Source organism: Oryctolagus cuniculus, chromosome 1 (genome assembly GCF_051225735.1).
Source record: "Oryctolagus cuniculus isolate XC-2025 breed Fujian yellow rabbit chromosome 1, ASM5122573v1, whole genome shotgun sequence".
Lineage (NCBI taxonomy): Eukaryota > Metazoa > Chordata > Mammalia > Lagomorpha > Leporidae > Oryctolagus > Oryctolagus cuniculus.
The window spans coordinates 94,569,374-94,639,349 of NC_142867.1; the positions used below are offsets into that span (position 1 = coordinate 94,569,374).

A 69,976-nucleotide genomic window follows, 5' to 3' on the forward strand; every position below is an offset into this window, starting at 1 on the left:
CAAATGTATCCTTAGGATCAATTCTTTGAAATGGCCTTGATGGGATCAAAAGGCATGTGGATTTTAAATGTCTATCAGTTTCATTGCAACAGTTCACAACTACACCTCTCATCCACATTTAAAAAAAATAAACAATTTTGACAAAAGAGGATCCCAGTGCTATTTATTTTATTTCCTTAATTATGAGTGACATTGAGTCTGGATTCCTACAAGAGCCCTCCTTCCTCGGGTCATGAATTATTTGTACCTGTCATTTGATCTTTGTATTGACTTGATGGTCACTTTCTCGCTGATATGAAAACATGTTTCAACATTAAAGAAAATGACTTTTCATGAGCAAATATTTTCCTCTCTTGTTGATAGTATTTTTTGCCATGTAGAAGCTTAAATTTTTATTTGGCACCATTTTTCTCTTTTTCCAACATAACTGCTGGGTTTGCGACTTAGGTAGAAAGAAAAAAAATGCAGTGAGTCTCCCTGCGCTTCCCGGCGAGGTTCTAACCAGTGGTGATCTAGAGCACCTGTTCAGGTGGACCAGGTCCTTCTTCAAAGAGTTGCTTGGAGCACAGGCACCGCCAAGGAGCTCGCTGGAAATGCAGTCTCAGGCCCTCCTCAAGGACACCCTGAATCAACCTGCATTTTACCAAGCTCCCAGTGACTCATCTGCAGCTTAAATGAGCGAAACCCTCACTGGTGCAGGCTGAGTATGTCTGTGTCTTTGTCTTTCTTACCAAGCAGCCCCTACAGGGTAGACGGAAGAACAGCTTTTTCATCTCCTGGAAGTTTGCAAGAGGCAGAGCATGGAAGATTCTAAGATTTGGATTCAGAATATTGTGAACAACAGATTTGACCTTCCCGGTCTACTCAGCTAAGGACCAGTTTGATGAGAGGTTAAGACAGCTTACTCTTGGTCTTAACTGAGGAGGAGACGACCAGAAAACAGCCAGTTTCCTTCTGGTCACTGGTTAGACCGTTCACTCATTAATATTGCTTGTGATAATCCCACAGAGGTCGGCAGAAACCCACTGTATGGTCAAGCCCTAGCCACGGGGGTGCTGACCTTGCTGGGTGGAATTGGCCTCGTCAGTAACTGCTCTCTCCAAGCCCAGTGCAGCCAGCCCTGCCATTGTGTGGCTCCTTGCAACATCCCAGAGTGTTTCCCTCACCCTCTCCTTCCTTCTCCCAGAGTCCAGGAAGCAACAAGAGAGGAAGTGAGTCATTGCAGCCCTCCCTGGGCAAGAGGAACCAATCAAGAACTGTCCCACAGACCTGCACCCTCCCCTCCCCTGATGCACTAGCACTCCAGGCAGCACAAGGGGGAGATAAAGCTGGCCCTGTCCTCTGGCTATTCTTGTGAGTACATTGTCTTGCCCAGTAGTCTGATTCATTTCGTGAGGGCTCGTGCTTCCAAGAGAGTCCTGAACACTCACAGTTCGGGTGGGTCCTGGTCTTTCTAGGGAAGATTTCACCACTGCTCTTAATCACTCTCAACAGCAGCCAAAGACTCATCTATCTTTTCTTTAGAGATTGGCTGCTTAGGAGCCCAAGTGTGAGACGGGTTCCTATCTGAAAATCACGGTGCACTCTTGTTGGACAGAGGAGATGGCCTGGGTGGTAGCCAGCTGCCTTCACCCAACTCACGAAGGTGAATGAACTCAGACCGCGGGTAGTGGAAGGGTGCGGGCATCGTCACTTACCTCGCTAGGTCTCGCTCACTCTGCCTCCAGATCTTCACCTTCTCAGTCACCAGAGTCAGAAGAACAAAAACAGCCGCGGAGCGGGGGGTGGCGCAGGGGCAGGACCGCCCATGGTGAGTTTCAAGGTGTGGCCTCCAGACCAGCTGCACCAATGTAACAGCAGGGGTGGGGTGGGAGCTGGTTAGAAATGCAGATCTAAGGCCCACTCAAGACGGAGTGAATCGCAAGATCCAGGGGTGAGACCCAACTGTCTGTGTTTTCAACAAGTCTTTGAGGTCAGTTTGATGCCCACTGACATTTGAGAACCCCTGCTTTAGGAAGTTAATGCTATTCAAAGAAGGGCTGAGGGCCACCACCACCTGGGCACTCTGAGATTCTGATTTAAGTGGTCTGGCTGGAGGAGTTCACTTACTGGTAATTTCAAAAGCTTCCCACATGATTCTCATTGTGCATTCAGAGCTGAGAATTGCTCGAAGGAAGACATTTTTGAATGCGTTTTAGGTTTTCCAGGAGAAAAGATGACCCTTTTGCAGTAGATTTTAAATGGGATAAATGACTTCCCTCTGTAGATTTCCTGGAGTTTGGCTAGAATGGCAGTTATCCCATTGTCCTCCCAAAGGGCTGGGGTTTGCAGTTCCATCAGCAGGGCGGCACCAGGCCAGGTGTTTTCAGTGCAAAGCCAGCAGTCAATACTCCCAGATTCCTTTAGGAGAAGAAGCAAAGAGCTAACTAACACCACTACTCTACCAGGGTGACGTGAAAGCCATGGACAACTGAAATGTGCAACAGGAAAGGGAAGGCTTGGCTGTCCAAATTCAACTCCCATCCTGGCCAAGGTCAATGGCCTACAACTCCAGAGCAGTGGGAGAGGTGTTGGTATGGGGACCAGGGTAGCCAGTAGAGGAAAAGCCCAGCTCAGGGGACAAGCAGACAGGACCTCCAGGAGACCCTCAGGACTACAGCTCTGGGCTGCAGCCTCCAAAGAAACTAAAAAGAAACCTCAGAGTCTTGGGAAGTGACCCCAACCCAAGTGTGTGTGTGTGTGTGTGTGTGTGTGTGTGTGAAACCCAAGAAAGCTGCAGCCCTGTGGATCCGTGACTACCTACTCCCATCAAGACCTACAGCCAATGTCTTAAAATTCTTGCAGCGACTAGCTGTTACGTCTTTGGGTGTTAAACTTTAAACTTAGCAGACACCCCTCTTCTTTGGATATGTACAAGAGTAGTTTGGATTTTAATATCCTCTGAACCACCATGGGTCTTTTTAGGCTTGAGTCTTATGGGATAAATGCAGGGACCATGGAGATCCAAGAAGACAATGGACGTATGACTGTGAGATTGTTTATTTCAATCCCATATCTTTTCCTTGGGGTTTTCTTAGCACTAGACACTATACTGAATATAAAGATGCCTAAACCATGGTCCCTATATTTAAGAAGGAGAATTCGTAAAAGCTGACACAAATAATCCTCAACAACAACAAAAACCTAAGTTGAAAGGTGCAGACTGTTATACAGAAGAAGCCTAGTTAAAAGAAGACAGACACTAACAGGGTGTGTCTAAATATGAATTCCATCTTTGTTATCAGTTAATTATATCTTTATTTTCTTCTCTGTCAATGGGTAAAATAGATTTATTCTCTGCAATTTTTTTTTTTTTACCTCAAAGGGTTACCTTGGCAACCAAATAAGATCACAGATATGAAAACAAGTAGGGACCGGCACTGTGGCCTGGTGGGTAAAGCGGCGCCTGCAATGCCAGCATCCCTATGGGTGCCTGTTGAAGTCCCAGCTGCTGCGCTTCCGATCCAGCTCTCTGCTGTGGCCTGGAAAAGCAGTGGAAGATGGCCCAAGTCCTTGGGCCCCTGCACCTGCATGGGAGACCCGGAAGAAGCTCCTGGCTCCATATCAGCTCAGCTCTGGCCGTTGTGGCCCTTTGGGAGTGAAACAGCGGATGGAAGACCTTTCTCTCTCTGCTTCTCCTTCTCTCTCTGTGTAACTCTTTCAAATAAATAAATAAATAAATAAATCTTTAAAAAAATCAGTAAAATACAAACTTTAAGTTGTCACTCTTGTCATTCTTTGCATATTGGGTTCTATGGAGATAACTTGCATGGAATAGTTTTAGTTGTTCTTTATTACTGAGACACAGGTTGTCCAAGACAGAGAGGGTGGAGAGTTGAGACATAGTTGGGTTCCCCAGAGCCTCTTTTGACAACTGTATTCTGCAGTACCGTCTTCATGGACCAAAGCAGGGGCTGTTGGGTCTAGCACAACCTATAGGTGGCTACTCAGTGTGCTGTAGGCTTGCTTAACAGGGAAGCCACCATGCTCTTCCTTTTCCCTTTACACACATTGAGAAAATAAACCACAGCAATCGTGAAATTAGAACATTGGTGAAATATTTTGCAGAAGAACAAGGAAATACATTGCAATGAAGCCTGCTGGCTGCTGCCACGAATTTGGGGGTGAACAGAAGAATTGGGTTCTTAATAGTAAACAGACGTGCAGAGGGATTTTTATTTATTTGGGAGTCCGAGAGAGAGAGAGCTCCCTTCTGCTGATCCACTCCCCAAATGCCCACAAGGGCCACAGATGCCTGATGCTGGGCCAGGTTGAAGCCAAGAATTGGGAACTCAGTCCAGGTCTCCCGTGTAGGTGGCAGGAATCCATCACTTGTACCATCACCACTGCTTGCTAGGATCTGCATTAGCAGGAAGATGGAGATAGCGATGGAGCTGGTCCTTGAACCCACACACTCTGATGTGGAATGTGCGTATCCCAACTGGTAGCTTAGCTGCTGGACCAAACACGTAGTCTGCGAGTTCTTTTTTAAAGAATGTTTCCTCTAGTGTAAAATTTTTGAATTGGTTCTTTTTGTTGTTTTAAATTTTAATATAAATTTTTTGAATTGAAATACTAATTGTACATATTCATGGGGTACAGCAGGACCTTTCAATGCATGTAGACAATGTGTCTCTTTGTTATTTCTCAAAACAAGTTCCATTTCTACTGAAAAAGTCAATAATTTTTATGATGTTCACTAAAATAAAGGCTCCGTGCCAGGGCCAGAAACTCGGCTCAGAGACCACTTAGCAGGAGGTGAGAGTTTTATGATGCGGGTAAGTCCTTAACAAGATGGCAGCATCAAAGTTTTCTTGTTTTGCTGATTTTTTTCTACATGAATGAATCATGTATGAGCATTCTATGTGTTTCATAAATAAAACCATGGCCCATATTATTGATGGGGAGAATTTCATTTACTTTGTTTAAATCTCCTGCCTCCCCCGACCCCAATCCTGCAAGGTGCGCATGCTCTGATCTGGAGACCCCGGCAAGGTTAAGAGTCCTGGTAAGCACAGCAGGGTGAAGTGGCAAGCTCAGGGGCACCTACGGAGCAAGGAGAATGAACAGCCAGCAGGAAGCAGGTGTGCAGGAGAGTGAATGGGGTTGTTGTAGGGTCAACAACACTGTAAATGAAGCTTATCTTTAATCAGTTACTTAGTGATGGGAGGGGGGTTTATTACTCAATGTCATCTCGCCTCCCCTGGGCTCAGCACCTAGATGACATAATTCAATCCTGTGTGTCTACATAATGACAATTCCCAAACTTAGATCTCCGTGTTTGGGCTGAACCTCAGGCGAGTTACCCAGCTCCCTGCTGAGCACTGTCATTTCCTCCTCAGAATGGTTTCTCTCCCAGACTTCACACCTCTGTGAATGGCCACTCCATCCTTCATTTGTCCAGAAACAAACCAAACTGTCTTTATATCAGAGGACACACCCAATCCATTAGCGCATCTCATCATCTCTACCTTCAGAATATCCCCTCAGGCTTTCCTTCACTAATACGAATGTCATCCACTGTGGATGGTTGCAGGGGGCTCCTCACGCATCTCCCGTTTCTATTGCCTGTTCTCCTCAGCGTAGCCAGTGAGTCTTCTCAACTACAAGTCAAAATAACACTTTTTCTTCTTAGATGTCTCTAGAATACAAATATTCTGTACAATGACTGGTAAGGCCTTAGATGATCTGTCGCTTTGGCACGTCTCCAATTTATCTCCATTTCCCTCACTCCACCCCTGCCCCAATTTCTCTGCAGCCACAGGAACATCTCTGCTGCCCTCCAACTAATCCCAGCACATTCCCACTGCAGGGCCTTTGCACTTACTGCCATTTCCCACCTGCACCCTTTCCCTTAGATACGCGACCCTGGCTTGCTTCCTTTAGATTTCTGCCTCAGGCCTCCCCAGAGAGTTCTATGTATGTTATTCCCTCCAGAACATCCCATATTTGTCACTCTTCCTCTATTCTCCTAACCAAAACATTACCTAGCGTCAACCAGAAAAGTCAAAATCATTCTTGGATTTTGAACTAGGGAGAATTTAATGCAGGAAATCAGTTACACGTGTGATGGAAGAGGCTGAAAAGCCGTCCAGGGGATACTGGAGCAGTCCAGATGTTAGAAGCTGTAGGACTCCACCAGCCCTGCCAGCAGCAGGAACCACGCTGGTTGTGGTGGGGGCTGCAGTACTGAAGAGACACAGCTCCACTGCTGATGTTGCAAAGGAGGGAAGGGGGAAACGCCTGACTCCTCAGTGCCTCCCTTGGGACGATGCTGAGATCTGGGTGAGCCTGGAGGGGGCAGCACCTGCCACCCCATTCCCAGAGGAGCCCTGAAAGGGCATGGAGAGAATCTGAGGACAAGCAGGCTCAGCACAAGCTCCTCGATTTCTCCTCAAGGCATTTAACCTCCTCGACATAATTGCAATTTCTTGTTTATTAGTGGTTTCTGTGCGTTGACTAAAAATGTAAGATCCACGAATGTAGGGGCTTTGCTACTTTGTTCACTGCTGCGTCCATGGTTCCTAGAGCAGTGCCTGGCACATGGTAGGCACTCAGGAAATAGTTGTTGGGTGAGCAAACGTGCTCAGCACACAGTGCCTCTGACTTCCCACAGGCGTTATGTCTCTGCTGAAGGAATGAGACTGATTAACACCCAGGTAGCTATGAAAAATATACCAGGGGCCATCTTGGTCACAATTTCTCTCAACAATTTTCTAAGCACCCCAGACTTCTGAGATCACTTGTATTTGAAGGCTCTTCTACTTTATGCCACATTCTCACATGCAGTTGCTTTGACTCCCTAGCATCACATTTTCTGGGAGCTTTTAGACTTAGCTGATTTCCATTCCATCTTAATGAATTTGATTCTTTTTGCTTCTAAGTTCTTAAAAATAGTTCAGGAAGTCAAAAAGATAAAGTAAAAAAGTAAAATAATCTTGGAAATAAATGCTTATGTTACTTGTTATTGATACAACTGAAGAGTATACTCCAGAAAAAAAATGAGCAAAAATTCATCTATTAAATCTCATGATTGTTACCAAATACGGTTTTATGGTCCATTAAGCAATCAATACTATTGTAGACTATAAACAGAAACATTCATCTGTTCTGGAAACTTTCCTGTGTAAGAAAGTTTTGTATTCATTGTTGACCACCTTGTTCATATGTTTTTGATCTCATCTATAGATCAAATTCTAAGTGATTTATATCAGTAAAAGTTGGATTTAGATTTCCCTATGATTTTATAGATTTCTAGATAATAAGTGAATATAGAATTAAAATTTAGGATTTTGTGACTAATTTAAGTATCTTAAAAGTTTCTTTTAGCTATTAAATCTTTTTATTTAAGATTACATATACATGAAAACAAATAGGGGACTGAATTTCAACCTGAAGATATGTCTTGTGTTTCAAATAATTTCATGACCCAAAATAAAACATTCAGTTCTTCTCTGGGACAAATGATTCATTCAGTTGAGTGTCTTATGGGAGTCAACTCATGATAAGCAATAGAAAAGTTATGATGAGTTTCTCTCTTTGTCCTCAGGTAGGAAGAAATTAAAATATAATCTGTATGTTAAATTCATCTCTTCTACCTCAGCTGTTCAAAACTCCAAATTGAATACTTGTTGTCAATGTAGTCTTGTACATACTCATTTTAAAGCTATTTCTTTCTTTTAAGACTTAATCACAGGCCCTTGAGAAAACCAGAAAGGACAAGCGAGTACCCGTTGTGTTTGTCATTTGTGAGATTCTCTCTGCTTATCTTCTATCAATAGATACCTTCTCAATGTTTCACTTCATCAGAATCAAATTCAATAGGCAATCTCCCAGCTCTGGCTCAGAAAACTCACTAAGAGCTCTGCTGAGCATTTAGCTTTGAGGGTATGAAGATAAATCCTAATCAGAGGAATCTGGAAACTGAACAAATAGATGATCAATCAAAGGACAGCATTTTCTATGCCTAGGCTAAGGTGATGCCAATAAATCTCCAACCCAGGGAAGAAATCCTGGTATTTCTTACATAGGAGATCAATGTGCATAAAGCTTGACTTTACACTAAGGAATCGTTGACCGCATTGGTCAATGTTTGGCAGGCTGGAGGGACACTTATTTCCTACTCCTGCTACTTCCTTACTTATCAGGGAACTGTCTCTAGTGTAACACACATTTCATCTATCCAGGCCTCACCCTTCTCTTAGGGAGGTGGAATAACGTATTTGGTGAGTTTAGAACATGCAGAGGGATGAGGGATGCAGTTTATTGGGCTTCTCAAAGAACCAGGCAAAATAGAATGCTAAAGATTGGTTTAATAAATGTCTTCAGTATTTAGTTACGACACATCTTACTTTCCCAAGTCCACAAAGCTGAATTAGGCTTAACGTACAGCCAGTGATTTTACTTATATCTGATAATTTCCTGTTAAAAGAATTAGCTCAAAATGGTTGTTGAATCTTTACCCATTAGGTATTTAGAACAAAGTAGGACTGGCATATTAATGTTAAAGACTGGTTCTACTCTACTTTGAGACAGAGTTCAGATTAAAAGACTTCTCAAGGTTAAATTTAGATCTATAAACTCATTGATAACTATAAGGTTTTTCAGCAGATAAACAATACTGACAACAAGCAAGCTTAAATTCCTGTGATACAATATGTCCATTCCTCTTGAATATGCACTTTCCCTGTTGATAGCAAAATCAAATGATGAGTTTAACGGTTCTGTGCACTGAAACCAAGCATTGGTTCTCATCACTTGGGTAATGTTCTTTGCCTTAATATCATATTCAAATTGCTTTGATCCACGGAAGAAATAGAAGAATCCTAGAAACAGAGAGTTATGATTAGTTATCTTCCATAGCTTATATAGCTGTGGTTATGTAGTTATGGTTCCATACTTATATAGTTTATATACATATGGTTCCTTACTTAAACATTTTATAGAAATAGAATAACATTATTGAGAACAAAGAAACTTGGAAAATTATATAGATGTATTTTCTTTTTTAACTGTCACATAAGAAATCTGATTATTTCCCCAAGGAGGAAGTCAAGGTAAAAAGCATGAGTTTTAAGGGACTTAGCACCTTTCTAGTGAGATTATCATCTATCTAGTGAGATTATTATGATTGAAGCTAGGTTTCAGCAAAGTATCTCAGTGATGGTGAGGAGAAGGCCTCTGTGGTTATTATCTTGGCCTCTACATTTTATCCACAATTTTTAAGAGCTGTTCTAATTAAAAAAAAAAAACTATTTTCTTTTCTTTTTTTCCTATTTATTTTAAAGGCAGAAAAATCAGAGAGAGAGACAGACAGACAGACAGAAAGAGAGAGATAGAGAGAGACAGAGAGAGAGAGAGAGAGGAGAGAAAGAGAATGCTCCCACCAACTGGTTCAGTCCTCAAATGATTTCAAGAGCTGGGTCCAGGACAACCTGAAGCTAGGTCTCCCACATAGGTGGCAGGTACTCAACTACTTGAGCCATCACCTACTGCCTTTTTAGGGTGAGCATTATCATGAAGCTGGAAAGGGGAATAGAATCTGGACCAATTCCAGGTACTCTAATATGGGATGCAGGCATCCCAAGTAGCATCCTAAGTGCCAGGCAAAATGCCTGCCCTTCTTCAACACAGATTTGAAATAGTGTCACAGAGAGTATAATCCAGGACTTACAAATTCTATTCATGATAATACCTGCAAAGCTTGTGTTTATTATTTCACGTATATGCTTCTTTAGTATTTTCATTCACTACACTTACATGCAGTAAAAAAATTACATTAAAATCAAACTGCTTCTCTGCTCTCTTACTACATTGGAGTCGATATAATCTCTGAAGTGTTTTCCATAATTTAGGCATCAGTGTTACCTTTATGCTGGAAAGCAGCATCAATGCGGAGACCAAGTCCTGGAAAGTGTTTTACCACCCTCTGTGGATACCCTCTGTCCATGGTTTGGGTCATCTCATCATACCTACATACACGGATTTGAAAGTGGGTCTTTGTTTTGGAGAGTTTGATTCTTCTACTTGTCCAACTTACAGTCAGATAAATGGGTCAGCTAGAGGGAAACTAATGGGATCAGTAATAAAAATATGAAGATTATAGATGGTTGAATCATTTATAGTATATTTTAAGTTATTACTTATGGCATCTTTAACACAGATTAGAAAAAAGGGTACATATTTTGTTAACTCAGGGCTATTCTGAGGAACTGTTAAATCAAACCAAGAGCTCAGCTGGGAGCATTTAGAGATTTTGACTGTTGTTTGTGTTATTGGCAATTTGGTTGGCATCACCAACTTTATTATTTTAACTTGTTCATACAAAGGTATTCAGGAAATTCATGGAAGAGTGGAATTAGTGCATGTTTTCCATAAATTTTTCAGATGTCTCATATTTTTTAAGTTGGAGAAAGACCATTAGATGCACAGATGTATCTTATGATTTCATAAGTGTCCTCTGCCCAAAATTGCCTTCAACAAAATTCATTTTAAGAAGATTCTAGATTTGTTTAATTTTTTGTCTCTATAATAAGCAAAAGGGCCAATTTTCTGTAAACTTACCTCCAGCACCAAATGTCTACAAAGAAGTACGTTTTCCTTGTGTTTTGGTCACAGACTGCTGCATCAATTTTCTTCACGTGTCTTGGGAAGCCGAGCGTATGGATGGATTTGGGGTAATCTGGCAGGACAGCATATCCTCTGATCATCCAGAAGTTTTCATCTAGCAAGAGAGAAAGTGATTACCTTCTCATCTACTTCCTAGGAGAAAAAGTAAATGTCTTAAGTTTAAAAATAATTAGGTGCCCAATTCCTCTCAATTTCAGTACTTGTAGATTTAGTAATCTTGTGTCTCCATTTATACTAACCATTTTCTTTAGCTGTTTATATCAGCTATATTATTATGTACTGTAGTTAATAATGTACGTACCCTTGTCAACTGGTTTCACTGCATTGATTATCTTTCATTGGCTAATTGATAAAACAATTTAGTATGCAGATATATTCTCCTAAATTTCAGCTTTCAAGCGCTCTCAAAGCCTTTTAATTTGATTAAATACATGTAAAAAATAAAGATTTCTAAGCTAAATATAAAATACCTACTAAACTTGAATTTCAAATAAAAAATGACTAATTTTTATATAAGTGTACCTAAAATATTGCAAGAGACATATGTATGCCAACAATTACCTGTTATTTAACTGAAATTCATAGAATTATATTTTGAGAGGCAGAATTCTACATTTTTATTTGCTGAATTTGACAACCCTAGTGAAAAGGGAACAAGAAAAATAGATAGAGTACCTTTATTTAGCAAAAAAATGTATAGTTTTTACCATATAAGTTTCTTTTAGTCCCTGGCTCATGCATGAAGATTATATTCCCCACACCAGACTACCTACTGGCCAGTTCAGGTATCTAGAGAGACTGAAGGAATGATGATAAGAAAGGTTACCTTTAAAAACCAGAATCCTGTCTTTGGGATTTTCATATGCAGCTTGAAGATCAGCTGGCAGAGATGGCCAGAATGAAGCAATTAATTCAAATTCAACATTAGCAATATCATAATAGATCCTCCAGAGGTTCCTATGTTAAAAAAAAAAAAACACTTTATCCATGTAGGTTACCTATTTTTGTCAATGCAGATGATACAATCTTAGGCTTGCCTTTCATTTAATGGGTCAGTATCTTCAAATAATTTACAGAACTAGCATGATTTTTTCCCCAGCCAATTTAGTTTGTTGTGAGTTCAGTTCTATTCTTTGAACTATTGAGGTCAGGATATGCCTTTGTGTCCAGTATAATGGGTACTTAGAGTGGTAAACTATTCATGTAAATATTTTTAAGATATATTTATTTATTTGAAAGCCAGAGTTATAGAGAGGCAGAGGCAGAGAGAGAGAGAGAGAGAGAGAGAGAGAGGACGGTCTTCCATCTGCTGGTTCACTCCCCAAATGGCTGCACTGGCCACGCTGGACCAAACCAAAGCCAGGAGCCTGGAGCTTCTTCCAGGTCTTGGGCCATCTGCTGCTACTTTCTGGGCTATAGAAGAGAACTGGATTAAAAGTGGAGCAGCCAGGACTCAAGCTGGTGTCCATATGGGATGTTGGCACTGCAGGTGGTGGCTTTACCTGCTATGCCACAGTGCTGGCCCCTCATGTAAATTTTTATTTATTTATTTATTTATTTATTTATTTTTTTGACAGACAGAGTGGACAGTGAGAGAGAGAGAGACAGAGAGAAAGGTCTTTCTTTTGCCATTGGTTCACCCTCCAATGGATGCCGCGGCGCACCGCGGCTGGCGCACCGCACTGATCTGAAGCCAGGAGCCAGGTGCTTCTTCTGGTCTCCCATGCGGGTGCAGGGCCCAAACACTTGGGCCATCCTCTACTGTACTTCTGGGCCACAGCAGAGAGCTGGCCTGGAAGAGGGGCAACCAGGACAGAATCCAGCGCCCCGACTGGGACTAGAATCCGGTGTGCTGGAGCTGCAGGCGGAGGATTAGCCTATTGAGCTGCGGCACCGGCCCCCTCATATAAATTTTACAAATAGTTCCAAGTACCAGAGACAAAGTCAAGGACACAGCAAATGAAGCAGAACTTTTATGTGCCGACGTGTGCTGGAATGAGCAAATGTTATTAATGGCATATTAAAACATTCTTCAGAATTTCCTTTCTGGCTGTAAAATTCTGAGTCTATAAAAAGTAGGCAACTCCCCTTTCCTGTCCATGATTGGTGATCTCTTAGCCTCTGCTGGTCAGAGCAAACTAGCAATGTTGTGTAATGACAGTGCTATACAGTTGTGGGTGCAAGGGATCTGGTTTCAAGTATTCTTTGCTTATACCTCTATATTCTTGTTGAATGGTGTATGTCTCAAGATTTTGCTATGGAAATTTGCCATGCTATACATAACTAATGCATCATGCCACAATTTAAGTCCAATAAGTTAAACATAGTAAGAGAAGGAAGTTTATACTATGACAGAATCCTTTATGGGTTTAACATTAAGAAGTGGTCAGTGGTGTGCTGATTCATATATAACACTGGTCTCTAGCTGCGATAAGATCTGATTTTTAATATTTGTTGATTCCCAGGGTGAAAATACTCTACCACAACCAATTTAAAGCTACCACTCTGATTTGAATTGATTTGGAAAATTCCTGAAAACTTAACAATAGGCTCCTGAAATCAGGCTTAAGTTGATGAGACTCATGTATCATTTGGACCAAGAAGTCATTGAAAGTTACTCTAATTCACATTCTTATTTAATGGCAGCTAAAAATTGATTTAAATCATTCAAATATTATTTGTCAAATAAATAAGAGATATAAACACATACTAAGATAGTTGAATAGAATGTGCAGTTATATAATGAAAGGAAAAGGCACACATTTTTACTAGTTCTAAGACTTTCTGTCCCCAAATCCCATTGAAAAGAAAAATCATTGTAGGAAATTGAGGGAATGGTTTACCTGCCTTTAAAGAACATTACTTCTCTGCGGAAACTGGTAATAGCATCAAAAGTCAATCCTGTGTCACAGGCATGGGGTACAGTGGGTCCCTTTGGCTTAGCAGGTACCTTAGGTGGACCTCCTTTGATGAGAAAAGAAATACCACAGTGAATTTAGCGGGCATGAGGAAGTATGCCTACACAAGGATCTTACCTAAGTGATTATTTGCTTCATGTTAATATTTCAAGAAATGATTTCTCCAACTTCCTTTTTGAAAAGTGTCCTATTTAGTTCACATTTATTTAATTACTGAGAGGCAGACAGACAGACAGACACAAACACACAGAGGGAGAAAGAGGAGAGGCGGTGGGGGAGGGAAGGGGAGGGAAGGGAAGGGAAGGGGAGGGGGAAAGGAGATGGGAGGGGAGGGAAGGGAAGAACAGAGAGAGAAATAGAGCCAGAGAAAGAGAGCCAGAGGCAGAGAGACAGACAGAGAGAGAGAGAGAGAGAGAGAGAATGAATGAGCACTCTCCTCCACTGGGTTATTTCCCAAATATTTGCAATGGTTGGGGGTGCTGAAGGCAGGATCTGGGAACCCAATCAAGGTCTCCTGTGAGGGTATTAGGAACCCAATTACTTGAACCATCACTGCTGCCTCCAAAGGTGTATATCAGCAGGAAGCTGGACTCTGGAGCCAGAGGTGGAAATCAAAGTACTCCCCTAGGGAATGTGGGAGTGCTAATCATAGCCTTAAACCAGTGGGCCCAATGTCTGCCCCTAGTTCATATACATTCACGAGTACAATTTTACTCACCATAGATGGACTGGATTGCATTGATATCATCCTGAGAAAGCGGATATTTGCTAGGATCCAGGGAGACAAAATTCGGGAACATCAAGGCTCTTTGATCACTGGAGTGAGAGAGCCCTAGTGAATGGCCAAATTCATGAGCAGCCACAAGAAATAAATTGAATCCTTAACAAAAACAGGGAAAACATGAAATCATGAGTTGATCAAAAGAACTGTTGCACCTGAGATTACAAGAAACCAAGGGGAATGAAGAAGAGGCTTGCTATACAGCAGATATTTCTGTATGATTTACACAACATCATTTATCCGGAAGTATTTCAATACTAGTAATTGGCATTAGACATATAATGGAAAAATATAACCCAGTGTAAATCAATGGCTTAAAACCAGTATCTCAGAAAAGGATATTATTTAAAAAAATTAAAGCTACTAGTTTGTTGTTGTTGTTTATGGACTATCCTATATGTGATCCTGTTGCTCCTACTTACATTCTTCTGAGTTCTCCACTGGCTGTAGGGTAAAGTACAAATCTCCTCACATGGCTCTTCATGATCTCATCCCTGCCTTTTTTCATCCTCATATTTTCATATTTCATGAGCTAGTCATATTAGTCAGTTGAATTTGTCCTCTGTGCATAATCCTCCTATTTTCAGTGTCTTTATAGTTCCATTCATTCTTCCAAGAATATTATCCTTCCCACTCCCTCTGAGCTTAGCCACCTACTTGTTCTTCAGAACTTTGCTCCAGAATCGTTTAGTTCATGGTGGGGGGGGGTCCATTATCATCCCAGCTGCAATCTACATTAAATAAAATGCACCTCTGGGATTCCAAAGACTTAGTTCTCACTTTCATCATAGCACACAAGCGATTGTATTGCCTGTTCCTATTACCAGGTTGTCTAACCTTTGAGTACAGGGATCTTAATCATCATTTATTTTTGATGACTGCCAAACTGGTTGGCAGTAGATGGTGCTCAGTAATGATTGCTGGATGTTCAGATGTCTACTTGAATGAAAAGGTGGTGAGATGCTCCTCCCATACATGACCATAGTACCCTGTATGTATTCAGCCCAGGAGTGTTGCCAGGTATACTGAAATTGTCTTTCTGATTATCTTTCTGCCCCAGTGGTCTTTCAAGTGCTAAAAGTAAAAGACTGTCCTTGGATTTACAGCTAAGTCTGTGGAGCCTAAGGAAAGACCACACCATTCTTGATGGAGATGTTTGCACAAAGCTAATATAAAATGGCAAAGAATTATTTCCTGGTCTTTGATCACTTTCTGCTCTGACCTTTGTGCTGCTATGTGCCTGGCTGGTTATATTCCTGCATGTGTTTTTGTTCAAGGACAAATAGCTCTGAAAAAATAGTTCAAACTCAGCTCTTCTAAATGAATTCCAAATATACTTACCCTGGCTTTTAAGACTCTCTACCAGCTGAATCCCAGTCTTCCCATCCCAGCCTTCCCTTCCCTGCTTTCAGCTGAGTTGAGCTGGGATTTCTGTCAGAACTCTCTTAATCCTCTTCCTCTCCCTTTGCCTTCTCAGTTCTTGCTTAGAATTCAGGTCTCGGGTTTGACATCTCTTCCTCCTCTGACCTCTGGTCTGGGTTAAAATTTCTCCCATGTGCTCCTGTTATATCACCATAGTTTCCTTTATCCCAGTACTGTTCATACTGTTTTTTTTTTTTTTGACAGGCAGAGTGGACAGTGTGAGAGAGAGACAGAGAGAAAGGTCTTCCTTTGCCGTTGGTTCACCCTCCAATGGCCACCATGGCCAGCACACTGCGCTGATCCGAAGCCAGGAGCCAGGTGCTTCTCCTGGTCTCCGATGGGGTGCAGGGCCCAAGTACTTGGGCCATCCTCCACTGCACTTCCAGGCCATAGTAGAGGCCTGGAAGAGGGGCAACCAGGACAGAATCCGGCGCCCTGACTGGGACTAGAACCAGGTGTGCCGGCGCCGCAGGTGGAGGATTAGCCTATTGAGCCATGGCGCTGGCCTGTACTGGTTTTAATTGCCATTTAATTATCTGTGTGCCCCTTGACAGTAAACCACTGGAAGGCAGGGTCTGTGTCCTGTATACTATTCTATGTTCCATTTTGATGACAAAGTCTGTGTCGCAGTAGATATTCAATAAATGATTGTTGAGGGACTTTATTTACTAAACATTTGGAGACCATTTATCAAGTGTTGACACTGTGATAGGCCATATGACAGTGTAGGCAAAAAGATGACAAAATCTTTGCCTCATGGAGATGTGAATAAATGGGTGAATCTATACATTATGAATTCATACCTTTGTAAATGTCTTTTTCTATGTCATCATCATCACCATCCTCATCACTACTAATATGAATAAGCACCTAGATAATCATCAACATCAAATACTGTCTGAGTGTTCACTATGAAGAAGTGCTTTGTGGGGTGCCTTCACTTTTATTCACTTAATTAAACAGAAGGGAGTTTATTTTACCATCCCTCAAGGAGGTCATTACTATTATTATTTTACAGAAAAAGGAATGGCAAAAAGATTGACTTTCCATCGGCCTCTCCGATAAATAAGAAGCTCTGAAAAGAATAAAATTCTGCCAAAATATAAACCACTCTCTTCCCACGTCCCAACACTGAGCAGTATTCTTTAAGGATATGTCAGGTGTTTGGTGTACCATCTGTGTGGCATGCGCACATGCGCGCACACACACACATACACACACACACTCACAATAGTCCTGGCACTGGCTTTGCTTTGGGAGAATCTCAAGGAAAATCTCTGCATGTGCTTGAACTCCTCTGATATCTCTTGCAAATGACTTGTGCTTCCCAGGAGAAGCAATGAGATTAGCAAAGCATGGCTCAGATGCTCTATGATTTTGTACTTCCTCCACAGGAGAAAGAACACTGTAACAGAAGTAGTAGTCATATTATTATTACCAAAATTCCTATTTAAAAATTATGATTGGGGGGCAGGTATTTGGCCTAGTGGTCAAGCAGGCAGTTGGGACATCTGTGTGCCATATCGGAATGCCTGGGTATGATACCAGCTTCTACTCTTTCTCCAGATTCCTGCCTCCCTGGGAGTGACTGGGAGATCCGTATGGTGTTCCTGGCTCTAGGCTTTGGCCCCGGTGGGGTAGCAGCCACTGTGGGCATTTGGGGGAGTGAACCAATGGATGGAAGTATGCTCTCTCTCTTTTTCTGTCTTCTTAGCCCAAATAAAAAGTATGATTTGATTGGAAACTACAGTTACTTGGAGAAACTTTTTGTTCTTATTAGAAAACATATTATTAATTCCTTTAATGTCAGTATACTAAGAATTTTACAATTGGGTGTCACCAAGGGTTCACAGTTTCTACTCTGAGAGATTGTAATAAAGTAGTCAAAATACAACCCCTTTTGGAACTGCTGCCTGCTTTCCCACTCAGCACCTGGTTGGATTCTGTATTTCACTCTGCCTGGTTCAAGCCAGTCCTGTTCACATGGGTCCCAGAACTCTTTGTTCTGTTTAAGAATCCATCCCTCAGATCGCTTTTGGCAGTGAGCTTGAAACAATACGGATGACAGCAATTGCTACCAAGTATTGGATTTAAAGTGATCAAAGGATAGTGCCATCTTTCATTTTGATTTCTATCTCTAGATACGAAAGCAAAGCCTGGTTTGCTCTGTTGCCCAAAGCTCAATCAATAGTCTCTTCTTTACCTTCCTCACCAGCACTCGGAAGAACGGTTGCCTTACATGTTCAAACTCGGCAGTGAGTAATTATGGACCATTTAATGCCACAGATTCTCAGTTTCACAAAAGCTGTAGATCTGGCCCAAAGAGACTTACCTAGAGTTACTTGGTAAGGAATGAACTGTATCCGTGTATCCTACCTCTCACAAAGCCACAGCCTGTGCTTTCCTAGGGCCCTGGTATCTAGGTAATAGATGCATGATGCCTGTTGTCAATGATTAAAAAAGTCAGGAGTGGGAACAGCCTGAGAATCTACAAAGCCTGTCTCTTTGCTTGATACAAACATGACTACTTTAGTAAAGTTTTGTGTTCTTGTTTGAAAAATCATGAAAAACTTCCAGTGTAGGTAGGCCCATTAGAAGAATTAAAATCGGCCGGCGCCGCGGCTCACTAGGCGAATCCTTGCGGCGCCGGCACACCGGGTTCTAGTCCCGGTCGGGGCACCGGATTCTGTCCTGGTTGCCCCTCTTCCAGGACAGCTCTCTGCTGTGGCCAGGAAGTGCAGTGGAGGATGGCCCAAGTGCTTGGGCCCTGCACCCCATGGGAGACCAGGAGAAGCACCTGGCTCCTGGCTTCATATCAGCGCGGTGTGCTGGCCGCAGCGCGCTGGCCGCAGCGGCCATTGGAGGGTGAACCAACGGCAAAGGAAGACCTTTCTCTCCCTTTCTCTCTGTCTCTCTCTCTCACTGTCCACTCTGCCTATCAAAAAAAAAAAAAAAAAAAAGAATTAAAATCAACTTACTTGGGGCTGGCGCTGTGGCACAGAGGGTTAACACCTTGGCCCGAAGCGCCAGCATCCCATATGAGCTCCAATTCTAGTCCTGGCTGCTCCACTTCTGATCCAGCTCTCTGCTATGGCCTGGGAAAGCAGTGGAAGATGGTTCAAGTCCTTGGGCCCCTGCACCTGCAAGGGAGACCCGGAAGAAGCTCCTGGCTCCTGGCTTTGGATCAGTGCAGCTCCAGCCGTTGCGGCCATTTGGGGAGTGAACTATCAGATGGAAGACCTCTCTCTCTCTGACTCTCCTTTTCTCTCTGTGTAACTCTGACTTTCAAATAAATAAATAAATCTTTTTAAAAAATCAACTTAATTGAAGGAATTGGCCAAAGATAATGATTAGGGTCTCATTCCTTTGCAGATAAGTTAGAAGAGGTGGTTCATGCTTTTAACTAGACACACTTTGGACTGTGAATCCACACTGTCCTGTAATTGCTAACTCCAAATTATTACCTCCCTAGAGTCTTCTTTCAGTCCTCAAGTTACAGGTGACTTATGCCATTGGTACAACACACAACGCATTCTGCCTTTTGTGGTGGGTTTGTGGGTCTCAGTTTCATATGAGGGAACTTCAAAAAGTTCATGGAACTTTCATTTCAAAGATGAATTTATTTGATGTCAAAATTTTGAAACCCACACAGTTTTTCATAATGTTCATTTTCCAGCAAACTTTTTGAAGCTCCTTCTTATAACTCACAGGAGAATGAGCCTCTGAAATTTACCTAGAATAGCTATGTGGTCCACACAATACCTTGCATACCTCCAGGCACACAGACCCGCAAGTTTCATAGACACACACATGTATGGATAAGTGAAGAATCCTCCAATCACAATCAGATTAACAACTTTAAGAGAATGTGTTGTAAGGATAAGGCTCTGAACTGTGAAAGTACAGTTGTCTGTCTGGATATTGAACACTTCCACCAGGGTCATCTGTGGATATGGAAAATTGTGGGGAAATTAGGGAGTATGAGATAAATGGTAATTGGTTGCAAAGCTATTCTTTTCAAGGAGTCTTTAGAGTAATGAGCTTTTGTTCATTAAAACACTGGACTCACCTGCTGCATCCTTGGTCCAGTTCTCATCCTCATCAAAGTGAGTGTCACCACCCAGACCCAGACCAGGTGGGAAGGCATGGCCAAGGACTCCCCAGGGGCCATCAAAATGACGAGGACATCGGCCATGGACTGAGAAACAATTGATGGGAGGAAATACGATTAGCTTCCTATCTCTTGAGGTGAAAATAGTCACAGTTTTTCCTGTAGAAAACCTTACCTCGCGTCCTAAAAGCAATCATGATATCTGCAATCCCCTTGGAAATCCTGGTGAATGTTAGTGGAGTCACGTTGCTCCATACTTCCAGTGCTTTTTGGATAGCATCATCCACATCAGCTTGTGCCATATCTGGAGTGTAGTTCATTATTCTTGAAAGTTAACACAAATACATCAATTGTTACTTATATGTACATGTGTTGCACAATCCTATAAAAATCATTTCTACCTTCTTAATCACATGATACCATAACATTTTTGTGGTGCCAATATTTTAATGTGTATAGCACTTTAGTTAAATGAAGGACCCTTACATATTCTACATAGTTGAATTCTTTCATCTTCCTCATGAATCAGATAATACAGCATTTTAACAAAAGAGGCTCCAAGAGGTTAAGTCACTTCCTTAAGACTTTATCTGAAATAGGACAGCATTATTTCATGTATGTGTTTGCTTGTATATGAATATAGTAAAAATATTAAAGAACTGAGATTTACTTTCTCATATAGCTTGTTCACATATCTTATAATAGGAATCTTAGTCAAGAGCCACAAAGAGTTACCCAGGAAAAGATTTTTCTTTTATTTGTATTCCCTATCTTGTTAAAACCATTTTAATAGCAAAACTCAGTAGAATGAAGGAAAATCTATCAGAAAAACTTTATAGTGGAGGTCAAGGTCACTGCCTCTCAGATCCTCTTCCTGCCAATGAGCCAGTCCCCCTGTCCTTGAGATAGCTGAGGGCAAATCTATACTTCACACACATCTCTCTAATATGAGCTGGTTGCACCCCAGAGTCTCCCCATTCTCTCTTCACACTTCATCCAGGCTCTTAAGCACCAGAAGCTTAAGAGAGGCTGGGCCTCTCATCTTGAGTGCATATGGAAGCAGCGGAGACCAGAAATTAGGGCATATCTGCTGGGGCCAGTCTCCGGGTAATAGCTCTGTGACCTTGGTCTTGACCCATGAATGTTCCTTTCAGTGTATCTGTGTTCAAGGTGACAGTACCATATACTATATGCAGGTTTCTTGGGAGGATGGAATACGTAAAAACTGTGGCATGCCAAGTGCACAGGAAGTGCTCACTACAATCACTGATTATTATAATTGTTTCGTGGAGATTATATTCCTGTTCCTTTGGATTAGGTGGAACTGAAGTGTTACCTGTATGTGATGTTGTGTTTCCTCCACCCAGGGAGAGTGTAGCCATACTGACCCACATCAGGCACCCCACACCTGGGGGTCTTCATGATCTCCAGAGTGTTTGAGTCCAACTCTCCAGTCACTGTCAATCCAAAAAATGCTTGCATTTCCCGAATTTTGCCTTCTATGAGACTCCTGTTCTTGCTTTGAACAAGATGACTCCCTTCTATTTCAAGAGAGTAGAACTGGTTGAGATATGCCTGACCAAAAAGACAAAAAACAAACAAACAAAAAAAGGCACAAACTACAGGAGAGCAAAACTCTATCGTGGGATAAAACAAAATGGCTTGAAAACCTTTTTTTTTTTTTTTTGGCAGTAAAGAGGTGTGTGGAGTGACAATAAATAATGAGGGAAAGAGAGGCGTGAGGGAGGAAGGAAGAAAGGACACAGAGAGGAAAGGAAGGAGGCACCCTGCTCTTGCAATATCCAAGAATTGCTAGATTTATGAAGCGACAAGGATTAGTCAAACCACACAGACCATAAAACACCCAACTCCACAGACGTGAGTGAAGCTTCCTCTACCAATTAAACTCACAGATATTTGCTGCTAGCTTCATTTGGTGTTTCCTTGAAACAAAGTCTAGAAGAAACGGGTATTTATCCATCTTGCAAACTAACTGCCAAAGCAATGTACATTTCAGATAGATGCATGATAAACAGATAGTTAGACAAGGGGCTCCAAATTACAGATTGGTCCACCTGGCTGGCCTGAAATGCTTTTATAGACATACCCGGGCCCTGCACTAATCCCCTTTCTTTTCACTAATGTCACCTTCACTCATGACCAGTGCTCAACTCATAGCAAATTCTGCCTGGCTCCCGCCCTACTCTTCCCATCCACCCCTCATATGCTGTCTTCATATCCTGCACCTCTGTCTTATACGAAAGCGTGGAACTCCTTTGTAGGAATTTGCTGTCATTTTTAGGTCATGAGAGAAATAATAAAATGAACATTTTACTGGTGGTCGCTAGTAACATTTATTGAGACAGTACCTGAGCCAGATGCATATTGTCTTCATTTTTCATCTTTCGGTCTGCAGGAAATGCAGAAGAAAATGTTAGGGAGAGCAAAAATAGAGGCAGAAGACTCTTCATTCCTCTTGCTTTTCAGCTGAAGTTTTGTTCTGTTTGCACAGGATTGGAAAGTAATAGGGAGACGTGGCATGAATCGGCTTGTATCATCATTTAATTAATAACAGAAGAGTACACTTGCCACAAAGTGTGTCATGATACGCAGTTTTTTTCCCCTCAAATTGATTTGATTTTGCAATCATAGTCTGTGACTGTTTAGCAAAGAACATGACTTTTCTTTATCAAATTGAGTATGCTAGGATGGGAGCATCCAAGTAACTTTTCTCTGGACAAAGTAGGAGCATTTTCTACCCATAAATTCTCAAGCATTTACAGAATGATTTTCTTGTGAAGGAAATCCCAGAATATCTTGGTATCATAGTACCAAGGACATTGAAGCAGGATTCAGATTATGCTAATTAACTAAACATCAAGCCTTTATCCAGCATCGTCTACTGTATTTGCCTGTTGCTGTGACAGATGTACACAGAAAATAATACAGGATAAAATGGGGGCTGCTGGCTAAATGCATAGAGCAGATATAAAATATGAGAAGGGTTGGAAGGCAGACAGAGCCCTGCCAATGGGTGAAACCCAGAGCCCTCATGCAGGTGACAGCTCACTGGGGCTTGAGGCTTTAAGCAGGTATTGCATAGCCATGGTATTGGCAAGCTGGTGTGAATTGCATGCCTTCTCATTATTCGTCTTTTTTTAACTAAAAAATATTTCAGAATAAAATTTAAAAATAAGAGAGAGAGAGAGAGAAAGAGAGAGAGAGAGAGAGAGAGAGAGAGAGAGAGAGAGAGAGAAAGGATGGATCTTCTTATCTGATGGTCTACTCCCCAAATGGCCATAGCTGGGACTCACTGAAGCCAGGATCCAGGAACTTCCTCTAGGTCCTCCATATGGTCATAGGGGCCTAAGCACTTGGGCCATCTTCTGCTGCTTTTCCCAGGCCATTAGCAGGGAGCTGGATCAGAAGTGGAGAAGCCGGGAATTGAACTGGTGCCCATATGGAATGCTGGCATCGTAAAAGGCTGCTTTACCCACTATGCCACAATACTGACCTCAAGTCTGTGTTTCTAAATAGCATGTTCACGCTACCAATTCTTGAGGTAGCGTGCCCTATAGTTTTCTTTTCCATTTTCCTGATATGGTTATAGGTAAAACCAAAGCTGGAAGTTAAATAATAGTGCAATTATGATTATGAAAATGTTCAAAGAACCATGTAGAATACTATGCTTTCTTGTACATTTTGTTTCTCTCAAGTTAATAATTTTTCTTTGCTAATTCATTCTCAAATTCTCCCATAGAACTTTTTAAAAATGCCTATTCTTTTTTTTTTTTTTTTTTTTTTTTTGGACAGGCAGAGTGGACAGTGAGACAGAGAGACAGAGAGAAAGGTCTTCCTTTTGCCGTTGGTTCACCCTCCAATGGCCGCCATGGCTGGCGCACTGCGCTGATCCGATGGCAGGAGCCGGGTGTTTCTCCTGGTCTCCCATGGGATGCAGGGCCCAAACACTTGGGCCATCCTCCACTGCACTCCCTGGCCACAGCAGAGAGCTGGCCTGGAAGAGGGGCAACCGGGACAGAATCCGATGCCCCGACCGGGACTAGAACCCAGTGTGCCAGCGCCGCAAGGCGGAGGATTAGCCTAGTGAGCCGTGGCGCCGGCCTGTCTATTCATTTTTTACTTATTTGAAAGGCAAAGAGACAGAAAGACACAGAAGAGACAGAGATCTTCCCTCTGGGGTTCACTAATCAAATGCTCACAGCAGCCAGGGCTGAGCCTGAACAAGGGCAGTTTTTTGAGTATCCTTTTATATTTTTTAAATATTTATATCTTATAATTTTGGATGTAAGATATTTCTTTGTTGAAAATATTAATTCTAAGTAATCTTATCTTGGCATTTTCTTTTTCTCCCAATACCATTTCTATTCATCAAAGTTGGTTTTATGGTTTGTTTTCACGTAGGAATATTTTTTCACATTTGGTGACTTTGTGCTGTGTAATCCGAGGACAGGAGATCAGAAAGCTGAGAGGACGCTCTCAGGCTTATGGGCAGGGCTGGTATATTAAGGACTGGCACTGGAGAAGAGTGGGGTGGGTCCCAGGTATTTCATGTAATGTGTTAGAATGGGATAGGGTTGAACAAAATGGAAAAACCCCAAATAACATATCCTTCATAAACTATTTATTTTCATCTCACACAAAGGAATCCCAGCTTTGATAGTTCAGGATCTGTATATGACAATTTGACATCATCAGGGTCACAGGCCACTATCTCACTACGCCATCATCCTGGAGCGTTGTCTCATGCCCACATGGTTTCTCAAGATCGAGCCACTGTGACTGCCTTACAGGCTGCAGGAAGGTAGAAGGCAGAGGAAAAGCAAATTCTGAGTCTCTTTCTATAAATCCCACACGACTTCCTGCTTATACAATTTGTCTAGAAAGTAGATGGTCACATATAGCTGCAAGCAAGGTCCAAAATGTAGTCTTGTAGCTGGATGCACTTGCTACGTCAGCTGAAATTGGGGATTTCATTGCAGAAGAGGAAGTGGAGCAGGGATGCTAGGGTGGCTAAGTAAGTTTCTTCAGAGATGGCACATCCTAATTCCGACACTTTACATCTTTCAATGACAAACCTGTTGGAGACGTCTCCAGTATGCCTTGGGCATATTTCTGGGCTTTGTTGCAGCAGAGTACACAGATTTGTGTATCTCATCTTACTTGGACACAGTCCAACCTTAACTATATGCTGTGCATTTTTCTGCTTTCTGTCTGGGGCATTGAGATATCATTGGATCTGCCAGGTCAGCATGGAAGTGCAGTCCAGAAACCTGAGGAAGCTGGAGGGTAGATGCTCCAGCCTCCTGTCCACCAGAGATGGGAACAATTGAAGTGTTCTGTAGGCTTCTCAGAGTACCTGGTAGAATTGAGCCCCCATTGCCAACAGCAGAAACCTGGCTACCACATCCTATATTGGTTAGTTCTCCTTCCCCATCTTGCTATGCTTGCCACCTCCCTCTTGCTTCCTGGGAACATGTGCCTTTCCCCCAAAATAATTGCACCAAGGTCTTGACTTAGGCTTTGCTTTTGAATAAGCTTACCCCAAGATAAAAAGCAATCCTCTTATTTAAATTCAAAGCCTAGATCATTACAGCTCTCGTATTCACATAAAACATTAATGGAACAGCCAGAAAATATCAGATGTCTAGTAGAAAATATAAAAACTTCTGAGATTCTTTGTTACACTTCACATTGTAGTTCATTTCCTATGACTGTATAATATGGTTAAAGAAACAATATGAACTCAGTTATCATCCCCAAAATGTGTAGATAATGTTTGAGCTTAGAATACATCACAATAGCCAGCACAAGTAGCAAGTGTTCCGAGAAGATGAACCTCTCATTTTCATGACTGTAAAAACTGACATCTTAGGCAGTTTTAGAAAACATGGTAGACCGCTGACGACTCTACTGTTAAAAATGAAATATCCAGTTCTTACAAATATTTTTTCACCGGTTACACTGATTCAATAAATTGTACATTTCTCTTTCTTTCCCTAGCACAGAACCTGGACCATGCAGGTGATTAATTCTTGCTGAATAAATGAATAGGATAATAAAAACCAGTTTCTGTTTCCTCATCTTAGAAGTTGAGAATAATGTACTGCTTACTTAAGGGAATTTTTTAGGGACACTGAACATTTCTAAACTGTTTCAAACTGTGAAGCAGTATTTAGATTTTATCAGTATAATAATTCTGCAAAGGAATAAATGGCTGAAAATATATCTAAAATTTGCCATACCATTTTGTATATATTAGAAGAACTATGTGATGGGTTTTAAAATTTTTATTTGAGAGGCAGAGAGACAGGGAGCGAGCTCCCATCTGCTGGCTCACTCCTCAAATGCCTGCAATGGCGAGGGCTGGACTAGGCTTAAGCAGGGATCTGGAATTCAATCCAGGTCTCCCAAGTGGGTCTCCCAGTTGCTTGGGTCATCATTTGCTGCCTCCCAGGGTCTGCATTAGAAGAGTGCTAGAGTGAGGAGCCAGAACTAGGCATGGAACCCTGGGGCTCCAACATGGAATGAGAGTGTCTCCATTACCAGGCTAAGTGCCTGCTCACATGTAGTAAGAGTTTAAGAAATTATGAGCAGACCACAAATTGGTCATTAAAAAAAATTTAGATCTTTATTTTGGCCTCATCTAACAGATAATTGTAAAAACTGGGATAAGTTGCCAATAATCTGTGGGATTAAAAAACTTTAGCAGAAAAAGTAAAAAAGATATACAAGTGAGAAATAGGTTTTGTGATCCACATATTTATTGTGTAATGAGCTACATTACATTCTAACAACTGTAAATATGACTTTATAATGATTTTGGCATCCGTGTTAGACATTATGAATCCACAAGTCTCAAAATCCTTGGCAGAAAAGAGCCATTAGCACATTTATACATCTAAGCTTAGTTTAAATTAAATTCATAAGATTAAATTTCGTGCCCAAGGCTGTTCTGTTGTGCAGTAAACCCCAGATGGAAGTAGAGTGCACCATCCTGAAATAAAGTACTAGGGAATACCAGATCCAGCTAGCCCATTGGTTTGGCCTATACAAGGAGAGAGCAGGAGCTGGCGGGAGAGGAAGAGGTCCTTCTACTTTTTGCTGCTTCCCTGGCCAATTGCCCGGTAATCCAGCGTGGTGTTCAACTTGACATTCTGTGTTGATTCATTTTCTTAAGTGGAGATGTACTCTGTCTGCTTTCTAGAGCTGCTGTAAAAATGTGCCAGAAACTTGAAAGGTTAAAACAGGAGAAACTTATTCTTTCATAGTTCTGGAGGTCAGAAGTCTGAAGTCCACAGGGGCTGCCACAGGAACTTGCTCTTTTCTCTGAAGATTTTAGTGGAGGCTCCTTTTTTGCCACTTTTGAGCTTCTGGGGGTTGCCAGCCAGCTTCGGAATCCTTGCAGAAAGAGCACTCGATCTCTGCCTCTGTCTCACATGGCCTCTTTCCTTGAGTGGCCAAGTCTCGTCTCTTGTAAGGACATCAGTCATATTGGATGTAGGGCTCACCCCACTCTGGTATGACCCCATCTTAATTGCACCTGCAGAGTCTGTGGTTCTAACTATGGCTACGCTCATAGGTACCTGGGTTTAGGGCTTTAACACTTCTTTCTTGGGGGACACATGTCAACACACAGCATGTATCATACAGATTTCTTTCCAAAAGAGGAAGCCAGCCCCATATTTCCCATAAAGGCAAAAGGTACTATATTGTTTATTATCCTTACTTCTCACCAAAATCCAGTGTTAAATTGTATGTAGCAGATACACATAAGAGATATTTAAAGAGGCATAGAAATATATGAAATCCAATAAGCAAGTATTGAAAGTGAATACTGAGGTGACAAAAAGACTTTCTCTTTTGTGACGATTTCACTAAACTGAAATGAAATTCATAAGAGCTAATTCAGCCTCTGCAGATGGTGGAATATTCCAAATGCATTTTCACTGGGGAAAGGTCCAGTGAATATAGGGATGGGAAATGCCATTACTTAGTATTAAGAAAAATATAAGCAGAGAATAGTGTAATGGATGTGCAAGATGGACTTCTCTTCCATATTCAGAAAATGCATCCAGCCACATTTGATTTCTCTTTGATTTATCTACAGTTCAGCCATCTATTGCTTCTTGAAATCCTAGTAACACTTTGAGTACTAAGATCGAAGGCATAATACACTGGTCCACTAAAGAAAAGGAAGAAGTCTACAAAAAAAGAGAATTTATTGAGTTAACTTATAGAAGATTTCAGGTATCTTCAATTCAAGAAACTCTGCCCCTTTCCCAATGTAACATTCAAATGCAGATATGCTATTTTAAAAATTTAAACAAATTATCAGGGTTTCTTTTCTTTTTTTTTTTTCTACTTACAATCCTGCTGGAAAACCGCATCAACTTTGTTTCCTATTCCTGGAAAGCTTCTTAATATACTTTTGGGATAACCTGGCTCCATGAACTGTCTTTCATTATCATATCTAATAAGAACAAAATGTCACATGATTTGAGATTCATATAGAATTAAATGGTAACAATTTTTTGTACTTGTATATAATTTACAAAGTAACTTCACACATATTTTCTCATCCACTCATCACAACGTCCTATTCACTGGAGGTAAGAATGGTTGACTCTCTATCTAAGGGTACATACTTATTTATAAAACTTCATGGGGGCCGGCGCTGTGGCTCACTTGGCTAATCCTCTACTTGCGGCACTGGCACACCGGTTCTAGTCCCGGTTGGGGCACCAGGTACTAGTCCCGGTTGCTCCTCTTCCAGTCCAGCTCTCTGCGTGGCCTGGGAGGGCAGTGGAGGATGGCCCGGGTGCTTGGGTCCCTGCACCCGCATGGGAGACCAGGAGGAAGCACCTGGCTCCTGGCTTCAGATCGGCTCAGAGCTGGCTGAAGCAGGCCGTTAGGGGAGTGAACCAACGGAAGGAAGACCTTTCTCTCTCTCTTTCACTGTCTATAACTCTCTCTCTCTCTCTTTCTCTCTCTCTCACTGTCTAATTCTGCCTGGCAAAACAAAACAAAACAAACGAACAAAAAAACTTCATGGGTAAATTAATTCTAAAACAGGCTTCAGATCAGTGATTCAATGTTATTTCCAAAAAAACTTATATTTTCTAAGACTTTGAATTAATTGGTACACATTCTCTCTATATAGATGTAAGTAATAAGCTTGACTTGTACACCAAATTCTGCAGACTCTATGAATACCATTTGCTTGAGTGTCAGAATTTCAGAATTTGCCTCATAAATGAGCATTGGCTCAAGTCTTTCTTTGTATCCCATCCTATTGCTTTATCAAGGTTTACTCTGTTTCATGATGTGGTATAAAAATGAAATGCAAAAGCCAAGATAATATCCATATATACTCTCACTAAAACCCATCAAACACCACCTAGACTTTTAAAACCTTCACACATTTGATTGTTAGCCATTTGTAGTCAGAGTAGAGAAATGCAGATTTCAACCTCTAATTGGAAAAGACAGTTTCTCTCACCTCCAGAACTGGCTGTTCACAAAGAAGTATGTCTTTCTTCTGTAGGAAACAGCTGCATCAATAGCTTGGACAGAGCTAGGGAAGCCATAGTTTGATATATCTCTGGGGTATCCACGCTGAATTTCATAGCCATTCAGAGCCCAGTATTGTCTGCCTGCCAAAGATTCAGGTTCTATGTTAAACCTCATCCATTGCATAAATCCATCACAGATATGAAAATGGAACAAACATTTACTATCTTTAAAAGATGAAGGTGGTGAATTTAGGCTGATGTGGGCTATGATAGCACTAATGATTTCCCAGTACCTATCACAACATTCACTTCTTGGCCTGCTTCCATTCAGGGCCCCACAATTGGATGTCTTATCTCATGTGACATATATATATATATATATATATGTGACTTATATATGTGTATATATATATACATATATATAAATTAAATTATAGCTTTGAGGAGCCTTAGAAAATTATGACTGGGATGAAACTGTGGAAATATGAAAGACTACCTAACATCATCTTCCCATTTTGTTGATGAGAAAACTGAGACCTGAAGAGGGAACAGCCTACTCAAATTCACAACGTAGTTATTTGCCAGTCTGCCAGCAACAGCTTGGCCAGCACGGCACTCTATAGGCTCACCTCTTCTGAACCTGAAGGAACCACAAGAAGTCCTGCCCCCTCCCTCCAGGCAGAACCAAAATAGGATGAAAACTTTAGGAAGTTACCTTTAAATAGGAAAACTAGGTCCCTATCAAAATCCTCATATGCAGCCTGTATACCATTTGGCAGGGATGGCCAGAACAGGGAAATAAAATTGAGTTCAACTCTACGTAGCCAAGGATGTCGTCTCCAGAAGTACCTGATGGAATATAAGGACACACGCACAGAATGGTCTAAGGAGCAGTCTCTGTGATCCTTGGGCTGGGCTGACCTTATCCTATTGCTCGGGGGGATAGCACACTACAGTGCACTCAGCGTCTAACACGGGCCAGCACCCAGCAAGCTTTGTGGTGAGCTTGTCTACCTGCTGAGTACTTCACAATTTTTGGAGAAGGGTCCCAGAAGCGACCTCATTTGATTACATGTGGCATTGTGCTCTACTCACACACTGACAAATCTTACTGGGCTACGTTTCATTACTATTCCTACTAAATGACAAGATGTCTGGCTGCCACCTGAAACAGCACGCTCCGGCAGCCTGCGATTGCACAATCGAACATCCAATGGGAAAGAGAAATTATCCATGAGATGGTTTGCCTCACAATTAAGTGATCATTTCCATTCACCTGACTGGCTGGGGATGGAACTGAATGACATTCTGGTGCCAGGTAAACCCAGCTAGGCAGCTCCCCAACACCTGCAGGCCATGTCCATGTTCATGTACCTCAACACAAACATCTGACGCCTGTGAATGTTTTAGTGGATTTTCCTTTCTTGGGTATATTGAATTACCTGGAAGCACTGAGAATTCCAGTGGGGTTATGTATAGAACTCAAAGGAAAAGCTGAGTACAGTGTGACTTAATTAGAACCCAGTGTTAAAGTATGCCAGCGAGAGCAATCAAAGGAACTGTGCTATCTTATACTTGTCTGTGAAGAAGAGTATTTCTCCGCGGAAAGTGGTGGCAGCATCAAAGGTCAGTCTGGGGTCGCAGGCTGTGGGCGTGGTTGCTCCAGTGGGCTGGATAGGGCGGTTTGAAGATCCTGAGAACACAAATGCATTGAATGAGCTCAAGTCCAATGTGAAGCGCAGTGCACCTCAGACGCTTCTAAGAGGTAGGGTCCTCACGATATGGGACCCGATCCAGGAGTTAGGATTAGATTGACTAGCTTCATGAGCTGGAGACCATGCCCCCCTAGCTCCTACATGATCTCACCTGTATTCACCCACCTGCCAATCAGACTATGTAACCACTCCCCTTTTGGAAGTGAATAAGAGGCGTGGAGCGTGCTGGGCCCACCCTGACTCCCTGCTATCTGGAGTGCCATTTTGCTGCTTCTCCTACCTGCTTTCCCACACCTCCACTAATTGCCCTCCTGCCTGCCTGTATTCTCTCACTTGAGGTCTCTGGCTGCTCCCTGGAAAACCCTGGTTTGGAACTCCCAGTTTACTCTTTCTGACTCCCCTCTCTCTTAATAAAGCTCTCATTTCCCTGTGTATTTCTGTCACTTCCCCAAATAAATCTTAAAACCTTACCATGTTGCTATTTTGTTTGTGTCTGAGCTTAGAATGCTTCTCTAAGCTTAAGACAAGAACCCAAAATATTAATTTTAGCATAGGCTAGCCGATAACACTCACAGGACAAGAAATGCTACCAGGCAATAAAGTCACTGTACACATGGCTGTCTTAGAGCTTTTATTTGTTAGTTTAATAAACATAGTGGGGAGTTTCAGGGTCAGTTCAGATCAAGCTGCGAAGTACAGACATTTGGAATCTACGCCCTCTCCTCTTTGAAATTCTAATGCCATCCTTAGCTCCCTTCTTCTTTCCTCTTTCTATTTTCTTGGTCACTCAATTTCCACTTATTCCTTCCCCACCGCAGTCCACTTTCAGGACAAGATCCTCTATTAGTCTCATAGCACAAAGCTTAGTCAGATCCCTGCAATATCTTCTCTATACGCATTTGCATTTTAAAATATTTTCTCACTGTAGAATGAAGGACTACACTAGTCGTAAACAGATTTGAAAACATAGGTGAGCAAGGAAGCAGGTGTTTTGGGGATGGGGAAAGGAGCTGAGGAATAGATGCAGGGAGGGACTTGACATTCCTGCAGATTGGACTGTCATGAAAAACATTTCCTGGCTGTGATGCCTTGGTAGGTTTGACTTAAAGGACTGTCTCATCAGAGCTAAGGAAGCACATTCCCCAATTCCTGTCCATTTCATTTTACTCTTCCCTTCCACTCTACTCCACACCTTTTGAGAGAGTAGCAAACTCCTTCTCTTGTTTCTTTACTCATTTAGCTATGGGGGAGCAAGAGGGTACGAGAGGAAAGGGGGCCAATCGTCATACCCAAACACTCAGAGCTCCTTATCACAGGGCAAAAGGCCCCTACTACCCTCCCTGAAAAACATCAGTAATGCCTTTTAAAAAATGTTTTTTTTTTTCCATTCCTCTCCTTCTCTCACAACAGACACTATTTCAATATGCTCACTCTTTATCATTTTGCTTGCATGTTTCTTGACAATGCCTTGCTTTAGTTGTTGGTACTTTTATATAGATTTATATATTTTATAGTTTAATTTCAACATTGTATAATATATCATTCCATTTTTTTTTTGCAAAGCACACAGTTTTAAAAATCCACCCACAGTGCCGCTGTATGTGCATCTGAGTGTGTGCTTCTAATTGCTGCACATTACTCGATGCTGTGTATTTGCCACATTTTACCCATATAGGCTTCTCTGATATACTCCCCACTCAGTCTCCAACTTCCACTGCCACAAACCAGTCTGCTGGCAAAGTACCTGGTATGACTTGACCCATACGACAATTTCTTTGAGGTTTAGGAGAAGGATTGCTGTATAAAAGGGGACATAGAAAACTGCAAAGCACAAAAAGGAGGAGGAACCAAAAATCCCCACTACCCAGAGGCAATGACCGAGAATCATTGTTTTGCATCTTTTCCTACCTTTTCATTGAGGGAGCAAGTGAGGCTCAGCCCTCTAAGTCTCTTTTGCTAATGTTGTATTACTGGAAACCTCTAGAGTTCCATTTGTGCTTGCCCAGAGTGCAGAATCTGAGAACTGCTCAGAGGCTGGGCCCACCAGGAGCCTACTCCCAAGTCCAAGCTTGTACTGCCATGCTCTTCAGATGATCTTACCATAGAGGGCCTGAATGCCATTGATATCATCTTGAGGGAGTGAAAACGTGCTTGGTTCTCGGAAAATGTAGTTGGGATACATCAAGGCAACAGGGTTGGAGGAGTGAGCGAGCCCCAAGGAATGGCCAAATTCATGAGCAGCAACAATAAACAAGTTGTAATCTGAAATGCAAGCACGTGTGGTGAGTGGCCTCAGGTGGATCCAAGGATGGTAGAGAATTGATCTCAAGGAAGGCAAACTCCAGGCTGGAGCTGCCTGGGGAAACACTGCTTCCCATGCCTGTCTTTTTCATCTTCTCTTTGGATTCCTGAAGAAGTGGGTACTGGGAGAACCAAGGTAGGAGACACATGTTGGGATGATGCGGGGTATGAGCTTGTCATAAAATCTCAGATCCTAAAAAAAGCTGCCTTTATTCCAACACTCACATTTTATGGATGCAGAATTGGGGCTTGGAGAAATGATGGCAGCTAGGTTTATTGACCTATCACCCTACATCCCATAAATATGTACATTGAAAAATTGTGCAGATGGAAATGCTAATTAACCTGATATTTATTACACATGGTTTATTTGCGTCAGGCTACCACAGCGTACCTCATACATGTGTGTAATTAGGATACCAGCAAAGCAAGGAGAGGTGATGGCAGAGTCATGGTCTCAGGAGTCCAGGCACTCTCTCCTCCTCTGCTCTCATGCCCGCTCTCCCTGGGCCCCAGATCTTCCCACTCGCCAGTGGAGTCTCAGTGAGCAGCTGGATGACAATGAAGCCTGCCAGGCCACAGAGACACAGGCTGACTCACACTGGCTTCTGAACCACCCGTAGTTTAGCACCAGCTCCTCCCTGTTTCAGAGAATCCGAGCAGCTGGAGAGCAGTTCTGTCTCCTATTGCTCCATTTCACCTTCTACACTCTGCAAGCGTTGTGCCTATCACAATCGAGAACATAAGAACTAGGAAGATGCTACTTCCTATCAAACAGAGCCCACACTCCTTTGCCAGGCCTTCAAGGCCTTCCTCATGTGGCTCTAGCAGAGATTTGAGAGCTTGCCTCTGTGAACCTCACCAAACACACTGTGCATTTTCCTGCATGCCTACTTGAAAGAATTCATAGCTGTTGAACACCCACCTCATGGCAGTATGATATTTAATCTCACAATGTTTTTGTGAAATTTTATCAGCAATATTTGTATGGTAAAGGAACTGAAGCCCACATATTTTGTATATCTTACTGGTCTGGTAACTAGCAAGTGGTAGATCTGGGGTTGAATCCAGGTGTAACGGTAGGATTCATGTGTTATTACAATGTTCAACTTCTTACTGATAATTAGCATAGCAAGATTATATCCAGACTGAAGTACTTGATTTAAAAAAAAAACATTTATGTATTTGTTTTAAAGGCAAAGTTACAGAAGGTGGGGGGAGAGAGAGAGAGGGAGAGAGGGAGAGAGGGAGAGAGAGAGATGTCTTCCATCTGCTGGTTCACTCCCCAGATAGCCACAATGGTTGGGGCTGGGCCAAGCTGAATCCAGAAGGCCAGAACTCCATCTGGGCTCCCATATGGGTGCAGGGGCCCAAGGACTTGGACCATCTCTTGCTGTTTTCTCAGATGCATTAACAGGGAGCTGGATCAGAAGTAAAGCAGCCAGGACTCAAACTGGCACTCATATGGGATGCCAACGTCACAGGCAGTGGCTTAACCCACTGAACCACAATGCTGGCCCCCAAGTCTTGCCTTTTTATCAACACATTCTTCCATTTAAGCATTTCAGAAAAATATCCGAGTGCCTGGAGTACTGTGCAAAGGATAATGGGAGCTCTTTTGTGACTATCTCTTCTACAGGAATGCACAGTCTAGAAGGGGAGGGAGGTGTGTGCAGACAAGCTGAATGCCCAGAATAGTGAGTGACAGCAGTTAGAGAAGGAGGTACCAATACAGTCAGGATTCTGTGCAGAAAGTTCTCATTTCCAGATGAAGATGAGGTATGAAATAGCCTTTGATATAGCAGAGAAAGATGAAAAAAAAAAAAGACTTGGGTAGGTAGGAGTTGGGACAAGGGGAAAAGCATTTCAGGAAGGGAAAGCAATGTGGGATGACTTAGGGAAGATGGAAGCCACAGGGCGTGATCTGGCAGCAGTGACTGTACAGTGTGGTTGGAGGATATGAAAGAGGAAAGACAGGCTAGAACTGTTTTTTAATTTGAGAGGTAGGGGAGGGAAGAAGAGAGATAGCGAGGCAGGGAGAGAGAATACACATATGAGCAAGAGCACTCTCATTTGATAGTCTACTCCCTAAATGCCTGCAACAGTCAGGGCTTGGCCAGGGCAAAGCCCGGAGCCAGAAACTGTCTCCCAAATGGACAGCATTGACCCAACTACTTGAGCCATCACCTTTCTAGCAGGAGGCTGGAATCAGGATCTGAGCTGGGACTCAAATAACAGTCACTAGGATATAGGATACAAGAATCTTAATGCTAGACCAAATACCCAACCCATCAATAAATTAGACGGTGGAAAAGACCCAAAGCCTTCATTACCAGGTGAAGGTGTTTGGATGGTGTTTGGTGCAGAATATGAAACACTGGAACTTTTAAGCAGGAGATAATATGATCCTTGATGGGATTTCTGAAGGCAACCTTGCTACCACGCTGGGAGAAATGAGAGGAGGAGACTGGAGGTAGCGTGTCCTGTTAGGAACCTGGATCATTAAGTTCAGGTAAGAGGTAATGCAGTGATGATCTGAACTAGTGAGGAGAACTATAGAAGTACAGTGTGGTGGGAATTCTTATTTATCCTTGAGTACACAGAGTCATTGCCACAGGGACTTAGGAGAGAGACACAGCACGCTATGTGGAGAAAATGGCGAAAGCCAACAGATGTCGCTCAAAGGTAGAAAGTGCCTTTCCTGTTATTTTCTAAGAAGTGCTCTCTGTCACGCTGGACCCCATGGCCTTGTCAAGTGCCAGATGCTCCAGTTATTGCCATCTCAGCCCTTCTTATGGTAAATCTTCTTCTTGAAAGACGGTTTTGTTGCAAAAGGAACATATCACTAGCAAAGACCTCTGGGAACTTGAAATAAGTAGATTAGAGAGAAGGGAGTTCCCTTTTTTCTAAATGAGTATAATTATGCCTTTTAAAAACATCATTAAGGGGCCAGTGCTGTGGCATTGCAGGTAAAGCTGTTGCCTGCAGTGCCAGCATCCCATGGGTGCTGGTTCGAGTCCCAGCTGCTTCTCCACTTCCGATCCAGCTCTCTGCTATGGACTGGGAAAGCAGTAGAAGATGGCCCAAGTCCTTGGGCCCCTGTACCCGTGTGGGAGACCTGGAAGAAGGTCCGGGCTCCTGGCTTTGGATCGGTGCAGCTTTGGCCGTTGCAGCCAATTGGGGAGTGAACCTGTGGATGACAGAAGACCTCTCTCTCTGCCTCTCCTTTTCTCTCTATGTAACTCTGATTTACAAATAAATAAATAAAAATCTTTAAAAAAAGAACTTTAAAAGAATATTAAAAAATATGCCCAAAACAGTGGTCAGCAAACATTTTAGGCTTTGTCAATCAAATAGTCTCTGTTGCAATTACTCAGCTCTGCTGCTGCAGAGTGGATGCAGCCATGGATGACAAATGAACAGTGAGTTGGCCCTGTTCCAACACAACATTATCTGTATACGCAGGGACCAGGCAGGATATGCATAGTCTGTAGTTTTCTGATCCCTGCCTGTGCCTCAGAAATTCATGTTAGAAACTTGATTCTCAATCCTTGGGAGGTAGGGCCCTTCCCTCATGAATGGATTAAGGCTGTTATAGAAAGTGCCAGAGGTATAAGCCTGTTCTCTCTTGCTCTAGCTTGCCCTTCCACCTCCCACCACGTGAGAATGTAGCAACGTGGTCCTTGTCAGATGCCAATACCTTCATTTTAGACTTGTCGGCTCCCAGCACAGTGAAGATTTCTGTTCTTTATGAATCATCCAGAGTTGGCTGGTGTTGTGGCACAGAGGGTTAAGCTGCCACCTAAACACCAGCATCCAATATGGGAACCAGTTCCAACCCCTGCTAATGTGCCCAGGAAAGCAGCTAATAAGATGGCCAAGTACCATCGTAGGAGATCCAAATGAAGCCTCTGGCTCTTGGCTTCAGCCTGGCACAGCCCTGGACTTTGTGGCCATTTGGGAAGTGAACCAATGGATGGAAAATGTCTCTCCTTCTGTCTCTGTAACTCTGCCTTTCCAATAAATAAATCTTTAAAAATAAATAAATACATCACCCAGTTTCAGGTGTTCCATTAGAGCAACACTAAAGGATTAATACACTACCCTAGAAATAAAAGGCAAGCAATTAGTTTTATTTTTATTATCTAAATTGACTAAGTGTCTTGAGGCAGAACACATTGTAAGCAATCAGTTTATAGGAGTCTGAAATTTTACAGTAACTTGGGTATATGTTACCCAAAGTGGAAAAGGCTCACTCGGAAGTTGCATGTAGATATAACCTTGGTTAACTTACTTCTGGAGGTTTTGGTCCACGTTTCTTCTGCATCAAAGTGAGCATCTCCTCCAATGCCTTGACCTGGCTGAAAGGCATGGGCAAGGATTCCGTTGGGTCCATCAAAGGGAGAAATGTCACCATGATCTGAAATTAAACAATTTGCATAAAGTCCTTACAGAGTCTCAGATTTCCTAAGGAAAGCAAAACCGAGCACAGCTGCTTCCAGCCTACCTCCTTGGGCAAAAGCAATATTGATGTCTGCTTCCCCCTGCACGATCCTGGTGAAGGTCAGGGGTGATACGGCGCTCCAGACTCCAAAAGCTCTCTCAATGGCACTTTCCACATCACTTGTTGACAGCTGTGGGGTATAGTTTATGATCCTTCAAAACGAGAAAGTGCACAAAGCGTTTGCTATTGTTTAGAACAGCTGTCAACAGTTTGTGTTGCTGTCTTATGGAGTGAGTTGTGTACCTGATATAATGACACTGGAGGGGGTATAAGGAGGGAGACAAATCTCAGGGGCAAAGACAGACATGAGTTCTGGGCAAGTTCCCCTAAGTCTCTAAACCTCAGATTCCTTCTTCATAGAATGAGGCCATAAAATAGAGTTGTTGTGAAGACTAAACACAAACAAAGCATGTAGTTTGATACGTGGAAAATAGTGTTCCACAAATTCTGATATTGACACTATTGCTATTATCAACATATATGAAAGGTGAAGCTAGATCCTCTTTAGCAATGATTAAGCCCTGCTGGGGTGGTGCTGATTGAGTGCTTGGAGAGGCAGCCTAACATCGCCATTGCCTGCTCTAGATCACTGGGGAAGGCTTTGGCGTAAAAAGAGCCCGTGAGACATCTACCCTTTGATTTTCACACCCATGCATTATTTAAATTCATTCACACTCTTACAAAGGAGGGGTATCTACTGATCTGTGCCTGGTGTATTTCAAGTCCTAGAACAATGTCGTGCTTATTAGGAGAGCTCCATCATCTCTGGCTGAGGGAATGAATTCTGAAATGAAAACTATCATATCACCTGTAAGTCAGGTCTGTGTGTTTCCACCGGGGGTTTCCTGGGATTAACGTAAATTCGCCAGTGTCGGGCACTCCACAGCGGGGCTTTTCCATCATCTCCAGAGTTTCCGCATTTGGCTTCCCTGTCACGTTCAACCCAAAGAAGCGCTGCATTTCTTTAAGCTTTTCAACAAACATACTTGTGTAGTTCCTTTCCGCAGACCGATATTGCTGGATTGGCAACTGATAGAAATTTTCTAGGTAATTCTGAACAAACACAAACATATCAGTGTCTATACTACAAAACAGCTTTCATCCTGCAGGCATTCTGCAATCCTTTCTAAGTAACTGTAGAGATTCAAGCAGGACTAACAACCAGGCGGCCGCAGGAACAGTAACATACATTTGTAGGTTGACTTAGAGTCCAATGCCTATTAAAAAGAACGATTCATACATTTAGTTCTCCAACTAAGGTTCACAAGGAAAAATAAGTGTATCCTGAAGAATGAGCATGAAATGCTATTATAGAGTCAGCAGAGACTTTTTAAAAATATTTACTTATTTATTTGAAAGGCAGAGTTAATAGAGAGGCAGGGGCAGAGGCAGAGAGAGAGAGAGAGAGAGAGAGAGGTCTTCCAACTGCTGGTTCACTCCCCAGATGGCTGCAACAGCCAGAGCTAGGCTGATCTGAAGCCAGGAGGCAGGAGCTTCTGCGGGGTCTCACATGTGGGTGCAGGGACCCAGGGACTTGGGCAATCTTCCATTGCTTTCCCAGGCCACAGGAGAGAGCTGGATCGGAAGTGCAGCAGCCAGGACTCACACTGGCATCCATATGGGATGCCGGTGCCATAGGTGGCTGCTTTACCTGCTATACCACTGCAACAGCCCCACCTCTTAGTTTTCTAAAAAAAGAACTCGCATTTATTGACTTCTCTTGAGATATTCGTTAATGAATGTAGATTTTGTTTCTTTTCTGCTCTTTTCACCACTGTAGAGCAGGTTTAGTCATCTTCATGAAGAAATAGAAGCACAGGGAAGTGAGGTATTACCAAGTGACAGTTCAGGTCCCAACTCTCCATGTGGCCTCTGAAATGAGAATTGATACCTTCCAGAGAGGAATTCCAAACATGTTTTGAGGTGGCAGCAGCGTCACTGCTACAATGTTTTATTTACCAAGGTAACTCTTTGGAAGGGGTCAACACTCATTAGGAAGTAAAGGTTCTGAGGGTGGAAGCAAGCCAATCATAAGGCTTCTCTCTCTCATTCACTGTCTTATGTAGCCTGTAATACCTGGTACTTTGCATGCACTTTGGGTTGGAGAGGTTTGGGTTCAAATCGTCTGCCATGGATTTGTTGTAGAAACTGGGACATATTACTGACACAATTTAAGATTCACTTTTATCTCTTGGGGCTGGCTCCATGGCTCACTTGGTTAATCCTCTGCCTGCGGTGCCAGCATCCCATATGGGCTCCGGGTTCTAGTTCCAGTTGTTCCTCTTCCAGTCCAGCTCTCTGCTGTGGCCCGGGAAGACAGTGGAGGATGGCCCAAGTGCTTGGGCACCTGCACCCGTGTGGGAGACCAGGAGAAAGCACCTGGCTCCTGGCTTCAGACTGGCGCAGTGCCGGCTGTAGCGGCCATTTGGGGGGTGAACCAACGGAAGGAAGACCTTTCTCTCTGTCTCTCTCGCTCACTGTCTAACTCTGTCAAATTAAAAAAAAAAAGATTCACTTTTATCTCTGAAATAGATATAACAACGCCCCCCCCCCCCGATTGTTGTGAGGATTAAATGAGTTAATGTTTGTAAAATGCTTAGCAGGGAGTCTTGGACAGAGGAAGCACCCCATGGGCCCTAGGCGTTATCCAGTAAATACTATTACCATTCTAAATGATACCCAAAACAAGAGACAAAAACAGGACTAAGAATCATGCTTTTGAAAAACTCCAGTGCTAAGAAAATCGTGTACTAGAAATCTGTAACAGCATTCCCTTGCATTTCTTAAAACCTTGCATTGACTTTCCTACTGTGAAGCATTGGGGAAAAGCTATCGGTTCTGGTTTAGGAATGCTCCCAGGGGTTTATAAGCAGTCTATGATCTGGTGCCGGGAAATCCAATGACATGATGAACAGTTTCCTCTTTAACAGCAATCTCCTGTCCTCACATTCTCCTCTACACCTCAGATGCTTGGCTGCAAGACAATGTCCATACAGGAAGCACCAGATATGTAGCAACTGGGCTGGAGAAATATGGAAGAGAAAATACTACAGAAGAAAGTAAATCACTCCATTGAATACATGAAACCATTCCGTCTAAGAGGTTCCCTAGCTGGAGGCAGGATTTTCCAGTTTGTTTTCATGTCCAGCTTCTAGAGGGCTCAGTCATTGCCAGCTTGGGCCCTTCCAAATCAAGCAAAGATGTTCAGCCTCAAGCAAGTCACCCAGATAATTTCTTTCAGACTGTTTCCACTAAAAAAAGAAACAACCCGCATAATTTTCTAATAATCAGAAAAAATCAACCACTCCCCTGATGGACAGATCATTTACCTGAATGATTTTTGCATTTTTGTCTTCTGGGTATCCCAAAGGCACTGGCAAGGCCTGGGAAAGCAGCATGTGGAGTACCAGCAGAAACGGAAGCGCCTCCAGCAAGAACATGACCTTCTCTCCAAATACCACCTCTCCCAGCCACCTCTCTGCTCCTCTGGGGAAGACCCTTCCCCTGCTGGGGACCCTGAGGTTCTGGCCCTTTTAAAGCTGTGTCTTAAAACAATTGCTGCATCAGGAACATGAAGCAACGCAGGTTCATTACACTCGGACAATTGTGTAAGGTTATAATGTGATTTAGTATCCTAAAGTGGGGAGTCTCGCAATAAAAAAGTATCGTTTGCTACTTCTGCTTTTGGGGTTTTCAGTTACATATTTATTTTTGCATACTTGATCCAAGGAAAGGAGCAGGAGACAAATCCTGAAGTTGCAGGTTTACATTTTCAGGCTATGGAAGACATTCGGGCTGCATTAAATTGTGCAGAGGAGCGCTGTGGGACCAAGGAGCCCCACGAGGGAACTCTCTGTGCTTGTCACCCTCACTGCAAGCGAGGAGACCGTGTGTGTGCCTGCGTGCATTGCCACAAAGCAGGCTCTACCCGGGGGGCTGACGAGCAGCCTCCGGAGAGCGCGGCCTTGGCGTTAGTGTACTGGGCAGGCTGGATTTCCTACAGAAATGACAAAGAGCACAATGTTGATGGTGAGAAACCTTTGACTATGATGTACCAGACAATCATACTGTACATATGGGAGTATTACTTCAGTCCTTCCTCGTACAGCCTTGGTTAAAAAAAATAGATGCTACGTTAGTCTCCATTTTACAGATGAAATCAAACCTAGAGAGATTTAGAGGATGCGTGCAAGTCACAGCTCACTTTGTGCGGGCCAGTATCCAATCCCAGCGGGAATTTAGAGGCAGAACTGGCAGCTACTGTATCAGGCTCTATGTGGAGCCTCCCACCTGAGTCCTAGGCTGGTCCGTAAGAGCTCTAGGCCTGTAACAACTGTGATCTCTGGCTTCTGTTCATGAAGAGGGCAGGGGAGAGGGAGAATGAGATGGCTTACATGTCCCCAGGGGAGTAAGATGCCAGGAGAATTTCCAGACAATGTGGCTAACCGGCGAGGTTGTGTAGTCAGAGGCTCTTGGGCATGCTTTTTAAAAAATGTTTTATTTGAAAGGCAGAGAGAAATACAGATGGGCATCTTTTAGATGCTAGTTCACTTCCTAGATGCCCATAACTGTTGGGACCCAGGCTGAAAACAGGAAATCAGAGTTCCTTCTGGGTCTTTGATATGGGTGGCGGGAACCCAATTACTTGGGCCATCACCTGCTGCCTCCAGGATGTGCATTAGCAAGACATTGGACCTGGGAGTGGAGAAGGGGTTGCATCCGGGCACTGTTACGGGATGTGGGTATCCCAAGTGACACCTTAATCAGATCACGTTACCTGGTCTCACTTACTCTGACTCTATGTGGATTGTTACTATACACACGATTTGTCTATATTCACTTACATTTGTGTATATGAATTCTACAAAGTGGATATCTTTGTATGTAGATGCATGTGTCTATATGTAGGACACATAACACAGTGTTGATATGTAAAGAGTGGCCTTGTTTGAAAGGCTATGGTACGGAGCTCAGTTCCCTCCTGGTGTCTCTTAGGAGCTTTGTAAACAATCCAAATGTGCTCTGGGTTTGGATATATCTGGATGGCAGATTAATGCTCCTGGTATAGATTCCTGGATTCACTTAGAAAATGCGTCCTGCCACCTGCTGCATGCTGGGTGCTGGGATGAGTACTAGATTATTGGAGATAAGCTAATAGAGGAACAGGAGACATGCTGTGAGAACCCAGAGGAAAGAGCAAGCGTGAGAGGAGGTGGGGCCAGAGAAGATTTAGAGAGGGTGGTGGGATGTAAATTGGACCTCGAAGGAGAAGACAGAAGTGGAACACAGAGACGTGGCAATCAATTCCTTGTGAGAAAGAGGTAATCTTTCCTCCCAGTTTGTTTAAGTTGCTCTAAGATCATGCTGCTGTTCATCTTCCCTGGGTACACAGCTTAATTAACCTGGGTTCTTTCATGCTAGGTTTTTAGTGAAAAAATTTTTTACTTGTGAAAATGCCATATTGTCTGTTCCTTTGTTAAGTTTAATTGATGCAATGGCTCATTTATGAGATTAAGATTTATAAACATATCTTCTAAGCAAGTTAGAGAAGAATCCAAAAGTTTGGTGAACTCCATTCCTTGGCATTTGCTTATTTTTATGTATTTTCAATTTTTGACAAGAATTTTTTTTGACAGGCAGAGTGGACAGTGAGAGAGAGAGACAGAGAGAAAGGGAGAGAAAGGTCTTCCTTTGCCATTGGTTCAACCCCCAATGGCTGCTGCAGCCAGAGTGCTGCGGCCAGCGCACTGCGCTGATCCGATGGCAGGAGCCAGGTGCTTCTCCTGGTCTCCCATGCGGGTGCAGGGCCCAAGCACTTGGGCCATCCTCCACTGCACTCCCTGGCCACAGCAGAGAGCTGGCCTGGAAGAGGGGCAACTGGGACAGAATCCGGCGCCCCGACCGGGACTAGAACCCGGTGTGCCGGCGCCGCTAGGAGGAGGATTAGCCTGTTGAGCCACGGCGCCAGCTTGCTACCTTCCTTTTTAACATGTCTCTTAAAGAAAACAAGTAAATCATTTTTTTAAGTGAAGGTTTTGTTCCCTATAACACACGTTTCAGAGCAAGTTAAGATAGAGGAAATGCAGTTTTGAACCAAGAAGATACAGGACAATGGAGCTCTTTCTGTCTTCCTAGAACTAGGCATTCTTCCCATCCCTTAGGCCACAGCCCAGTCTATCTGATGGTTTTCCACAGCAGAATATCAAGCTGTCTTTTATGGCTTAGTTTTGCTTTTCAGGCCTAAAGAGATGAAAATGGCTCTAGAGATAGTCTATTTTTCTCTTCAGTTACAGAATAAAGGATGGATCCAACCTGTTGATGTGGGCATGCATGCCTGGATCTTGAAGGATGAGTAGGAGTTTGCCAATTGGGACTGTGATCCAATGGATAGGATGACATGCGCTAAGCACAGAAGCACATTCAGTGAAGCACATGGCTCTTCGGAGTCTTGTCAGTCAAGGAGACATGTCTTGTGCATGTGTTTTTGGAATCTAATGATCAGGCTGGTGCTCTTCCCACCCTGACTAACCTGGCAGGATAATTCTTGGGTCCAGCTGTGGTGAAGGGTAAAGAATAGTGGAACGGAAACTAAACTCACTGGGTCCAAACTGTAATCCTGCCACTTGCTACTTGTGCAAGTTTTGGCGGATCTTGACGTTCTGAGAATCTCCTTCCACACTGATCAAATTTGTACGTTCACCTCTCCCTGGTAGGGCACCAGGGGATTAAATGAGCTCATATAAGGAAAACTTCTGGGTCAACCCTTCAGTGTGGAGTTCTCTGTGTTGTGAGTGTGATGAAGTTATGACCGTGTTCGTTCATGCGTCCATCATTCTGTAAAGGAGTTAGCAATGTTGAAAAGTTGCTCTTTCCCCAACAGGAGTGCTTCAGTGTGAAGACACTGACTTGTGAAGCAACTTCCCACAGAGCTTCCTTTAACGCTCAGTGCTCATGCTTGCCAGGGAACGTGTGTGTGTGTGTGTGTGTGTGTGTGTGACGTGTACTCTTTGCAAACAGCGAATCAATCTCACAAACCATCCCCAGTTAACCATTATGCTAAGCTGGTAGTCTTTAATCAAGTGAGGCTAACGTGAGTATTAAATGTGCAACCTCCAGGACTGCATCTTAGATGTTCGTTATCTGTCATCTCCCTTCAGCTTCTTAACAGCCCAGGTAGGGACCCAACCACACGAGCCATCACCGGGTGCCTTCCACAACGTACATTGACAGAAAGCTGGGATTGGGAGTGGAGCCAGGACTTGAATCCAGGAACTTTGGTAAATCTCTTGTTTAGAAGGCACACAGTCTATAGTATTTTGTTATAGCAGTGTGAATTAAAGGTAACTCCACTCCAGTTGCTGAGTCAGAGCATTCAGGATATATAATTCTAGAGAACATCCCAGTTGACTCTGAGAATAAGTTGAGAGGAAGGAGACTAAGCAGTGGTAGCAACAAAATACCCCTACTTGAAGGTTTAGAAGAAAGAAGAATCCTCCTACTGGGGAGCTCAGCAAAGCTTTCACGGAGGAGGTAGCCCCTGAGATGAACACTGGAAAATATATTAAAGTGCAGCACCGAAACTGAGGTGAAGACGGTGGCATTGGAAGACACAAAGAGCAATGGTAGAAAGATTCTGTAACATGTGAGGGAATAAGGATTCTGGGCGAGTCAGCACGGAATATACACAGAGAAGCAAGTTAGAAGGGTAGACTAGAAAGATAGCAGAGGGGCAAGAATCCAACATCAAAAGGTCAGCAATGAGCAGTCAGTGCCATTTCCGGCGCATGTGACATCCTAAGCTGAATTAGGTTAACCTGCCCATGGCTGCAAGTAGGGAGAAAAATTAAAGGGTGGGGCAAGAGTTTAGGGGAAAGTGCACGAGGACCTGCCTCCAGGGGTTACCACGGGGCTTCCTCTTGGTGCAGGATGGATGGTGAACAAGGGAGGTTGAAAAGGACAGGAGGAAACCCCCGTCACTGCTCCACACACTGCCACGGAGCAGCCGTTCACATCACAGGTGCACAATGGGAGCATATACATGGGGCACATCAATGGTCTGAAAAATAACAGCTGTCCTGAGAGCCAGCGTCCTGAGGATGAACAGGGGAGAGAGAGCAAGGGTAGGGCTGGGGCATGAAGGAAATAGAGAAGACTTCCAGTAGCCATGGTAGCAAATTCACTAGGCAGACGAGTCAGATTAAAAGGCAGGCTGAGGGGCCAGCACTGTGGCATAATGGGTAAAGCCACTGCCTGCAGTGCCGGCATCCCATATGGGCACCTGTTTGAGTCCTAGCTGCTCCCTGCTGTGGCCTGGGAAAGCAGTAGAAGATGGTCCAAGTCCTTGGGCCCCTGCACCCTCATGGAAAGACCCAGAGGAAGCTCCTGGTTCCTGGCTTCGGATCGGTGCAGTTTCAGCAATTGCGGCCAACTGGGGAGCGAACCAGAGTATTGAAGACCTCTCTCTCTCTCTGCCTCTCCTCTCTCAGTGTAACTCTGCCTTTCAAATAAATAAATTAATCTTTTAAAAAAGAAAACAAGGCAGGCTGAGCCGCTGTGATGGCCCAGGCATGTCTGAGGGTAGCTGCTGGTGGCATTGAGGATCTAATCCATACGGTGTTGGTTAGCCCCAAGCATTCCCATTTCTTCTTCCACTTTTGCTCCCTTCCCAACTGAGGGTGTTGAGGGTAAGACTGCATGATCTCTTGGTAGCCATGAGCTGTCCATAGCAAGTCTGACAGAGACCCTAAAGAGCAGACCACCTATTCTGTTCCAGGTTGCCAGCTTACTGGAGGCATCAGTCTTCCCCACTCAGGTCTGCCTGGGATGTCTCATGTGTCATGAGCCATTGTCTTTTCTAAATCGTTTCCACTTTTGATTTTTAACTTTCAAGCCCAGGTATCCCAAGGACTGCTATTACCTTCTACTGGAGGGGACGTCCTCATTTTTCTCTCATGTGCACCAAAGAAGTCTGATTACCCTTACCCCAGGCTCCTGACAGGTGTCTGTTAGAACACAGATCTCTCTGGGTATCTCTCTCCTAGAATCTATTTTCCCCTATACATTGCCCTCCTCTGTTTCCCTCTTTGGTTCCTTCCCTTTTGTCAAAAACAAAATAAATCAACACAACCATCTTATTTCCACTCTGCTCACCACTTGTTACTGTCCTCTGACTTTCCCTCACCGTCAAGTTCATGCAGGCATAGCCCAGTGCCTCCTCTCACACGCACTCCTCATCGCCTTGTAGCCCAGCTTCTGTCTGCATGGCATTGCCCTCACCTATGAGAATGCATCTGGTAAAAGCCTGATGCCTGTGGCATCCCCACAGGACACTGCCCTGATAGGCTCTTCTCAGTTTATTTTTTTAACCTCAAACATCAGAAAGACACTCCGTATCCAGTGGTGACAGGGGATTATTAAGGCATTGCATTGTTTCTTTTTTTTTTTAAAGATTTATTTTATTTATTTGAAAGTCAGAGTTACACAGAGAGAGGAGAGACAGAGAGAGAGAGAGAGAGGTGTCTTCCATCTGATGGTTCACTCCTCAGAGGCCCTCAACGGCTGGAGCTGTGCCAATCTGAAGCCAGGAGCTAGGAGCTTCTTCCAGGTCTCCCACATGGGTATAGGGGCCCAAGGACTTGGGCCATTTTCCACTGCTTTCCCAGGCCACAGCAGAGAGCTGGATTGGAAGAGGAGCAGCCGGGACTAGAACCGGCGCCCATATGGGATGCCGGCACTTCAGGCCAGGGCTTTAACCCGCTGCACCACAGTGCTAGCTCCAAGGCATTGCATTGTTTCTTACAGCAGCTGTAACAAATTACACAAGCCAGTGACTTAAAGCAAGGAAAATTTGTATTCTTATGGTTCCTTAAATCCAAAGTCCAGTTAGGGTCTCAGTGGACCAAAGTCGATGTATGGGCAGATTCTGCGGCTTCCTGGGGGCTGTTTGTGGAGAAGCAGTAGCCCTGGCATTTCTAGTTTCTGGGGGTTGCCTGCAAGCGTGGCTTCTATCCCCCTCCCTCAGTCTTCAAAGCCAGCCCTGTCTCTCTAACCCTTCTGCCATTGTCTCTCCCTGACCACAGCTGCGAGGGGGTTTCTACTTTTAAGGACTCAGGTGATTCCATTGGGCCCACCTGCTAATCCAACCTAACCTCCCATCTCAGGCAGCTCAGGCTCAAAGATGCCTGAAGTCTCTTTTTGCCACATAAACATATTCAGAGATTCCAGGGCTTAGGACGTGGCATCACATTATCCTACCTTCTCTGGGCAATAACTTTCAAGGGGAAGTGATGGTGGGTGTAAGTGTGTGCAGAGACTGCACGGGGAAGGGGGCTTCAGGACCTCTGGTCTGCCTGTGGTTTGAAAACTCCTTTCAGAGATTATGCCCTATAACCCCAAAATGACCTGAACTCACGCTGGTCCCCATTGGTACCATCAAGAATATATCATGTGACTATTTCCTAGACACCTGTTGTAAGTAAAGCGCTATAGTAAGTGTCTTTGCAAAGCCACTGTCATGTAAATCTTGTAGGTATTATATGTTTTTAAAGCAACAGAGAAACTGAGGATTGAAGAGGTTAAGTGAATTGCCCAGAACCACACAGCCAGCAGAGTAACTTCCTTTTAATGTCACAATAAGGTCGTTATAGGAATATTCTGACTCTTCCTTCCTCCAAATTCTACAGCTGTGCCTGCCTAGTGCATGAGGGCAGAACCTCAGAGGAGCCTGGAGTGACAAGCCCACAGGTCCTCCCAAGCAGCCAGTTTGTCTTTAGCATGTGAGTGGAAGCCTGGGGACCTGGTTTGACCCTGTTCTACCATTTACTTGACCTTGGGAAGATTCACAGGATCCTTTATCTTTCTGTGCCCCCATTCTACATGCCTGATTAGCTCCTTCCTGCTGGGAGACCCGGAACAACTCATGTCACATACCTGTCTCAGTTTCTTCCAGTGTAAAACAGTGCTGTCCAACACACCCCACGCATAATGTTCCCAAATAGCAAAGAAAATTTCTGACAGTCTGATTGGAGACATGGGTTTGCTCTATTTATAGAAGACCAATAGCAGCCATTTGGTCAGTAATCCGCATGCCCAGCAAGACCACACATGTTAAATAGGGTAGGAGTAAGCGAGCACAATTGATTCATGATGAGAACAGCTGGGCATAGTCTTTTGTTCCATGAGCCATCAGATCAAGGACATAAGCCACAGCTGTGTTCAGCTTCTATTTGCCCTCCACACTCGATTCTGCTAAAGATGTCTACCCTGGAGGGAGGGGGTGGTTATCCCAGGAGCCACCCTCAGGCCATAGAATGTTCTTTCTCCTGTTATGAGCACTGACCACAGGTGGTAACAGTAGTGCCCAGATCACAGGAGTACTGTGCAGATTAATGTGCTTGTGTAAGGAAAGTGTTTAGCAAACAGCCTAGCATATAGTACAGAATAGCAGATAAGAATTAGAGTTCTCAGGGCTGGCGCTGTGCCAGCCTGCAGTGCCAGCATCCCATATGAGCACCTGTTCGAGTCCTGGCTGCTCCATGTCTGTTACAGCTCTCTGCTATGGCCTGGGAAAGCAGGGGAAGATGGCCCAAGTCCTTGGGCCCCTGAACCTGCACAAGAGACCCAGAGGAAGCTCCTGGCTTTGGATCGGCTCAGCTCTGGTTGCGGTCATTTGGAGAGTGAACCAACAGATGGAAGACCTCTCTCTTTCTGGCTCTACCTCTCTTTGTAACTCTTTCAAATAAATAAAATAAATCTTCTTTAAAAAAAGAATTACAGTTCTCTTATAGTTGGATATAGCATAACTCACAGGACCCCATGGTCTCTAGGAGGTAATGTATGCAAAGAATATATAAATTACAAAGTGCCATTCAAAGGATTTATTTCATTTTAAAATAATCTCTAACAGGTCCAGTAATATAGGAATATTTGTAAGAAAAAATTTGTAAGAAAAAATTCAAACAATCAAAAGTAGGAGAAATGTGAAGCTTTCTAAGCCCACAACCTCCATCCCTACTCCACACTTCTCTCTCCTCCTCTAGAGGTGACCAGTGTTAACATTTTTATGTGTCACAATCCAGACATTTCTCTATGCCCTGATGACAAAGGGTAAAAGACTATTATTGTTAAAAAAAAAAGCTTCCAGAACTGTAGTGTATCTCCCATGAAAAATTTCAGATGCTCCTAAAATAGGCAGGCAAACAGAAGCAAGCAATGGCTTTGAATAAGTCCTGGAGCGAAACTTGGCTCTTAGCTGTGCTGGTGGCCATCACACCCATATAGTGCCAGTAGAGGGCGCCCAGGAGCACTTAGGTGCATAGACAGTGAGCTGTTGGGTCATGTCTAGTCTTCAAAAACAGCAATGTCTATCTAAGTGAAATTGACACTCTGAGAAGGGATGACTTTGAACAGCCCTTGTCTCAACTGTTGAGGAATTTTTTTAAAATATTATTTGTTGAATTATTTACTTGGTGTAGGTTTGATCTTAAGTGTATAAAGTTAACCAAAAATAGATCTTAGTAAAAAATAAGAATGGGCATAGGAGATCGAGGAGGAAGAAGGGTGGGAGTGCAGGTGGGAGGGTGGGTACAGTGGGAAGAATCACTATGTTCCTACATTTGTATTTATGAAATGCATGAAGTTTTCATACCTTAAATAAAAAGTTTCTTTTTTATTTTTAAAGATTTATTTAGTTATTTGAGAGAGTTACACAGAGAAAGGAGAAGCAAAGAGAGAGAGAGGTCTTCCATCCACTGGTTCACTCCCTAAATGGCTGCAATGACAGGAGTTGGGCTGATCTGAAGCCAGGAGCCAAGGTCTTCCTCTGGGTCTCCCATGCAAGTGCAGGGGCCTGAGGACTTGGGCCATCTTCCACTGCTTTCCCAGGCCATAGCAGAGAGCTGGATTGGAAGTGGAGCAGCTGGGACTTTGACTGGCTCCCACATAGGATGCCAGTACTGCAGGTGGCAACTTTACCCACTACGCCACATCGCTGGCCCCATAAAAGGTTTCTAGGTTAAAAAAATAATAAAGAAATAGCAATGTGAGTAAAATAGATGACACCTTTCTCATTTAGTGAGGATGAGTCCAGCCAGAGTTGAAGGAGGCAGATTAGGACACTAGAGACTGAACCAAGGCTCAGTAAAATGGTAGTTTGAGTTAGATGAGAAATCAGAGAAATTCCAAAGTGGCCACAATGACCCTAAGCAAGTGATTTTGTCTTTCATTCAAGTAACATATTTTTAAATTAAAAAATTAATTTTGAGAGAGAGAGACAGAAAGACAAAGACAGGGCTCCCTTCATTGCTCTGAGCCTTGGAACATTGAAGTCCAAGTACGGCATCAACTCTCTGGTTTTCCGTTGGGTTTGGCCAGCTGCAGGCACTGCAGGAGATAAGCTGACAGAGAGAGGGGTTAGAGGGTTTAACCTCCCTGTGCATCCTTGCAGGGCTGAGGGTCAGCAGTACCTGGGCAGCCCTCTGCTGTAGTGCCAGCTCCGGCGTTGGCTCCAGGTACAGGCTCTCTGGTCATGGATGCGTTTGCTCTGTCAAGCTCATGGATGATGTTGAATCCTCCATGCTTTGGGCTGGGGTGGCCTTTAGTATCCCTGCCATGGTCTACACATTTGTAAAATTTCTTCATAAAAACTCTTCTCTGATATCCATATGCGTGTGCCTATTTTCTACCAGGGGACCGATGAATAAAGGATACTTGTATATTTCCACAGTTTTTTCTTAGGATGTCTGTCATTTTTATTTCACACACTTGAAATTTATTATTTTATTGTTCACTAATTATTTGTGTGTAAACCTGATTGAACCAGTATCCATTTGTGAGGATAAAAAAGAGGTGCTGTGTTTTTTTGCCCCAGACATACTGGTTCTCCCTGTAAAACCTTCAATTATTATTGTGAGGTAGAGGTGTGCTTACCTAGAGGCAGATGGAAGGTTTACAGAGATCTGCTTCTACAGGGGTCCCCCCCAGTCTTCACGATGCTCACTATTAGTGCAGCAAGGTCACTGCAGTGGAACACTTGGCTACAGTTAAGTCCATTTTTACTTTGAAGTCAGAATTATACTTATACTTACCCAGCCTAACATTGTTTCTTTGGTTTTTCCCTACCTGCTAATGGAAGACTTTGGATGGGTAGAAAGATTTTTGTTTTTTGTTGGAAGGGGACCTGTTTTGGGCAAAATACTTGTTACCAGAATGAATCCCAAACCTGCTTGAACTCCTACCCTTTGGCCTTTGAAAAGTGGGGAAGTAGTGTCTTTGCATTTCTGGTGCGTGAGATTCATCGTTTACCCGGACCGACCATGTCTACACCTTGCTCTTGTGTTTCTGGGAAGCCTTGAGACCTCATGCTGCAGAGCAGCAGTTGCAGAGGAAGGAAGGCAGAGCACACTATGCCGGCCTTTGCTTTTCTTCTCAGCTTAAAAAACCCATTAGGTCCCTACTAACCTACCTGCTGCTGCAGGGTCTCTCTCCTTACATAGGGTCCTTGCACTCCCAGAAAAATGAAGGCTGTCCGATTCACATCCATCGACCTTCTCTTCATTTGCACTGTGTGGTCTGAATACCAATTAGAAATAGTGACACAAAGCAGTGTTACATTGTGCTTTTGTAATCCCATCATTATTATCAAACAGGACAGCAACAACAAAACATACCCCAGCCCACATAGTTAAGCAGAGCCCTAAGGTGCAGTTGAGGTAACCCTAATATCTGTGGAATATCTGTGGAAAAACATTCTTGTAAGAAGAAACTGATGGTGCAAAACGTGGAGGAGTAAGTGATAATTTGTATTCAAAAATAGCACCAAGGCCAAGGGGGTTGGAGAAGAGTGACCCAAGGACAGAATAGCAGGGGACCAGGCAGGTGGTTTTGAAGGTAATGGAAGATGAGAGAGTTGTTATTAATTATTGGGCCTCTAGTTTTTTTCTCTGAGTAGTAGATTCACAGTCCTGATACTACGTCTTGGTCTCTTACTCGTAATACTGCCTTCTAAGACTGTCATATAGATGGGGTCTAGAGCAGCACGAGAAAGAGAGACAGGGCAGAAGTAGAATGTGCCTTCCAAAGCCTATACCCCAGTGGAAGCACCTGCGCCTCTCCTATATCGGATGTCTTAACTCCCCCAGCCTGGTTGGTTCTGCTTTAAGACATTTTTCCTTACCAAGAAAATCTTGGTCTTTGCTATGGTGTGTCATAAAGCCAACTAGAAGGAAGTGAACTCATTTGGTGAGTCATTTTTCAATGAAAAGTAATGTAAGAAACTTGTTAACATGAGAGGACCTGGATGGCAAGTGTGGTTTCGTCGTGACTCTGGGTCTGTGCTGTCCAATACAATAGCCATTAATCATGCATGACCATTGAGCCCTTAACACGTGGCTAATCTGTACAGAGGTATGCCATAAGTATAAAATATATAGCTAGTTAGGTGGAAAAAAAGAATGGAAAATATTTCATTTGGGGCTGGTGCTGTGTCATAGTAGGCTAAGCCTCTACCTGCGGCATCATAATCTCATACGGGTGTCAGTTCGTGTCTTGGCTATTCCTCTTTGATTCAGTTCTCTGCTCATGGCCTGGGAAAGCAGCAGCAGATGGCCAAGTGCTTGGGTCCCTGTATGTGCATAGGAGACCGGGAAGAAGCTCCTGACTTTGGATCAGCTCAGCTCCGGCAGTTGCGGCCATTTGGGAAGTGAACCAGTGTTTGGAAGACTTTTCTATCTCTTCTTCTCTACCTCTCTTTGTCTGTAAACTCCACCTCTCAAATAAATAAAATAAAATATTTTTAAAAATCTCATTTATGATTTTATTATCAATTTTGTGCTGATATATTTTGAATATACTAAATATATTAAACAAAACACATTATTAGAACAAATTTCCCATTTCTTTTTAATTTTCAAAATGTAACTACTAGAAAATTTAGAATTGTGCATGAGGCTCAAATTTATTTCTATTGGAAAGCACTAATCCAGTGATCTATGTGATTAAAAGATGGATCAGTTAATTGTCTGCTCCATCAGCTACTGCTTGTTTAGGGATGACAAGATTGACAACACTGTACTTGGCATTGTGAGTGACAAAACAACTCTACCACCTGCAAGAACATGGCCTCTGCCATTGTCATGGCAAAATCCACATGGGAAGAGGGAAAAATGCACATCCAATAGTTTATCAGCAGACATTTCAAAGCAGAAGTTAGGAAGCGGAGTCTGTAACTTTTCTAGGCTCCAAGAAAGACTCCCTTTCAATGTGACTAGAAGTCTTTAAGTCTTTCCTTCTCATTGACCACTTGCAACTGTTGATTGATGCTAGTCAATTTTCAGGAAGATGATTACTTGCTGTCTTAGAAACAAAATCAGGTTTTTTCTTCATGTGTTGTGTGAGTGCCAGAATGAAGCTCTCTGCCAACTCTTTTTCATGTAAGTCAGGGGTTAATTTTCCTGCAGGTGGAAGAAAGGGCTTCTTCATGGATTCTAGACGTGCTGTATATCTTGCTCAGTCTTCAATCATTTGGGATTTGATTGATTTTGGGATTTGATTTGATTTTGTTTGCTTTCTTGGCTGTTTCTTTACATGTTTAGCTTTCTGAGGGCAAATGTTTCAGTTATGTATTGCTGTATAATAAAACCCTTCAAAATTTAGTGGCTCAAAACAGCAATTAATTTTTTAAAAAAAATTATTTTATTTGAAAGACAGAGTTACAGAGCGAGGTAGAGCCAGAGAGAGAAAGAGAGAGAGAGAGAGAGGTCCTCCATCCACTGGTTCACTCCTCAAATGACCGCAATGGCCAGAGCTGAGCTGATCTGAAGCCAGGAGCCAGGAGCCAGGAGCTTCTTCTGGGTCTCCCATGCGAGTACAGGCACCCAAGCACCTGGGCCATCTTCCACTGATTTCCCAGGCCATAGCAGAGCGTGGGGTCGGCAGAGGAGCAGCCAGGACTTGAACTAGTGCCCATATGAGATGCCGGCACTGCAGGCCGCAGCTTTAACCCGCTGTGCCACAGCGCTGGCCCTAAAACAACAATTATCTGTCATGACTCAGTGGCTTATTGGAACTCAGCTGAATGGTTCAGCTGGTCCTGTCTGGAATCTCTCTTGCAGCTGCTGTCAGTGGCTGGGACTGGACCATCCAAGATGTTCGGCCTCTCTCTCTCTCTCTCTCTCTCTCTCTGTCACTCCCTTCAGCACCAAAGTCCTGGAGCTTCCTCCTCTTTGGCAAACCACCATAGCTGAGATTTGTACAAAGTGTCGCAATTACACAGAAGGGAGATGTTAACGTTCTTGCATCCCTGTTAATCTTCTGTGCGTGTATTTTTAAATGAAATCCCCTTGAAACCATTTACCTCACACTGAGCAATGGTATCTGTGGAAACATGATCAGGATTTTGATTTCACATCAACTGTTTATCCCTGGACTACATGCAGTCATCTTCTGTGCCTCTAGTGGTTTCCGCATTTCCAGCCTTGGGGAAAAACTGCTCCAGCCTGATGACTTCAGCCAGCCGACCTCCTCTCCCGAGAACGTGAACTTCCTCTTCTCTCGCCTTTTCTATCAACGTAAGTTGTCCCTCTATTTTCTGTCTAGTCGGTGTGATTCCGCAGGATTCCAAGGTCTTAGAAAGTTGCTACTCTCCGATCAGGGGCCCCGACATCACCTTCCACAGGGTAGGGATGCTCATACGGACTGCCAACTCATCACGGATAAGAGCACCTTCTCTCCTGTCGATTCAGCGCTAGCCACAGCTTCCCCATCTGAGTGAAATGCCTTCATTGCATCCATGCAGAGGGAGTGGAAGAATTTCCTAGGAAAAAAATAAATCTTCACTTTCACACAGGATTCCTAATGCCTGCGCAGGCAAAGGAAGTCGGAACAGGAAATGCTTTATAGGACAGGTGGAATGTTCTCCCAGCCAAGGTGAGGCAGGAAGTCCTTGACCTCTATGTGCTGTTTGCACTGGACGTGGAAAAGCCGTCACCTCACCTCTCCCAGAGCTTCCTGGCCAAGGCTCACCTGGCTCACTCAGCAGGCACTGAGACAGTCAAGGAGACTTCTGGTAAACACAGGAAAGTCCTGCTGTGACCACTAGGACTGACCAAGACAACACACTTGACGTCATCTCAATGAAGACTCAGAAGGAAATGTGTTGGGGCTATTCAGTATACTGCTTGCCAACTAGTATTTTTTTAAGTGGCTGCACACTTTTCTCAGGCAAAAAAGTTCTGTGTAATATCCACAAAGATCACAATAAAGGAGCTTTACCCTTAATGAAGTAGAGTGGAGGGTGGCGGTCTCCTTTCCCTCCCTTTCACCCGACAGTGCTCGACACCTATGGAACTGGAGGGCCAGAGAAGCACAGATTTAAAATCACTGATGTACGAAATCCTTATGTTTCAAATGAATACAGTGACAGGCGAGGTGATTGGTCACCTGCCTAGGGTCATCACTGTTTTGGGCGCGGGATACAGTGGTTGAATTGCTACTTTGCCTGCATTCCATATTTGAGTGCCTGGTTCAAATCCCAGCTAGTCCACATCTGACGCAGCTTCCTGCTAACGTGCCCCCTGGGAGGTAGCTGATGATGGCTCAAGTACTTGGGTCTCTGCCACCTATGGGGGACCCAGAAGCAATTCTGGGCTCCTGGCTTCAGCCTGGATTAGTACTGGCTCTTGCAGACATTTGGAGAGTGAACTCGGGCATGGAAGGTCTTTCCCTCTCTCTGCCTTTCAAATAAAATTAAAATGAATAAAAATTTTAAAAAATAAAAGTGTTCTCTATTCCCTAGTCTAGTTTGCTTTCATAATTTCATCGCATTTTCATTAAACTGTAATGGATAGGTTGTATGATCTCTCAAACATCTTTTCCTTTAATTCTTTCCTCAAATGACAATGCATTTTCAGTTAAATTTTTTTCTTCACCAAGCATTGAAGATTCTAATCTTTTTTATGTTTTTTTTTTATTTAGTAAATATAAATTTCTAAAGTACAGTTTATGGATTACAATGGCTTCCTCCCCCCCCCCATAATTTTCCTCCCACTCACACCCCTCCCATCTCCCGCTCCATCTCCCCTTCCATTCACATAAAGATTCATTTTCAATTAGAAGATTCTAATCTTAAAATTATTTTTTGGATGCATCTGAGGCAGGACTTCAAAATGTGATACATAAAAGTTGAAGTATGTCATTCTTGGGCAGGAAAGGAAGAGAGAGCAAGTTAAAAAAAATGAAAAGAGAACACTGGAAATAGGATCCAACCCAAACTCCATGATGTGCTCAATTAATGGATTTTCCATGATGCTCAAAACACAGTAAGAATCTGACTCGCTCTTCAATGTGGGAAATCCCACTATCCCCATATCCAATTGAAGGGAAAAACAGCTTTCCACCCTCATTTCCTCACTTCCCTCTCTGTCTCAGGCTTTGGGGCAATTGCTGGTTCCAGAAGGCTTAGTGTGTTTGTATATCCACTGACTGCTGACTATTTCCTTAGCTAGTCAGATGCACTCTGGTCTGTCTTTCTTCATGGTGTTCCTGACTGGAGACAGCGTGGAAACTCTTATACAACCTTCCTCGCACATCAAACTTTCCGTACTAAAAGGAAACATAGAATGTTCTTTAGTGCTTTTATGTCCAGAAATTCAGCTTCACTTGGTGGTATTTCAAATTTTCAATTTGCTTCAGGGACGAATTTACATTCTAATTATATTCAGCAGATCATGCCAGTTGTCCTGCATTGGAAACATTGATGTGTGTTGCTAAGGAAGCTCCCTCCCAAATCTTTTCATCAAAGTCATTTCTTAGTCAATCTTTTTATTTTATTGTCTTAATTTTTATTAATTTACTTAGAGAGGGAGAGAGAGAATGAATCAGAGCAGCAGAGAGAGCACTCTCGTCTACTCACGCACTTCCCAAATAACTCAAAAATCAGGGCTGTGTTGAAAGCTGGGAGCCAGGAACACCATCCAGATCTCTCATGTGGGTAGTAGGAACTCAATTACTTAAACCATCACTGCTTCCTTCCAGGGTCTGCATTGGCAAGAAGCTAGACTCAGGATTCAAACCTAGGTACTGTGATGTGGGATGTGGATATCTTAACAACTAGGCTAAATACCCTCTTCTTAGTTAACCATTTTCATATGACTGCTAACAGTTATAACTACCTACTTTGAACCTGTGACTTTGCATACTTTGGACATTTAATTTAATGGAAGTCGACTCCATTTTTTAAATAGTAGAAAGGTAATGCTCAAAGAGTTTAAAGGGGGCCTGCCTTATAGTGTAGCGGGTTAAGCTGCCACCTGAGATGCCAGCATCCCAGTTCAAGTTCTTGCAGCTCCATTTCCAATCCAGCTCCCTGCTAATGTGCCCAGCTAAGCAGTAGAAGATGGCCCAAGTGCTTGCGCACCCACACCCAAGTGAGAGACCTGGAAGAAGCTCCTGGCTCCTGATTTCAGCCTGGCCCAGCTCTCTCTGTAACTCTGCTTTTCAAATAAACAAATAAATCGTTAAAAATAAAATTAAAAAAAGAGTTATGGAACTAATCCAAGATCAAACAGCCTGCAACATGTGGAAACAGCTACTGATCCCTGGTCAGTGTGACACCAGAGTTCTGGCAACCTTTGTCATTTCCCAGTCTCCCTAGACCATGAACACATACTTGGAGGTCTAATTCTTTATTTTTAAAAAGAGATTTATTTGAAAATTAGAGTTAAATAAAGAAAGGTGTGGGGAGAGAGAAAGAGGGAGAGATATCTTCTATCTACTGTTTCACTCCACTGATGGCTGCAACAGCTGTGGCTGAGCCAGGTCAAAACCAGGGGGTGTCAGGGGCTCAAGTGCTTGGCATTTTCTGCTGATTTCCCTAGGCCATTATCAGGGAGCTGGATCAGAGGTGGAACAGCCAGGACATGAACTAACACCCATATGAGATGCTCGCGTCACAGACAGTGGATAAAGCCACTACACCACAATGCCAGTCCCAAGGTCTCACTCTTGACGGTAAGTTTCACAGGAGCTCAGAGAACTATATCTCTTCTCACCCAGCCACTCCAGTGAAATATCTCTCTGAGGTCAGAATTTGCCCCCCACTGTCAACTCTGATGTCATCATTATTGCTGCTAAACCAAATAGTCACTGTTGACTGAACTTGGCCAGTAATCCTGCTGAATGATCAAGTTAGGGAGAGAGATTGCTAATTCCTGTCAATTAAACTGAATGTTCCATCCATGGCAGGGAAAGGTGACAAGACGTCCTCCTTAACCTAACTTTAATTAGTCTCTCTAGGTCTTGATTTAGATATCCATCCTTGTTGGGCCTATACCACCAAGTTGTAGCAAGAGTTTTGCCAATTCAAAATGGTTATAACTGCCAGGGCTGGGCCAGACAGAAGCCAGAAGCCAGGAACTTCCTCAAGGCTTCTCATTTGGGTGGCAGGAGCCCAAGGACTTGGGCCTCTTCTGCTGCTTTTAACCCGTCATTAGCAGAGAGCTGAACCAGCACGCATATAGAATGCTGGCACCTTAGGCAGCAGCTTAACCTGCTGTGCCAGAGTGGCGGCCCCCCAGTCAAGTTTCCTTAACAAGGTACTGTGAGATTTAGCCAGAACCCTTTCTTACTCCCAGTGTCTCCTTCCTGTTACTGCCCTTCCACTGCCCCCATCTGCTTCTTGGAAGTATGTCCCCACTTGTCCATTATATGAGAGGGTACTTTAAAAGGTTTATAGAAAAATTAAATTTGAAAAAGTAAGTTCATTTTGGCTCAAATATATGTTGAAACTCATGCAGAGGGTTTTTTAAAATATAATATGCATTTTTTATTAAACTTTTGAAGACGTCACGTATTTAGAATTGAGCCCTTGGGGCTGGTGTTGTGGTGTAGTGTGCTAAGCTGTGATGTCAGCATCCCATATGGGCACTGGTTCATGTCCTGGCTGCCTCTTCCTAGCCAGCTCCCTGCTAAGGGCCTGAGAAAAGCAGCAGAAGATGGCCCAAGTGCTTTGGGCCCCTACCACCAATGGGAGACCCAGGAGAAGCTCCTGGTTCCTGGGTTTGGCCTTCCCTGGCTATTGCAACCATTTGGGAGTGAGCAAGTGATTGGAAGAATTGAGCCAATGACAACATCTCTTTCCCCCTGTTGCAATAGTTCCTAAACAAAAATCAGCTTTAGTGTTCTTCAGGTGAGAAACAATTCCATCAATGGCACTTGGGTCCTCAAAGCAGTCCCTCTCTCAAGCCCCCAGATCCCACAGGTAAGTGGTGATGATTAAGCAGCTAGCTTCCAAGATCTGGAATTCCACCCATGTTGATGTTAACAAGGTTCCTACTGCCACAGACTGTGTCACAACCCAAACTGACCCAAAGAACTGACTTCTGATGAGTCACCCTCACTTTCTGGCTTTAATGTAAATCCCCTGAACCTGGTCCCTCCCTCTTCCGTCTCAGGCTGTTAGGGAATTTCTCTTACACATTTACCTGGAAACAAAAATGTTTGTGCTTCTCCAGCTTACTACACTTAAACTCCCATTTCCTCCTCTGGGTCTTCCCCTAACAACAAGGGGGCCAGTTGCTTGGCTTTAGCTAGAATTGGCAGTGTTAACTGACTCTGAAATGTTGCTCCGTTGGTTAGTAATTTTCTTTTTTTAAACACTGCCTCATTATTCAATTTCTTTTCAATGGACCTTTGCTCTCTGCCTTCCCCCTCAGATCTCTGTCCTCTTCTTTAATCCTGAAACAAACTTTCTGGGATCGCATTTCCCTTTCAAGCAATAGCTCTTCTTTTCTTCATGACAACTTTTTACCAGGAGAGTGTTTGTTTTTGTTTTTGTTTTTTGACAGGCAGAGTTAGACAGTGAGAGAGAGAGAGACAGGGAGAAAGGTCTTCCTTCTGTTGGTTCACCCCACAAATGGCCGCCATGGCCGGCGCGATGTGCCAATCTGAAGCCAGGAGCCAGGTGCTTCCTCCTGGTCTGCCATGCAGGTGCAGGGCCCAAGGACTTGGGCCATCCTCCACTGCACTCCCGGGCCACAGCAGAGAGCTGGACAGGAAGAGGAGCAGCCGGGACAGAACTGGCGCCCCGACTGGGACTAGAACCTGGGGTGCTGACACCGCAGGCGGAGGATTAGCCTAGTTAGCCTCGGTGCCGGCTACCAGGAGAGTTTACACTCACTCCCTCCTAGTTCCCTGCTTCACTCTTAGCGGTAATTCCTAACTGCAGGCTGAATGAAGAACAGATGGAGATATGTGTATTGCAGGTTCAATAGCTGCAAAAATTATTTATCTGGAGTTAGTTTATATTACTGTCTTTTTTTTTTTTTTTGACATGCAGAGTGGACAGTGAGAGAGAGAGACAGAGAGAAAGGTCTTCCTTTGCCGTTGGTTCACCCTCCAATGGCCGCCGCGGCCGGCGCGCTGCGGCCAGTGCACCGCGCTGATCCGATGGCAGGAGCCAGGAGCCAGGTGCTTTTCCTGGTCTCCCATGGGGTGCAGGGCCCAAGCACCTGGGCCATCCTCCACTGCACTCCCTGGCCACAGCAGAGGGCTGGCCTGGAAGAGGGGCAACCGGGACAGAATCCGGCGCCCCAACCGGGACTAGAACCCAGGGTGCCGGTGCAGCAGGCAGAGGATTAGCCTAGTGAGCCGCGGCGCCAGCCATATATTACTGTCTTTAGGGTGAATAATAATTTAATGGAGCATAGTGAAAGCATGAATGCGTGGTGAATAAATATTTTTTCTGTGATTATCCACATTAAGATCACCAATATTTATTGAGAACACCATCATCTCAGTAACTACTTTGAAAAAGATTTATACAGGGGCCGGCACTGTGGCGTAGTGGGTAAGGCCGCTGCCTGCAGTACTGGCATCCCATGTAGATGCTGGTTCAAGAATCGGCAGCTCCACTTCCAATCCAGCTCTCTGCTATGGCCTGGGAAAGCAGTAGAAGATGGCCCAAGTCTTTGGGCCCCTGCACCCACGTGGGAGACCCAAAAAAATCTCCTGGCTCCTGGTTTTGGATCCGTGCAGCTCTGGCCACTGCGGCCAATTGGGGAGTGAACCAGTAGATGGAAGACATCCCTCTCTGCCTCTCTTCTTTCTGTGTAACTCTGACTTTCAAGTAAAATAAATAAATCTTTAAAAAAGATATATATTCTTCTACCCTTAAACAATTCTACAAAAAAGTGAATATTATCTTTAAGTAATGATTTAAGAAATGATGCACAAAAAATTAAGCAACTTTCCCAATATGTCAACTCTTGTAAGTGGGAAAACAGACCTCTGCAGACTTCAGAGGGTAGATTCTAAATCGCTACGTAGCACAACTTTTATAAACTCAGTTGCCATCCTAACATTCATAATAGTGAGTGAGTGAATGAAGCCTCCATAGTCACAGGTTGGTATGTCCTGCTAAGATCATTGCACCTCAGCTTTGACAATGTCTCATTCGTTTGTGTGCCAGTACTATTCTCTTATGTAATTCATGAAATAATCAATAACTTGTGCAGGCTTATGGCATGCCAATAACAGAGGAGGAACACAGCTCTCAGACGAGTGAACACTCTTTCTCATGTACAGCTTGTCCCCCCAGGAAGTTCAAACCAGAGGTTTGCAAAATGGTACAGCTGAGAGCCAGCCTGCTCAGCTTCCCCGTCTGTGCCTGTGTGTGAGACGTGTGAAGCTGCCCAAGACACCTCTGTGAGGTTTTAGTCATGCGGCAGTGCTCAGACCGTGACTGGCTTGTCTCGTCTAGTGTATGCGTACCTGTTACTTTCAGGTCCCTTCCCCATGAATCAGGTTGGATTACAGATCAGATGATGTGTTTTGGCTGAACTGGCTTCTGCTTTTGACAATGAGAAACAATCACACAAAGCAAAGACTACAAATGATTTAAAACACCATTCTTATTCTCCTATATGACTCATGCCTCAACTTTAATGTATTGTGATGACAACTGATTTTGTCTGATTTTTTTTTTTTTAATCAGTCAACTTTTGGCCAAGTGTGCCCTGGATGAAAAGAACAATATTTTTTACAGAAATGGTTTTACTTTGTCTTTGTAACAACTTTAGTGAGCAATAAGGCCAGATGTGGTTGGTCCCCTCTGGGAAGTGAAGACACCGAAGCTCGCCACAGTAATTAGGTGATCTTGCCCGAGATGACACAGCCAGCAAGCAGCGGGAGAAGGTCTGGGACTTGGGCCGTTGGACCGCAAATCAGGGAACAAGGTCTGGAGTGTATATCGGTGAATTTGCAGACATGTTGACTTTCTCTAGGTTGTTCAGGGAAGATGGAAAGAAAGACAGATAGGCCTTTATTAAATATTGATTCACAGAGCTTCAAACAAGAGAATGATCCAGTATTCTTTCATTTTATTGATACTGCTTTAGAAATATGCTTTGCATTTTAGTATGAGTACTGAGAATGAACTGCTTTTATTTTTATTCCTCTTCAACTATAGGACAAAGTCTCATTGTAAAGACATTGATTCCACATTAACTTAGATTTCTGGTCCAGAATTTGCTCATAGTACATGTTGTCTGCCATTGTCTATCCTTTACACGAATCCACTGATTTTATTCGTAACTGAGACTCTTGAGTGGTCTTCAGCCCCGTGGGACCCAGCAAGGACAATGAAATAGAATATCTGAAAATGCAGATGTCTCAAAACTCCGGGCATATGGATATTCCAATGTAGGTACCCATCCCCCTGCCTAGAGGGTTCAGGAATTTACTATTGGCTCTGCTAATACTCCATTCACTTTTCTCTCTCACTAGTGAAGAGACATTTGTGTCTCTGTATAGTGGATAAAGTCACTAAGCCTTGTTGTTGTTTTGTGTGGTGGTGGTTGGGGACAAATTCCACTTAAACTTGTTGGAAGTCTAGAGGAATTGCTTAGCTTAAACTGGCCGCAAGTGCTCATGGGAAAAGAACAGGCGTCCTTGGCTATTTTGAAAAAGGCAGTCTGATTAACCAGTTCAGCTTAGGATTCTGCCAGGGTGTCTTAGTCCATTTTCTCTTGCTATAACAAAACACTTAGGACTGAGAAATTTTTAAAGAAAAAAAAAAAAAAGACGTTTATTTTGGCTCAAAGTTCTGGGTGTTCAAGAGTGCGGCACTGGCATTGGCTTAGCACCCACGGCTCAGAATCATGTGCTGCTCCGTGCATAGGAGAAAAGCAGAGGGGGTGGCAGAGAGAAGAGGATGAGTGGAATTCATGTGAGAGAGCACAGGAAGCTGCCAGGCTTAGTTTATGGCAACCTGCATTTGTGGTGACTCATGCAGTCCCAGGGGACCTAACTCATCCCATTGTGACCTAATCCAGTTTGGAGAGAACTTACCCCGTCTCTTGAGAAGAAAACACTAATGTGTTTATACAGGCAATGTCCCCTTCTGAGGGCCACTCTCCTAGCTCTGTCACATTGCGCATCAAATTTCATTATGAATTTTGGTGAGTACAAACCATATCCTAACCATAGCCCAGATGTAGCTTCTTTTAACTTATTAGAGCAATTCTGCCTGAATATGACTGAGATCCTTATTCCAAGCATCAAAAACAGATGGATGAGTCCAAAATTCTGCTATTTAATCAATATCGTAAAACAATTATGAGAGTAAGACTGAATAGCAGTAGGTAGGGAAAATACTTGAAAAGTGAAGGAGAGAGGGAGGAGGAGTGGGGGGGGGGAGAGAGAAATAGAAAGAGAGAGAGAGAGAGAGAAAGAGAGAGAGAGGAAACAGAGAGTACCATTTAAATCAGGGATTGTTTGAAATAAACAGAAAAATGCCATAGCAATGCTGCAAGGTTGCAACTTGCAAACTTTGCTTCAATAAAATTAGAACCGAGAATTCATTAGAAAAGGAATTTTCTGTGAGCATTCCCCAGAGGTTATGTGCTCTCTTTTCCTTGCGCCATTTCAGGCGTGTTCTATTTTATTCAGCTCCCTTGGCTTGCTCGTGGTTAGCAGCCTACAAGTTCATGTGACCTTGCCGATTTAGTTTCCATTGTCAACCAACCATAATCTGTATCTCCTAAGTGAATTCCTCTAAATAAAAAACAAAGCATATTCATCTCTGGGTTTTTCCATTGACCATTTTCCATGTCTGACCCATTCAAAGTGGGTGGGTGGAAGACACAGTTTTGTGAAATGGTGGCCAGTCAAGCCAGCCTCTTCAGCAAGGGGCCAACCCATGAGAAGAGGGATGGAAGCACAGAAAAAAAAAAAAAAAAAGTCTACTTCCTCTTCCTTGCGAAGAAGTACCACCTACGCATTCTGATTGATGTCCTTACCACTGTGCTGTTTTATTAAAGATATTTTTAACCTTCTCAAATTCAGTAACATTTTCTTAGCTATCCTTGACCACTTGCAATGTTTGGCATCTTTCCTTGAAAATCCCTTCTTCTTGGCTTAAGAACCTCTGTGAATTTCTCTGTCTCTCTGGATCTTTCTGAATCTTTTCTGTCCTGTGCTACCAACTTCTTTTTCTCTCTTCCAGTTTCTAGGCATTGTTACTGTCCTTTCCTAGGAATGTACCCCATTTTTTTCCTGGGAAAACTCTTGCAAGTAAAGTCTCATCTACTACTTTTACTGCCACCTAACTCATTTGAAAATTATTCTGTAATCTATAGTCTAACCTCATTCTCTCTCCGTAATTCCAATACCATACTTACATCTCTCTATGACTAGGTATATGTCAATCATGATATCTCTGGTAACATTTAAAATCCTGCATAATCTAACTCATGTGCTTCCTTTAAAGCCAAGACTTTTACCCCCTTACTCCCCAGATTTGTGTGCAGCAAATAGCTTTCAAAATACTCGTATGGCATAGGATTAAGTTCCATTTCTGCTAATCATGATTCTTCAATTGCCCATGTACAAACAGAAGTAATGGTAATTTCTGACTCTTAGAGTTGTTGTGAAATAGAAATTAGTTAATTTAGTGTGTTACTTCTATTGAGTTAAAAATCAATTAATATTAGTAATTATTGTCATGAATATATTCCTTGAGGAATTTCTCAATGCCTCCCAAGGTAATTCTTAGTTTATCTAGGCATCAAAAACATCCATGCTCAAATTCCAAAATGCCTCATAAGCTTGAAATCTCTTTTTCCACCCTATCTTTCACTACATAGATTAATAGAGAACAAGTAGCCTACTTGTTCAAATGGCTCTTGAAATTTATTTTTTATCCTTATTCATACTTTGCTTTTCCCCATATCTCTGCTTAATGAAATTCTAGCCATGCTTTAAGGCTCAGTTTAACTATGACTGCACTTATTAAATCTTCCCTGATAGCTACTTCCAAGAGTTAGATATCTTCCTTAAGGAACTTTTAATATTCTGCCTGTGTTTGTGTACTTGTCTTTTATCCCTTTCTAAATGAAAATTATTTTTTCAGGATAGGGATGGCACAAGTCATAGAGCTTTGTGTAAACTAGATATTCCATATGGAGAAAGACATAGAATTGAAAGAACTGAATGGTTTGATCATAAATAACTTTTTGCAAACATATCTTTAGAGTTTATCCCAATCAGAATTCTTTGAAATATCTGGGGGAAAAATCCATAGACAAAGTTGAATGAGGCAACTTTCAAACCTAAGGGATAATTGATCACTCAATGAAATTATGATTTTTTTAGGTATTATCAAATAATATGAACAAGAATAAACTCCAATTTTGCACATAGAAATTTTCTAAGAAATAGTTGCAGTCTGGTAGTAATTGTGTGGTATCATGACTGTTAAAAGAAAACAATGTTTGAAAATGATTTTCATTATACTTTTGAGAAAATAATTTTTAGGAGAGCACACTTCACCAAATTATTTTTGTGAGAGACAAAGAAAACTAATTTAACACATATTTTGCCTGATAAAGATACAGCTACAGAAATAATTTTGCCTCTCAGCTCCAAACCCCACCCTTTATGGCCTGCTCTTCAGTAGTGACTGAAAATCTCTGTGGGTGTTCTCCTTTGTAGCCCAATATGATGAAGGGCATGCAAGTGATGGTTTTCAGGAGAGTTAAATGAAAATAGGATGTGTCTACTTAACTAATGAAGGTTTAGTCCCAACTCTTTTGTTGATGGCACGAAGAGGGTGGAAACGTAGCTAATTATGGTGTTTACAGGTGGGCCTTTGTGAATTGATTGGCTTTAGATTAGATTGGGTCATTAGGGTAGGGTCCCCACAGCTGAGCTCTGGTGGCTCTATGAGAAGAGATGGAGACAGACAGACAGGCATGGACGTGCTCCCTGTCCCATGCCACGTGATGCTGTGTAGCAGCCTCTGATTCTGTTGGCAAGAACACCATCACCAGAGGCAGAACCCATGGAGCCTGCCCAGCCAGACTGTGAACCTCCAGCTTGGGAGCCAAGAATGTTGTCTATCAGTTAGCCTGCTGCAGGCATTTCATTATTGTCATGAAGATCTGACAGAACGCTTCAAAATATTTTTGGAAAATGGAATTAAATTATGAATTTATTTTAGTGTGAAATTTTTGAAATCCATGCCTATGGGGTGAGTCTTCGAAAAGTTCATGGAAATGCATATTATTAAAAAAAAAGAAACATGTACTTCAGACCAAAATAAACAATTTCATTCCATTTTACCATGACTTTTTTGAGGCACCTTGTACAAGGCACATCCATTTTATTCCATGTCTGTGGGGAATCCCACAGGAATCTCAAAAAGAGTCATGGATCACCGCTTACCTGAAAAGGAGATGAACTGTGGAAACACAGTAAAACACTGAGTTAAGAAGTTACCACTAGCCACAAAAATAAAAGTAAAGTGGAGTTGTAAGTCAGGAGCTGAGGCAATGCCTAACGGCTGTTAGGAAGACGCTCCTAATCATACCAAGCAGACATCTCTGGTCCGCCCCATAATGGTGCACTGCGGGCAATACCCTGCTACCCATGCTGACTGGATCATTCAAACGTAAGTAAGGCGGGAGCAGTATTGACTGCGCCGTTCAAACATAAGTAAAAACCAATGAAATTGCACAAGTTGTATGATGGCAAATTGGAGGATTGCCAAAAAATGAGAATAAAAGGGGAGCCCTGGCGCTGTTCTCCATCCTTTCGGGGATCATGGCCTGGTGCGTGTAAACCACCAGGAGCGGAAGAAAGAAGCGCGGAGCTGAACTGAGCTGTCACCGAAGAGATCCTGACCCATTCCTGACCTGTTCCAGCCACAGCTCTCCGCGCTGCACCTGTTCCTGAGCGGCCCTAGCCGTTGTTCCTGGGCGGCTTTAGCCGCATGAGCTGTCTCTTTCCGGTCTCATTCCTGTCTAATAAAAGTTGCTGTAACACTTTCGGCCTTGCAGCCGACTAAGGGGCCCGGTGTGTGTGAACCTCTGGATCTCCACACATCCGGAGCTGAAGTGGCAGCCTGCTACTCTGCATGGAGCAGGTTGCAGCACAAGCCAACCTGCAGAGCTGTCCCTGATCTGTAAGACCACACTGTGTGTGTGTGTGTGTGTGTGTGGCCCAGTGCGAGCAAACCTCTGGATCTCCTCGCACTTGGAGTCAAAGAGCCAGCCTGCTAGCTTTTGCTAAGTGGCACAAGGCGACGACGGGGTCAAGAGGCCAGTGGAGCTGCTGTGTTGCTGTCTTGCCGCTGTGTCTGACCAGCCGAGATGCAGCCTCACCGCCTGGCCTAGAGTCCTTAGCAGCCTGCTGCCAGTCCTGACCCCGAAGCCGGACCAGGCGTCTCAGCAGGGGACCTCTCCAACTCCTGCCTGTTGTCCGCCTGGAACCTTGAGCCTACTGCCCAGAGAGATAACCTTCCCACAACTTCCTGCCTGTAAGTGACTGGTCCGAGTTCCGTCCCTGCTGGGACACTGAGCTCTGGACACTGGACACTCCCCGCAGGAGAAACACATTCGTGACAGTGATGCGAGCCTAGATACGTAGCAAACCAATGTTATGTATTGAATCTTTTGCTGTGCGTGTATTGTTCATTGTGATAGTACTTAAGATTATTTTAATAGTGTTTGTTGTGACTTGTGGTATAATAATATTGATTGCCTGGCAGACAAGTGATATTGTTAAGATTGGGTAGATGTATTAAGTTAAGTAGTTAAGTGGTTAAGTCAAGTAGTTCAGTGGTTAAGTAGTTGAGTAGCTAAATAGTTAAATCACATTAAATAATAGTGTTAAGTTTAGTGGGAGTATTAAAGAGGATAGATTGATGAGTATATTGGTACTGATAAGTGTATTGACCTCAATGAGCATGCTGATGAGTAATGTGATATAAAACCCCTGGTGTGTCCCTGGTGTGTGAATAATAAAATTGGAAAAGACAGTCTTGTGCCCGTGTGTTCCTTCCTTCCCCGTGACTGACAAGTCGTACGTCACACTTGCTACTGTTGAGCTACGTGACAGTAGGCGCTCGCGACAATGTCACACTGAAGCAAATCGCTTGAAGAATGGTGGTAAAGATATCTTTCAAAACATGATTTAACTAGGCCCCTCACATGAGATGGGAAAACTGAAACGCTGAGCTGTTTTATTTCCTAGAAAGAGAAACAATTAGGAAATGATTCAACAGTCAGCAGATCAAAGTGTATTTCAACTTAATGGAAGGCAACTTGTGAGGAAATTATTTCTGTGTGATGACATAAAACGTAGAAGATATTTTTAGGAGAATTATAAACTACATTATAACTATAAACCACATTATAAACTACCCATTGAATCATCTCCTGTATGAATCTGGGAACCTTGCATAAGAGATGGCCATGTGCCCAGGTGTTCCTGCATCTTCATCATGGCCATGAGCTAAATGTGATTCTAAGAAGAATTACTGAAATGGCATGTTTCCAGGACAAATCAATTATGTCCTAAAGTCAAATACTATGTACAACCAAACTTTTGGTTCAATTTGTGAACCACTGTCGTTAATCTTACTTAGCTTTACCAATGTAAGCATTTACAAATTAGCTTCTAAGTATCAACCTGGATATCCCTTGCCATGTCCATGGTCCAGGAAAGACACTCCCCCAAAGATCTGTGTTTA

General features: G+C 43.2%; 2 protein-coding genes across 3 annotated transcripts; both read right to left on the reverse strand.

Moving 5' to 3' along the window:
- Positions 1-8,333: 8,333 nt before the first annotated feature.
- MMP27 (matrix metallopeptidase 27) lies at positions 8,334-22,477 on the reverse strand. 2 transcript variants are annotated; one of them, XM_002708422.6, is made up of 10 exons: positions 22,270-22,477; positions 21,237-21,475; positions 20,076-20,224; positions 19,859-19,987; positions 14,305-14,466; positions 13,512-13,632; positions 11,495-11,625; positions 10,603-10,762; positions 9,907-10,010; positions 8,334-8,864 (listed from the first exon to the last, which is right to left on the reverse strand). In XM_002708422.6, exons 1-10 carry the CDS (start codon positions 22,369-22,371, stop codon positions 8,578-8,580), a joined length of 1,584 nt encoding a protein of 527 aa, XP_002708468.3. In that variant the 5' UTR covers positions 22,372-22,477; the 3' UTR covers positions 8,334-8,577. The 2 variants fall into 2 exon arrangements, with proteins under 2 accessions (XP_002708468.3, XP_089168343.1); XM_089312217.1 differs by lacking the exon at positions 9,907-10,010 and having other exon boundaries at positions 22,270-22,414.
- Positions 22,478-26,676: 4,199 nt separating this feature from the next.
- Positions 26,677-41,393, reverse strand: MMP8 (matrix metallopeptidase 8). The gene is made up of 10 exons (XM_051827215.3): positions 41,283-41,393; positions 38,762-39,006; positions 37,957-38,105; positions 37,744-37,869; positions 33,249-33,410; positions 31,009-31,126; positions 30,149-30,282; positions 29,421-29,574; positions 28,288-28,391; positions 26,677-28,122 (listed from the first exon to the last, which is right to left on the reverse strand). Exons 1-10 carry the CDS (start codon positions 41,391-41,393, stop codon positions 28,019-28,021), a joined length of 1,407 nt encoding a protein of 468 aa, XP_051683175.2. The 3' UTR covers positions 26,677-28,018.
- Positions 41,394-69,976: the final 28,583 nt, after the last annotated feature.

What these genes read in the sequence shown, in the direction of transcription:
- MMP27 (XM_002708422.6), bottom strand. Translation starts at nt 22,371, where the DNA reads ATGAAGAGTCTTCTGCCTCTATTTTTGCTCTCCCTAACATTTTCTTCT. An exon ending in CTGGACCAAGGATGCAGCAG is followed by an intron (nt 14,467 to 19,858) that starts GTGAGTCCAGTG and finishes GTTTTTGTTAAG; the next exon opens with GATTCAATTTATTTCTTGTG. An exon ending in GTAATGTTCTTTAAAGGCAG is followed by an intron (nt 11,626 to 13,511) that starts GTAAACCATTCC and finishes TTTTTAACATAG; the next exon opens with GAACCTCTGGAGGATCTATT.
- MMP8 (XM_051827215.3), bottom strand. Translation starts at nt 41,393, where the DNA reads ATGTTCTTGCTGGAGGCGCTTCCGTTTCTGCTGGTACTCCACATGCTG. An exon ending in CACACAGACCTGACTTACAG is followed by an intron (nt 38,106 to 38,761) that starts GTGATATGATAG and finishes CTCGTTTTGAAG; the next exon opens with GATCATAAACTATACCCCAC. An exon ending in ATACTCTTCTTCACAGACAA is followed by an intron (nt 30,283 to 31,008) that starts GTATAAGATAGC and finishes ATATTCCATCAG; the next exon opens with GTACTTCTGGAGACGACATC.